The following is a 65,508-nucleotide window of genomic DNA, read 5'->3' as shown; positions in this document are numbered from 1 at the left end:
ACCCAGCCTGCTTCCAGGCCTGTCTCTCGCGTGCACTGGCAGATGCTGTGGCCTAGATTGGAAGACCCTGAATAACCCCCACCAGGCTTGCCTCCAGCTTCAGCTTTTACTTGTGCCAATGGGTGTTAAAGCCTAGCCCATCCCCAGTCCTGGCTCTCATGTGACCTGGTGAATGTTTCAGCCTAACCAAGCCCTGCCTAGCCTAGCCCATCCCATGCCCTGGTTCTGGGGAGCACCAGTGGGAGCTGTGGCCTGGCAGGAGAGTTCCTAAAGTTCCTCTACCAGGCCTACCCCCCAGCACCAGATCTTGCTACTGCTGGTGGGCACTGTGGCCTAGACAGGCCTGGACCACTCCCAGACCCAGTTCTTGCCAGCCAGTGTTGCAACCTAGCCCAGCCTTGGCTTTTGCATGCACTGGTGAGTACTATGGTCTATCCCAACCCTGCCTGTTCCTGTTTCTGATTCAAGTGTACATTAGTGGATGCTACAGCCTAGCCCAGTCTGGCACCTCTTTAGTCCCAGCTGTAGCTGGCAGATATTATGGCCTAGCCCAGCCCAACCCACCTCAGGCCTCAGCTTTTGTGCACATCAGTGGGTGTTGTGGTCTAATAAGGGTGATCCCAAATAACCACTGCCAGGGCTACCCCTAACCCTGGTTCTTGCATGTGCTGGCAGCATGGCTTACCCCCACCTCCCATGCTGTTCTTGTGTATGCTAGCAGGTGTTCTGGCCTGGCCTGGCCTGACCCTGTGAGCAATTTGCATCACTTTTGGTGTCCTAAAAGGGGCTGGCCATGAAGATTCATAAAACTAGGATTCAGCTGTATGGCCACCTCTCACTTCTGATTCTCTGCCTATGGAATTCCGCTTTGACTAATTCCACTAACTCACTTCTCTCTCTCGGCTAACTCCACTAACTTGCTTTCTCTCTCAATCTGTGTGTGTGTGTGTGTGTGCGCTGTGTCACACCATGCTCTCACCTGGGACAGCATGGTCACTTTTGGCTAACCTTCTGGAGACGGCAGGAGTCAGCATGGCCCAAGGAGCACATGATGGAATGTGGAAGCCAGGGGCTTCTCCCAGGATGTGCAGGCAGGGCCTGGGGTGTGGAACCTGGGAGCCTCTCTATGGGATCACTCCCAGTGCTGCCATCCTATGCCAGTCACATTCCTCTCTAACGTGAGCTGTTGCTCTCCATTGCAGCGGGATGGTTGTACTTGCGATGACTTGAGGTGGCAGCAGCATGGATAGGCCACCTGCAGGAGTCACCTGGCATAGTTAGGCCCCCGGCGGGGTGGGGAGGGGGAGGAGCAGACTTCTGGGTTGCTGGTCCAGGTGCTGTGGTTGTGGGCAGGTCGTCCACCTATTTCTGAGCTGTTGGTTCATATTTAAGGCACATGGAAAGTTCTCCTGTGGTTCTGCCCAGGACTGCTGCCTTTCTCATCTGCTTCCCTGAGGACCAGAACAGGTGGCACAGTTCTGGAATCCTGCTCTGTCCACATTTCCTCCTGGGAGAGGAGGGTGTCATAGGCGCTGGGCACTTGGGCCTCCCAGGCACAGAGTTCACAGGAACAAGGGTGTCCTCCCTCTGTGAGGGACCCAGTGAGGTGAGATCATGATTTTGTTTTTCTTCTGCTTTTTATATTTTAATGTATTTTTTATGTTATTTTTAGTGTTGTTTACATAGTTGAGAGGGATGCCTGCCCACGTGTGCCTCTGATTAGGGTGTGGAGGGTTAAGGAATGGGGGGAGGGGAAGGAGGGTGATTTTGATAGTTCTGAGACATCATTGGTTTCGTTGTGCCAGGGTTGAGAAAATCCAAGATCTGTTGGTTAACAGAGCCCACCCTGGTGGATCTACAGACCCAGCTGCTTGCTGCAAAGCTTGGTCAGGAGAGTTGTTTGATCTGATCTGCTTACCAAAGAGGTACTCTGCATCTTCTGTTGGCCTAGATAAGCTGGCTAGTGCATTTGGGCATCCTGTTCACTGCACAGGTATCAACAACTGAAGAGGCCCAGTCCTGATACATGCACTCCCAAATCAGACTATGGATATGTTTTTAGTTTACTGATACAACTGGGGAGTCCCCCAAGAAACCTCACTTAGAGTAACCTCAGACTTGAATCTTGTGTGTGCCAGTTAGTTTAGGGTCAAATTTGGCCTGTCTCCTGCACCATCAGTGCAAATGGTACATGTAGTTGCCTGGCTATATGCTGACAGGTGCTAAGGTCTTATCCTGGCCCATCCCATACCCATCTGCCTCTTGTGCATATTCATGGGTGCTGTGGCTTAGCTCAGCCTGACCTACCCCTAACTCCGGCTCTTGTGTTCACCAGTGGGAGCTGCAGCCTGGCAGGGGAGTGCTCACAGTTCCCCTGCCAGGCCTGCTCCCAGCCCTGGCTTTTGTGCTTGGCAGGAGTTATTGCGGTCCAACCTGACTGGTTCAGTCTTGGTGCTTGCCAGTGAATGTTGTGGGCTAGCCCAGCTGATTTGTACCATTGTGGTTCTTGTGTTTGCCAGTGGTTATGGAAGCATAAACCAGCCTGGCCCACCCCCAGTCCCAGCTCTCATGCTCACCAGTGGAAGCAGTGGCCTAACATGAGAGTTCCTTAAGTTCCCCTACTACCTGCTCACACCCATGGCTCTCACACTCAACAGTGGGAGATGCATCCTAACAGGGAAATTCTCTGAGTCCCCCTACCAGGGCTGCTTCCATCCCTGGAGCTGTGTGTACCCGGCCTCACATGGTTGTTCCCAGTCCTGGTGCTTACCAGTGGGTATCATGGCCTAGTCCAATTGGCCTGCATTCATTCTGACTCTCACTAGTGGGTGCTACAGCCTAACCCAGCCTAGCCCACTAGCAGACCTGGCTCATGGGTGACCCAGTGGTGATGTGGCCTAGCCTGGCATATTCCACATTGATTCTGGCTCTCACAAACACCAGCAGGTACTTGGGCCTTGCCCAATTTGGCCTGCCCCCAGTCTTGGCATTCACTGGTAGGTGTTGTAGCCTAGCCCAGTCTGGTGTGGCCCACAATCCAATCTTCACCCTCACATGTGCCAATGGGTGTTGTGGCCTGGCTCAGTCAAGCTTGCTCCTAGCTCAAGCTCTCAGGAGCTGTGGCCTGGCAGGGGAATTCCCGAAGTTCTCCGACCAGGCCAGTTCCCATCTCTGGATCTCATGTATGCTGGTGGGTGCTTCAGCCAGGCTTGCATGGTTTCCTCTCAGACTCAGACTTGACTTTTGCAACTTGACCCAGCCCAGCCATCCCCAAGCCTGGTTACCTCAAGTGTTGGTGAGTTCCATGGTCCAGCCTGGCTTGGCCTATCACCACCCCAGTTCTCACATAAACCAGCAGTCCCACAGAGATGGATAAGTCCTCTACAGAACCTTGTACTCTCACATTCTGCTGGGTGCTGCAGCCCAGCCTGACATGGCTCATCCCCTGCTCCAACAGTCAAGGGTGGGTACTGTGATTTGGCCCAGCCAGTCATGCCCCCTCCAGCCCTCGCTCTCATGTGTCAGCAATCAGCAGGAGATGTTGCCCAGCCCAGGTCTTCTACATGAGTGGGTGCCTTGACCTAACCCAGACATGCCCTCCGTTTTCCCCTCTCTAAAACACCCAGCCTCAGTTCCCTTGCCTATTTGTGAGCACAGTGGCCTGGTCCCTGCCACCCCACCCTCCATGCATGCCTGGCCAATGGGACCTTACAGCAACCTCCACATATACACACTGCTCCGTGGTACACTGCATGCCTGGGTGACAGGGCATTGAATCCCAGCCTGGTGTCCCTTGCCTTCTCTGCACATCTTTAAAAGGAAGAAGAAAAGGAATAGGCAACAGTGCTGGCACATTGGTATAATTAACACAGACTTGGCATTAACCAGGCCCAGAATGCCTGCCATCTATTGGCTGCTTTTCTCCCAGCAATGTAACACTTGCCTAAGTACAAGACAACCAGGGCAGCTTTGTACACTGGGCTTTTTTTTTTTTCCTTCCATATAGAACTCTAGTGGGTTGAGCTCCTGCCTGCAACACTGGCATGCCCTCGGAGCGCTGGTTCAAGCCATGGCAGCTCCACTTCTGGTCCAGCTACTGCTAAAGCTCTGGCCCAAGTGCTTGGGCTCCTGTCATCCACATGGGAGATCCAATTGGAATTCCAGGATTCTGGTTTCAGCTTGGTTTAGCCCTGTTGAAGTCATGTAAGAGTAAACCATAGGATGGAATATCTCTCTCTGTTCCCCTCTCCCTCTCTCTTTCACTCTGATTTTTCAAAAAAATAAACAACTTTTTAAAAAAAAAAAAAAAGAGATAACACTGTGCTTAAAATATATTTAAAAGAGTGACAGAAAGAGGTGGAGAGGAAGAGGGAGAGTGAGAGGTAGGGAGGGAAGGAGAGAGGAGGATAGAGGGAGAATAGTGAAAAGGGGGAGGAAGACAGGGAGAGAAAGGAGAGAGAGGAAGAGAGGAGAAGGGAGGGCGGGAAAGAGAAGGAAGTGGGTGTGGGAGAGAGAGAATTTTGCATCTGGTTCACTACCCTGAAACACTTAGCTGGGTCAGGCTGAGTCAAAGTATCAAGTCAGGTCTCCAAGATTGGCAACAAGACCCATGGCCCATCACACATGCTGCCTTCCCGGTGCATAGCAGGGAGATGGACTGAACACAGAATAACTGGAACTGGAATTTTGCAGTGATATTTTGTTTCTTGTCCCCACCCCAGCCCAAGCAATGACTCAGCACCCCCCCCACCCCCTCATACCCTAAAATAACCCTTCTGTTTTTGATGATTTATTAGGGCTGGCATTGGGGCAGAGTAGGTTAAGCCACCACTTGCAGTGTCAGCATTACCTGTTGGCTTACTGGTTTGAGTCCAGAGTACTGGCTGTTCCACTTCCAACCCAGCTCCCTGCAAATGTTTCTGGGAAGGCCATGAGCAGGTTGGGGCGGGGATAGCTTTGACCACCCTGGGAGCTGATAAGAGGCAGAGGTCCTGGCTCATATTGTCAGGAGGTTGTGGGGACAGGGGGAATCCAGGCATGGATTGGGTTGAATGTGGGGAGGAGTGCAGGGAGGACAGATCAAGGCTCTCACTAGACCCTACTTCTCCCAGGTGCTGGGATTTCTGGGTGAGAAGTGGCTCCAAGACAGAGAATACAGATCCATGGTGAGGAGAGATGAGTCTTAAAGCTCTTGTGCTCATGTGTGTTGAACCTCAGGCCCCCACAAGGGTGTACAGAACAAAGGTAGAGAGAAAGGAGCCACTGTGACAGGCTAAGAACTGCCTGGCAAACAGCACCCAGCCAACCAGGGGTGCCAAACGCGAGGCCCGTTTGCTGCTGGATGCCGCTCCTGGATCCCTTTCCCTTGCCTGTAAGGAGCCAGCATGCATTGAGAGGATGCTGGATCCATTCTACCTACCATTCTTGTGGCAAGGGGAGGGATGAACTGTGGTCAAGACCACAGAATCCTGTGGGACATGGTCAGGCGAGAGTGGGCCCAGGCTGTCTCACGGGGTCCCTGGCTTCTCCTGGGCTGGGGCGATAGCCACAGGTTGAGGTGATTGAAGGCACTGTTGAGGACAGGGTGCTGGCTGGAGATGGGGGAGCCCATCCATGGAAGATAGAACAGAAGCACATGAATCCCTTGGCTGGGAGGGGCTAGAGGCTAGCTCTGCTTGCTCGACATAGTCTCTACCCCCAGCCTTCCTGGCAGCCTAGTAGGGCTGGAGGCCCTTGGTGGGTGGTATGAGGGCATTCCCTGAGCCCTGGCTGCAGGTAATGCTAGCTCTCACCTGGCCTCCCAACTGTCACCCAGCAAAGGCACTTTGCCCTGTGCAGCCCTCTTTGTTTCTTATCCCTGCCCCAGCCCAATCCTGCATCCACGGGGTGTCCCACAGGGCATCTCTCCCACTGAGTTTCACCCTCTCTACGCACTGTCCAGGTGTTCCCTGCACCCTGGGCCCAGACCCTGCACCCTGGGGCACCTCTGAGGTCCCAGTCGTAGCTGGGTCACGGTTGGGATGTATCCAAGTGAGCCGGGAATTCCTACCATGAAGGCCCTGGACTGTGATTAGCTGGTGGCTAAGGCACTCATCCAGGGGTCTGCACTAATATAGTGATTTATTGCTTCTGTAGCTGGGTGGGTTACACCCAATTCAAAGGGAGGGAGAAGAATCTAACGAAAATAGTGGCTCCTGCGGGACTGTCTTCCTTCTCCGGCTCCTCCCTTCTTGAGCTTGGCCTCGCTGGCCCCCGGGGCTGCAAGAGACTCTCCCCTACGTGTGTGTTCCCTCAGGAGGCTGAGGAGGGGGCGCTTCCTCTGGGTCCCCTGGTGGCAGCTCGCTGGGGGAGGCCAGCGTCTCAGGCTGCCTGGACCCCTGCACTGCATCATCCTCAGGTTTTGTCTCGGGCGGGGACTCGGGCTGCGACTCCTCCTTAGGCTCCAGCTGGGTAGCCGACTTCCTGTCAGAGACAGTTTCTGGGATCGGGGTCAGGGCAGGGACCGACACAGACCTCTGCTCCCTGTTGATGACTGTGGAGGACGGTACCCGTGTCTGGGGGTGCATCCAGGAGTGGCTGAGGACCTCATCGATTTTCAGCCGCCTGCTGACGTCCGGCTGGAGCATTCGGTAGATGAGGTCCCTGCACTCACCCGTCAGGTTCTTGGAGCGTGGGAAGTTGAGGCGATGCTCCTTCTGGATGCGCAGCATCTTCTTGATGTTGGAGTCATCGTAGGGCATGGAGCCACACACCATGATGTAGAGGATCACGCCCAGGCTCCAGATGTCATAGACCTTGGGCTGGTAGGGGATGCCCTGCAGCACCTCGGGGGCCGCATATGCTGCTGAACCACAGAAGGTCCTGCTCAGCGCTAACTCGGCATTGTCATCTCGCAGGCAGCGCTTGGAGAAGCCGAAGTCTGACAGCTTGATGTTGAAGTCCTTGTCAAGGAGGAGGTTCTCACACTTGAGGTCACGGTGGACGATGTCCAGGTCATGGCAGTACTTGATGGCTGAGGAAAGCTGGCGGAACTTGGGGCGTGCCTCATCCTCGGTCAGAGCCCCTCGGGTTTTGATGAACTCAAGGAGGTCGCCCTGGACCGCGAGCTCCATGACGATGTAGACCTTGCCATCTGATGTCTCGAAGATCTCGTAAGTCTTGATGATGTGGCGATGGTTCAGCATGGCCAGGATCTCAATTTCCCGAGGAAGAAACCTCTCCAAGAAGTCTGTTGGGGCTCTCCTGCGGTCGATGATCTTGACCGCCACGTTGAACTTGAGGCGCTCAGAGTAAGCGGATTTGACTTTCGCATAGGAGCCCTCTCCCAAATTTATCCCCATGATGTAGCCTCGTCGCTTGAGGACGGCAGCGTCATCCATGGTGCTGGGAGCGCCCAGTGCCCCTGAGGCTCTCCTCACCCTCTACATCCTTCCGGGACATGGGCCAGCTTCGTCCTCATCTATGCTGTGGACAGAGTCCTCTGGGCTGGCCGGGCCTGCTGTCCCTGCCTCCCCAGAGGCCAAGACTCTGGGATGGAACATTCAGCATTGTTTCCTGGGCGACTTCAGTGGGTGAAGTCACAAAGGAGGAGTGCCATGGGGGAATGAGGCTCCAGCCCCTTGCATCTGGTACCCTTGCAAGGTCAGGCTCAAGGGGGAAGGAGCAGATGAGACGCTAGTGGAGAATGTGGCCTTGAGTTTGGCTGGGACTTTAGGGAGGAGGAGGGTGAGGGGGAAGCACATTGGCTTGTCCATGCCTCCAGACCTAGAACCGGAACAGCTTAAGAGGTGGTGAGGCCTGGTGATTGCAAACCAGGGCAACCTAGGAATTTTAGGGGGCCATCCCCCCACTGGAAATGGAAGACACCCTCAATGGAAAGATAATCAGACTGGGCTTTAATCAAGGAATGCTCTCCAAAGGCAGGTAGCTCCCTTGGAGTAGCCCAGGCATGCCTAAAGTGGCAACAGTTTCCTGCCTTGTGTGAAGAAGGGGAGGAAAGGCCCCTGGAACTCGAGATGAAGGATACTTTGACAGCATGGACCTTTAGCAGGGGGAAAAGAGCCAGGTGGCCATGACCCCACTCCTGGAGATGGAGGGGATGTCCCCTGGCCCTGATGCCATTTGCGCTGGCAGCCTGTAGGGGCACAGCGTACAGTGGAGGCAGATGGAGGAGGGTCTGTAGGGGGCTGATGCTCCCGGCTGCAGTTTTGAAACCCAGGACTCTGCCTGTCCGTGCTATGTGATCTGCCTGGCCTTCCCACCTCCTCGCTCTTCTCTCTACTGTCCTGGCCTTGCTTTTCTTCCAGTGGCTGTGTGGAGATACAACCGACTGATAGAAATCCGGCTGCTCTCCGGCTGTGAGTTCCTTCCAGGGATCCTGGGCAGCCTGTGGCCTGGCTGGCTGGATTCCCTGGGGTGGAGTGGGGGTACAGGGTGGGTGGGGCTCCCAGTCTGGGTGCTGGCAGCAGCTCCTGTGCAATGCGTCCTGGGGACCATGATTTCACCTTGTTTTTGTCTAATATCTGCTCTGGGACATACACTCTGGGGGAAGGAGCAGGAGCTGAAAGGCTGGCCTGGCAGGGGCTGGAAGGTGTGCCCCTGCCTCACATGACTACAAAGTGGCACAAGATGGAATCCCAGTATCCTTCGAAGGACACTCAGGAGTGAGTTGGTGGGGCTGGGGGCTGTTGGGGACCCTTCTTTCTTGGCAGCTCCTCTTCATCTTCTTGGCCAGCCCATGACTGCCCCCTGCCAGGCTGGGACAGCTTCTCCTTCCTGCCAGCAATACACCATCTGCTGTCTTCAACTCCCTGTTCAGAAGGCAGGTGCACTGGCAGGCAACTCCCGGAGCCCTGCCCCAGAGCCTGGCCTGGGCCCCAGCACTTTGTTCCATACACTCCCCCTCAGCCACTATTGGGTTGTGGGGCAGGACTTTGCTTGCAAGCTGAGCTGGCCTCCTGTCTGGGAGGTATCTTGGACCTCCCTGGTCCCCTCCCTGGGCGGCACTGCCACAGGTCACTTCTTTATCTGCTGAAGCATCTGTAGTTGCCTGTCGGTGAAGCCACACCTGCCAGTTCCTCAGGACTTCCAAGCCCTGCTTTTTTCCTCTCTCTTCTTTTTCCACAGCGGTTCGACCTCACTTTAGAGCGTAACTTTGGTCCGCTGATCTGACCTGGCGCTGCAAGTATGAAGACCTTTGAAGTCCAGGGGTCTCCCTCAGCCCCCTCCGCGGTCCCAGAGCATCCCACCCCCCAGGCTCAGCCCCAGTCAGAGTCAGTCACTGCGGTTCTCCCATCCAGATGCCCCCGCCGCCCCGACCGCCCCGACCGCCCCAGCCCGCCCCGACCGCCCCGACCGCCCCGACCGCCCCGACCGCCCCAGCCCGGCGTCCTGGAACTCTAGGTCTTTTGGAGGCCCCGCCAATCAGCCTCCGCCCCGGGGCCCCACCTCTCGGTTTGACCAATGACAAGGATCTATTCTTGTAATCCCGCCCACCCTCCTTGGGCCCGCCCCTTAGTACCCACCTCCGGCCGCCCGCGACTCAGGCCTCGCCCCCTTTCGAGCACTGCCGCTGAGGCTCCGCCCCCCAGCCCGGCTGGCGGCCTACACGTTAGAGGGGAACGCGCTGGCCACGCCTCCCAGCTCGGCGCTCATTGGTCCGCGCCGGCGTCGCGGGCAGAGGAGGCGGGGCGGCGCGGGGCCGAGCAGGACGGCCGCCATCTTGCGCGGAGCCGGAGTCGGAGCCCGAGGCTGCGGCCGAGAGTGCACGCGACGCCCTCGGTCCAGCCTCGCCGTGGCTCTCCCCCTTCGGAGTGCTCTCCCATCGCCTCTCTACGGCCGTCCGCGGCCAGGCCCATCCCCCTGACCCTCACCCCTCAAGCCCTAAGCCCCTCAGTCCGGCCCGGTCCGGCCTCCCCGCGGGGTCACGCGGCCGTCCGGGGGACGATGAACGGAGGATAAATGGTGCCCAAGGCAGACAGCGGTGCCTTCCTGCTGCTCTTCCTGCTCGTGCTCACCGTCACCGAGCCGCTGCGGCCAGGTGCGCGGCGAGGTGGGGGCGCGGGGGGCGCGGCAGGGGGCGGCGCCCGGTCGCGGTCCGTGCGCGGCGACTCCCGGGGTGGTCGGCTCCCGGAGAGGGGCGCGCGCGTCCTGGCGCGTCGGGGCTCCCGGTGCTGCGCCCCGAAGCCGGGCCCGAGCGGCTGGCCGAGGAGCCGGCTTGGGCAGGCGGGCGGGCGGGCGGCGGGCCGTGGCCTCGGGCCAGTCCCCTCAGCGCGGGACGAGCGCGGCTTGTGGTTGTGTGAGGCGTCTTGGCGCTGGAGGACTCTCGCGCGCGCTCGGGGTTTGGGGCCTGGCGCCTGGAGTGCTCCCGGCTCGCGCCGAGTCATTAAATGCTTTGGGGACTCTGAGCCTGCAGTGTTTCCGAAGCCTGTGGCGGGAGCAGCCAGAAGGCCCCGTTCCTACCTGGTTCGGGCACCATTGCAAAATCACGGTTGTCTGGCTGCAGGTCTGATCCGTCCGTCATTTGGCAGTATCCATCATACTGTCCATTTAGGGATGTACGGCATCTCAGAAGGAACTTGGGCGTCAGAGAAGCTGTTTTAACATAAATGGGCATACCCGTTGTGGGGAAGAAAATGATCCTTCGTGGGTCCCATGAAGGCACAAGTCCCATTTTGGAGCACGGTTGAAGCTGGGTTTTGGGTGCACATGGGCGTGCAGATCCCCGCTAGGCCCTTGCTAGACTCCCACCAGACACTACTACACCTCTTGGCTCTGTGCCTTTGTATCTGCAGTGGAACGTCCAGGTCCTCCCCCGTGTGCCTACCTGGTTGCTCTGGCCTTGGGCCAGTGGCCGACCTGGCAAAACTTGGTGAGTCGTTGCTGGTTCCCTTGCCGAGCTGGTTGTGCTCTGGGCAGCTCGTACCCTCTGTAGGAAGAGCAGTGCAATAGAGAGGGAGGTGGGGACCACAAAGGCTCTTGGTGGTCAGAGTTGATGCTGTTTGTGGGTCCTTGGGGTTCAGTTCTTCAGAAAACCCGTATATGCTTGCAGAGTGAGTGCAGTGGCATCCTGTTCCCATCCTGGCTCCCACTCTCTTGCTGGGCTCTTGCTTGCTTGTCTGCTTGGGGTGCCCCTGGTTCCAGGTCCAGTGTCTCCCACTGGGATGACAGAAGTGACTGGTGTCCCTCACCCCCTTTCCCTTGCTGCTGTGTTCACCCGTGCTGCCAACTGGCCTGCAGCAGTTCTCAAAGCATCTGGAGTGGTGGTTGCTAGTGAGATTGAATGCAGGGAGCAGCCCTCTCTAGGAGGGCCTGGCATGGAGGCCGGCGTGAGTCGGGCATCAGACCCTGTGTGTTGAGCACCACAGGCTGCTATCGTGTGTACTTGTGAGACAGCGCCGGGGACCATGGGAGACCTGTGAGATCAGAGAGGGATGTGGGGGCAGGGGGAGTGGCTCTGGTGGAGGGAGCCGAGCTGCTTTTTGTGGTTGTTATTGTTCTAAAGGTTTTACTTACTTATCTGAAACACAGAGAGACAAAGAAAGATAGGGAACCCGATCTTTCATCTGCTGTGGATTCACTCCCCAAATGGTTACAATGCTGGGCTGAGGCCAGGAGGCAAGAGCTACATCTGGGTCTCCCGCATGAGTGGCAGGGACCCAAGGGCTTGGGCTGTCCTCTGTTGCTTTTCCAGGTGCAACAACAGGGAGCTGAATGGGAAGTGGAGTAGGTGGGACTTGAACCAGTGCCCATTTGGGATGTTGGCATTGCAGGCTGTACCATAAAGCCGGCCCCAGAAAAGTCAGCTTCATCCATGGCCTTCTGTCTCCAGGGCAGTTGGTGTCTTTGGTTGCCCTGCAGAGACGGGGAGGGAGGCTCCCCCAGCTTGCAGATTGAGTTGGCAATGAAGCTGGGTCTTGCCCTGGGCCAGGAGGGTAGAGGTTTCTCTGGTCTTGTTCTTCTCACTTTTTGGGGCATGGCTTAGAAGAAGCCCACTGGGATATGATGAGAGTCCCTGCCCAAACCCTGCTTCTCAGGAGTTAGGAAGCGGCGGGGGGGTCGTCCTGTGACACCTGCCTGCTGAGGCCACTGAGGATATGGCCCAGTTACGGGCAGCTCCTCTCAGGGTGGGAAGCGTTTCTGAAAGCAGGCAGCACCTGTGTGCTAGAATTGGCGTTTCATGCACATGTGCTCTTGGTGGGTGCAGACCGTGTCATGTACCAGGTGCTGTTCTGAGTACTAACATGTTGAAGAACCTTTTTTTTTTATCTTTAATAAAATTTGTTTTTATTGGAAAGATATCATATTTTCTAAGAAAAAGAGGAACAGAGGGTAAGATCTTCTATCTGCTGGTTTACTCTCCAAATAGTTGGAACTGAGCTGATCTGAAGCCAGAAGCCAGAATTTCCTCTGGGTCTCCCATGCGGGCACAGGGTCCCACGACTTTGGGTAGTCCTCAACTGCTTTCCCAGGCCACAGACAGGGAGCTGGATGGGAAGTGGAGCAGCCAGGATTAGAACTGGCGCCCATATAGGATCCTTTGGGATGCAAGGTAAGAATTTAGCCATTGCACCAGGCCCTGAAGAACCTATAGGTGGTCTCTTGTAGGAACTGTTTGTACTATTTTCTGGATAGGGAAGATAAACTTCAGAGGGCTTTTGTTCTAGGTGGTGGAGGGCTGGCCTGGCCCGGCCTCAGGTTGGGCTTTGAACAGTTTCTTAACCCCGGTGGATGGATCCCAGGGGTCCACTAGAAGGAGAGAAACCTTCTTCCAACTGAGAGACACAACTGCCCATCTATCCCAGAAGCTCCTGTCATTGATCATAATGGCCACGGAGGACGCGTATCGTGGTGAGAAGTGAGCGTGGAGTTGTGCTGAGGCAGTTGTGACCGTGAGACGGGTCCTTTGGGTGGCCGCTGATTGTATCATTGACCCTTTTGCTACCGGTGCAGGCAGCACAGCATCAGTCGCTGATTCCAAAGAGGGGGCTTTGTACTTTGAATTGTTTCAGCCTCACTATATGGGGGAGAAAAGACGTTTGTTTTGGGAGTTGAGCACTGTCCCCATGGCCCGAGGTCCCTGGTCACCACTTACCATTGCTGGCCCTCTAAGAGCTGTGCTCAGCTCGGTCCCCTGGGCAGTAGCTGATCTTCCTTAGACTTCCCCCAGAGCCAGCTGGAAGGGGCAGGTGACTTGATGAAGATGACACAGCTTGGGGGAGCTGCAGGGCAGGGCTCAAGGTTAGGTGTCTGGCTCCAGTTGAGGGTCCTTGTCCCTTTATGTGAGGGGCTAGGAGGTGGCCACCTGATGGCCATCCTGTGAGCTGGGGAGGGCCCAGCCCCTTGCTTAGGAGTGTAGTGTTTTCTGTTTTGTGCGGTAGCACAGAGGAAGAGTGGGTAGCTTTACCCCATCAGAAAGTAACTGCAGCTCAGAAGAGCAAGAGTTTGGGGGTGCCTTCCTCTTCAGTCGCCACACTGTGGCACTTGGAGTGTGTCCTGCTGGCTGATTGGGCTCCAGGGTCAACCCTTTCCTTTCTTCTTTTAAGGTTGGAACCACCCCGACTGCACTGTTGACTGTCTTTTCCAGAAAAGGAACCTTTTTTTTTTTAAAGATTGATTTTTTTTTTTTATTTTTATCACAAAGTCAGATATACAGAGAGGAGGAGAGACAGAGAGGAAGATCGCCGGTCTGAAGCCAGGAGCCAGGAACTTCTTCCAGGTCTCTCACGTGGGTGTAGGGTCCCAAGGCTTTGGCCCATCCTTGACTGCTTTCTCAGGCCACAAGCAGGAAGCTGGATGGGGGATGCGGGGCAGCCAGGATTAGAACCTGCACCCATATGGGATCCTGGCGCATTCAAGGCAAAGTCTTTAGCTGCTAGGCCACGCTGCCGGGCCCCAAAAGGAACCTTTAATTGGAAAGTTTTTGCAAGCACAAAAGTTGCAAAAATAAAACCAGTACAAATACTGTGTATCCTTTGCTTAGACTTAGCTGCTAACATTTTACTTTATCTGCCTGACTCCACCTTCTCCTGGTTGTGTGTGTGTGTGCATTCAAAGTGAGGACTTTAGCAGCTAGGCCATGGCACCGGGCCCCATTTGTCTATTTTGTACTGAGTCCCCAGAGCTTAGTGAGGCTCAGAGTGGTGCTCAGAAGTCGGTTCCTGGACAAGTGCACGTTAATGTTTTGGCATGAAGAACGGCAGATTCCTTAGTGGCTTCATAAGTGCCCCAGTGGGTGCAGAGAGGAGGTGGGGTCTCTTGGCTGTCCTGCAGAAAGGCCTCTGGAAGAGAAGGGATTGGTGGCAGCGGGCTTGGCTGTGCAGTCATCTGCCCTGGGCACCCTGCTGGGCAGGGCATGGGTAGTTTGTGCAGGTGTGAGGGGCTTCTCGCTAACGTGGGTATTCACTTAGAGTGGCTTCCTAGCCTGGAGTTGGGGGGTGGGCAGGGGACTGCCCCTCTGACGGGCTTGCCTGGTACCTGGCTAGGAAAATGCGCTTGTTCTGCTTGAGGCTGTAGCTGGCTCCTCCCTGTGCCTGGTGTGGCTGTTGCTTAAGTCCCTGTGGTTTGGCTGTCATCTGTAGTTCCTGGCCAGGCCTCTCCCTCAAGGCGGCCTCCCCTCTGATCTCTAGCAGCTGCCAAGAATTTGGTTGGCCTGTCTTCTGTCTCCTTTCGGCTCTTGCCTGCTACCTGTTAAGACAGGGTTGATGGGGCCCGGTGCAGTGGCCTAGTGGCTAAAGTCCTCGCCTTCTAAGCACTAGGATCCCATATGGGTGCCTGTTCTAATCCCAGCGGCCCTGCTTCCCGTCCAGCTCCCTGCTTGTGTCCTGGGAAAGCATTTGAGGACGCCCCAAAGCCTTGGGACTCTGTACCGTGTGGGAGATCTGGAAGATATCCTGGCTCCTGGCTTCGGATCGGCACAGCTCCCGTCATTGCATTCACTTGGGGAGTGAACTCAGATATCTTCCTCCTCCTCTATATATAAATATCTCACTTTCCAATTAAAAAAAAACTCTTAAAAGAAAAACAGAAGAAAAAACAGGGTTGATGGTAAAACCACCTTGGGTGGGCCCAGTGCCATAGCCTTTTGGCCAAAGTCCTTGTCTTGCATGCGCTGGGATCCCATATGGGTGCTGTTTCTAATTCCAGCTCCCTGCTTGTGGAATGGGGAAACAGTCAAGCTGAGCTGATCCGGAGCCGGGAGCCAGGAGCTTCTGGGTCTCCCACACGGGTACAGGGTCCCAAGGCTTTGGGCCGTCCTCGACTGCTTTCCCAGGCCACAGGCAGGGAGCTGGATGGGAAGCGGGGCTGCTAGAATTAGAACTGGCGCCCATATGGGATCCCAGCACATTCAAGGCGAGGACTTCAGCTACCAGGCAACCACACTGGGTCCAAATTCCCTGTTTTTCATTTTTGAGCACTCTGTCTCCCTCTCCCCAACACTCCCCTGCCGCATTGCCTTTTTCAAGTCATTTGGTGGGTGTCAGTTTCTTCCTGGAGAAAAAAGGTGGAGGGCTCAGCTGGCCCAGGGTCCTTTGAATTTGGGTTCTGTGATGCTCTGTGCTTGGTTGGTTGTTTGATGAGCTCTCAGTTCCACTCTCTGTCATGTGTGTATTTCCTGTGCTGGGGGGGGGGGTGCAGGCTAAATGCCCCAGGGCCTTTGAGGTGCTCAGTGTGGTCTGGGAGTTTAGGTGCAGTTGTGCACAGCCTTCGCCGACAGCCCTGCTGTGGGTAAGTCATGAGACTGGCGGGTTGTAGGGATTAGGATGCTGAGGCCGAAGGGGGTAACTCCTCTCCAGGCAGAATTATCCAGGTGTTCAGTTAGAATGCCTATCCCTAGCCTGGTTCTTTGCCTCCTGCACCATGACTGACAGGATGTAAGGTGGGTGTATGGGGAGCCAGTGGAGAGCCACCAGCTGGTACCCCACCCCTCCCGCTGGGTGGAGACCTCATTTCTCCCCTAAGAGTGTCTTGAGTCTGCCTCACTCCATGTCTCCCTCCATTTCTTCTGATTTTATTCTTTCTTTTTAAAAGAAAAAAAAAAACAGTTTAAAAAAGAAAAAAACCTTACTTGATGGGTAGAAAAAGAGATCTCCCATCCACTTGTTTTTAGACCTCAGGTGCCCCACCCCTCAGGGCTGGGCCAGTCCAAGCAGGCAGGCACGCAGTCCAGGTCTCTCACATGGGTAGCAGCAATCCGACTCCCTGTTGCCTTCCAGGGTCTGCATTAGCAGGGAGCTGGGGTCAGGAGCCAGAGCATGGGTTAGATACAGGCATTGCGATTTGGGAACACTGGGCCACACACCTGTCCCCCTCCCCCCCCCCCTTTATAAAGATGCCCAGGAGGGTAATTAATTCAAGTCTCTCTGACTCCTAAGACTCCAGCTCGCCAAAAGCCTTTACGTGGCATGTGACCGTAGTTACAGTGTGACACATCTGGTAAAGGCTGTCTTTCTGGTTCTGTTGAGTGGATTGGCTGCCTGGAAGTGGCAGGTGATGGGAGGGAACAGAACAGCCCCTTGCCCTCTGACCCTTCTTCCTTCTCCCATCTTGGAAGTCATTATGCGGGTTGAGGTTCGTGCTGTGCTGGCCCAGCACTGTCTTCCCCCAGGGACTCTGGTGTCGGCAGCACCCTACTGGGTGGGTGGGCTGGGATCAGGTGTAGCCTGCGTTTCCTCCCTGATCGGGTTTCAGAGTTGCCTGGGCAGCTTAGCATAGCAGTGAAATCACTTCCCTTTTTCTCCTCCTTTAAGTGAAATGATCCTGGCCACAGGAAGGCCAGGCAGGGCTTGTTTGGTCTTCTGTGTCTCTTGGCCTGTGTCAGTACCCCCTGCTGTGCTCCGCGTTGATTCCTCTGGGTCTGCGCCCCAGCTCTGGGTCTGCACAGTTTTACTGACGTTCCAGAAAGTTACTGTTTCCCACTCTGTGGGCCACACTGGTGTAGCTCCTCTGCTGTGATTCCCCGAAGCTGCTGAGGACCGGTCATTCTGGTAGTGGGGACCTGACATGGCAACTGAAACACTGCCTGGGATTTGGTATCCCTTACTGGAGTGTCTGGGTTTGAGTGCTGACTCTGTTTCTGTCTCAGCTTCCTGCTGATGCACACCCTGGAGGCTGAAGGTGATGGCACAAGGACTTGTGTCCCTGCCACCACATGGAGACCTGGACCAAGTTCCTGGCTCCAGGTTTCGATTTGACTCATTTCTAACTGATGCAGATACTGGGGAGTGACCCAGCTGATGGGAGATGTCTGTCTCTGTTTTTCAGACATTGAAATAGATAAGTGAACATCTAAACAAACAAAAGCAAAGTAGAAATCTCTCACAGAAGGAAGGGCTAGGACTTGGTCCAGGTTCATGGTCGGGCACCCCTTCCTTAGTGCTAGCCTGTGCTTTGCCAAATCATCTAACATTTCTCTGATAATTGCTCCCGGAGACCACTGCTGGTTTTAACTGGCTCCTGGAGATGTACCAGGTAAAGGTCTGCCATTTACTTCCCCTCAGCCTCCGTGATCTGCCTTGGGGTCCCATCTTACTCAGTGTGTCCCTGTTTGGCAGCTGCTGCAGCCCGCTTGTGCCACTCCCTGGTGTCTCTGGAAGCCCTGCTTTTCCTTCTGCAACAGCTACCTGTCTTGGAGACCCTGGTTAGACCCTATGTTCTTCGAAAAAAATATTAATTTATTTGCAAAACAGAGTGAGTCCCTTTGCACTAGTTATTTTCCCAGGTGCCTGCATTGGCTAGGGCTGGGCTGAATTGAAGCTGGGAGCCAGGAACACAGTCTAGGAGTGGGTGTGTGTTGGCAGAAAACTGGAGTCTGGTGTTAGAGCTGGGTCTTGAACCTGGGCACATGATGTGGGTCTGGGATATCTATCATAAGCACCAGCTTAACTGCTAGACTGAGCACCTGCGCTAGGTCCCATTTTTAAGCAGAAGTTCAGAGCCCAGATGTGGAAAGGTTCCTCTGGCTTGTTGTGCTGCTGGAGTCCTGCTGTGGGCAAGATCCCCATTTGCCATGTGAGACACGTATGTGTGTGTACACTCACTCGTGCATGTATTTGTCCAGCTGACTCAGAGCCAACCTGCGAGGAGCTGTGCGGTGCCCCTCGTCACCCCTGGCTCCCTTGGGTCAGTGCAAGGCTTGACTTAGAGTCTGTGTCAAGTAGCTTGTGAAAATCACCATTATAGGGCCAGTGTTGTGGTGTAGTGAGTGGGGCTGCCATCTCACCTCCTGTGTGGTGTTGATTCGAGTCCCAGCTGCTCTGCGTTTGATCCAGCTCCCTGCTGATGGCCTGGGAGAGGCAGTGTAGGAAGGCCAAAGTGTTTGGGCCTCTGCACTCATGTGGGAGACCAGGAGGAAGCTCCTGGTTCCTGGCTTCCTCTTGGTCAAGCACTGCCTGTGTGGCCATCTGGGATGGAGGGTCTTTTTCTGTTTCTCCCTCTCTCTGGCTCTTTCAGATGAGAGAGAGTGTGTGTGTGTGTGTGTGTGTGTGTGTGTGTGTTGAGTGGGGGGAAGTGGACCTGAAGCAGTAGTCTAGTGACTAAAGTCCTTGCCTTGCATGCGCTGGGGTCCCATAAAGGCGCTGGTTTGTATCCCGGCTGATCCACTTCCCATCCAGCTCCCTGCTTGTGACCTGGGAAAGCAGTCAAGAACGGCCCAAAGCCTTGGGACCCTGAATCTGCATGGGAGACCCAGAAGAAGCTCCTGGCTCCTGGCTTTGGATTAGCTCAGCTCCATCTATTGCAGCCACTTGGGGAGTGACCCAGTGGGTGGAAGGTCTTTCTATTTCCTCTCTGTATCTCCTCTCTGTAGGTAAAAATAAATATATCTTAAAAAAAAAAAAAAAAGCACCGTTGTGGGGCCATACACTTGCGATCCAGCTCTTTGCTAATGTATCTGGCAAAGCAGCAGATTATGGCCCAAGTGCTTAGAACTCTGCCACCCATTCGGGAGACTCCGATGGAGTTCCAGGCTCTAGTCTTTGGTGTAGCCCAGCCCTGGCTGTTGCAGGCCATTTGTGCAGTGAATCAGCAGGTGGAAGATATTTCTGTTTTTATCTCTTTCTGTGTGTCACTCTGTTAAATTAATAAAGATGTATTTATTTGAAATGCAAAGTTAGCAAGCGAGTGAGCTAGCTATCATCTGCTGGTTGACTCCACAAATGATGATAACAGTTCGGGCTCAGCCAGGTGGAGGCTAGAAAACAGGAGCTTCTCTTGGTTTCCTACATGGGTACGGGAACGCAGCACTTGGGCCACCATTTGCTATTTTTCCAGACCCATCATCAGGGAGTTGGATTGGAAGTGGAGCAAGCAGGACTTGAACCATCGCCCGAATGGAAACTGGCATCATCACAGGCAGTGCCTTCACCTGTTCTGCTCCAGTGCCAAGCGTCAATAAATAAATCTTAAAAAAAAAAAAAAGGAAGAAAGAAACTTGAGACTGGCACTGTGCTGCTCCACTTTCGATCCAGCTCTCTGCTAATGTGCCTGAGAAAGCAGTGGAGGAAAACCCCAGTGCTTGGACTTGTGCACCCATGTGGAACCCAGAGAAAGCTCCTGGCTCCTGCCAAGGTCAGCTTAGCTTCGGCCACTGTGGCCACTTGGAGAATGAATCAGTGGATGGAAGATCTCTCTGTCTTTCCTTCTCTCTCTCTCTGTAACTCTGCCTTTCCAAAATAAATACATGAATTAAAAAAAGAAAATTGTCATCCCCGTGGTGCTCTGTTGGGTCAGTGCTGCTGTGATCTGCTCCACCTGGGAAGTGTGTGGGGCCTCTAGGTTAGAGGCACCGCCTGGCCTCTGGTGCACACTGCCCAGGCCTCGCAGCAGCAGGCTTTGCTGTTCCCAGTCTCTACCACTTCCTCCCTGACCTCTCATCCTTTGGTTCCACAGAACTGAGGTGCAACCCTGGGCAGTTTGCCTGTCGCAGCGGTGCCATCCAGTGCATCCCCCTGCGGTGGCAGTGTGACGGCAGGGCTACTTGTGAGGATAAGAGTGACGAAGCCGACTGTCCAGGTGAGTATGGCAGGCTGCTGGCTGCACGTGACTCCCCCTTTGAGGAACAGCCGATACCATCTGCATTCCACATGTTGCTCGTGTAGCTGGAGCTGAGCTCCTCCTCTTTGATACAGTCTGTCTTTTTGAAAAGCAGGTGCTCTAGGTAGACAGTTCCCAGAACCTCCAAGGTGGCAGAGCTGGGCAATGGGAGGCGAGTGGGGTGCTGCCAGCCCAGGCCCTGCTGGAGGCTAAGAGTGAGCCCATCTTATGGGACTGTGTCCCCTGCCACTGACCGCCAGGCCCTGGTGCTGGGTTTCCTGTCCCTTGAGATGTGGCTAGCATGCTGTGCTGTTTCCGAGTGGTCTGGTACTCCCTGCCTCACCTGTCTGCCAGCTGACAGGTAACCAGCACTCGACATCTTTCCTGCTGATCCGTAGGCTCCTGAGGATCTTTGCAGAGACCGCAGAAACTTCAACTCACTGGCTTCCCACCTGGTTTCTGCTCCTGCTGCCTTGAGGACTAACATACCACAGTGTTCACTGCATACTTGGTTCTCAGTGTGTGTCAGGGTGGAGGGTGCAGCTTCTTTTACATGTGTGTGCACGTGTAAGTGTCCATGCTGATTGGTTAGAGATCCCAGGCAGCTCTGGGGAAGCCTCTGGGAGGAAGGTATGTCTCCACCACATGCACACTGGGCCTGACGTTCACACTCCATCCCGTCTGGCATGCCCTCTGCCAGCCAGCCTGTAGCTCCTTGTCTGCAGCGGCTCTGCTGAGCTGTTTGCACTGCTCACCCTGTTGCTGATCATCCCGCTGCATGCTTCCTGAATGCTTTCCTGTCTTGGAACTCCCTTGTTCCATTTTTACAGGGACAGAGCCAGCTGCCCTTTGAGGTGTGGTTCAGATTCTGCCATGTGAGAGCATGGCTGTGGTTCAGCATCTGTCAGCTTCTAGCTATCTGTATGTGAGAGAATCTGGAGCTGCTGACTCTTCCCAGTGTTCCCAGTGCTGGGCTTGAGCTCCTCCTCCAGAGGCTCACTGTGGGCAGACCAGCTCAGGAGTGTGAGTGGTTGCTGCGCAGGGGTCAGGTGGGGCATGCAGGGAGGAGCCCGAGCAGCCTGCTGTGATTGGCTGCTACGTGGGGATCAGGTGGGGCACGCAGTGGAGTCTCAGGTAGTTCTTGCAAAATAAACAGCAGACATGGTCTGGTTGGGCCATATTTCCTCTGATTGTGCAACCTGTCCTGGTCACTCCTCATCACATGGAGCTTTAAAATTGATATCTGAATTGTGGTGCCTGGTCAGGAGCCTCTGGAATTGCCCTGTGTCTGAAAGCCCATCTGATTGTCCCCCAGGTCAGTAGTAGGACACAGATGCACTGTGGCTGGTAGCCAGGTGAGGACCAAGTGGTGTTGAGTCGGAGTCCCCAGGGTGTGTCTTGAAAGCTAACTGCCTGGAGAATTTTCTCAAGAAAGCAGCAGTGGTTCCTGGTTGGTTCTCTGGAAGCTCAGCTGAACTGCTGTCTGGCGTGGTCTCTGGGCTGTGTGTGGTCATGGTCCTGTTGCATCCTTAGCTCTCACACTGCAGGCAGTGGCAGCTGTCTCAGTTGTCATCTTGTTCAGCTGTCCTCACACTGTGGATCTGCCAGACTATATAGTCTGGCTCAGAGGAACGTTACACGGGTTGTCCCATTCCCCAGTCTGTCCGGTGGAGGCCTGGGCACAGCAGAGTCACCGAGAGCAGTGGCCCGGGAGTGCTTACACATGGTCAGGAGGCTGCTAGCCTTGGGTCCCCTTTGAGGGCACACACCGATTGCTGATCATTCTTTATATATGTATGTATGTGTGCATAGAGAAGAAATTTTACTTTTGATGGTGTTTACATATCTGACAAGGATGCACGCCCTTGAGATCACTGATTAGGGTGGGTGGGTTGAGGTATGGTGGAAGGTAGGGGGGATAAATGCTTCCCGTTTCTCCTGGTCTGAGGTGCAGGGGGCAGAGTGAGGGATGAGGAGGGGACTGCTCCTAGCTGTCAAACTGCATCAGTCCTCGGAGATGAGGGATGTCCACTTGTTGTCATCTTAGAAACACCAGTTTGGAGAAGAATGTTCTGAGAATATTGCATGAGTGATTCTGATAGTTCCAAGATGTGGTTGGTTTTGTTGCTACATGTTGGAGAAAATCTTCCAAGGTCCGTTGGCTGAGAGTCCACCCTGGTGTATCTGCTCATCCAGACACTTGCTGCCAAAGCTTGGCCAGGAGAGTTGTGTTCACCTTTGTTTTGCTCTCCATCTTCTTACATGACGCTTGATGTCCTCTTCAGGCCTAAATGAGCTGTCTGTCACATCCCCTTTATGCCCATAGGCATCAGCAATCAATGAGGCCCAGTCCTGACACATGCATTCCAAGGTTGGACCACAAATTCTGCGATCTTCCTGTGGATGGAGTTTTGAGTCTGGTGGTCCAGTTGGGGATTGCAAGACATCTCATTTAAGGTGACCCCAGACCTGACTTTTTTAAAATATAAAATTTATTTATTTTTATTGGAAAGTCAGATATGCAGAGAGAAGGGAAGACAGAGAGGAAGGTCTTCCCTCCGAGATTCACTCCCTGAGTGGTGACAATGGCTGGAGCTGTGCTGATCCAAAGGCTAGAGCTGTGATGATCTGAAGCCTAGAGCCCGGAGCCAGGGTGTCTCACACGGGTGCAGGGTCCCAAGGCTTTGGGCTGTCCTTGACTGCCTTCCTATGCCACAAGCAGGGGGCTGGATGGGAAGTGGGGCCGCTGGGATTAAAACCAGTGCCCATATGGGATCCTGGTGCATACAAGGCAAGGACTTGAGCTGCTAGGCTACTGTGCCAGGTCCTGGAAAGTCAGATTTATAGGGAGTAGAGACTGACTTTTGCACCTGCCAGTGGCTGTTGCAGACTGGCCTGTTCTGGCTCACCCTGTCCCCAGGCCTGACCAACATGTATGCCAACGGGTATTGTGGTCTGGCCTGGACTGTACTGTGGCCTGTCCTGTCCTCAGGCTAACTCTGACTGGTGGGTGCTACAGCCTAACCCTGCCCAAGGCTGTCCCATCCTTGGCTTTCACACAAGCCTGGTGGATGTGATAGCCTAGCCCATCATTCCCTGTATCTCATCCTGACTCTTGCACATGTCAGGGTGCTATGGTTTAGCCCGACACTGCCTGGTTTGCCCCGCTAAACCAACCCACACACCTGCTGACAAGTGGAGCAGCATTGCCTGGCCTGCTCCCTACCTAGCCCTGATTTTGGTGCTCACCAGCAGGAACTTCCACCCACCAGGATAGTTCCCCTGTTGGACCATTGGCCCACTCCTAGACCCAGATCTCATGTGTGCCAGCGGGTACTAGGCCGCTACATAGTATAGTCTGCCCCCTGTCTTGACCTTTGTGTGTGTGTTTTGGCCCTGTCCCCCACGTCACTTTTGGGTCATCCTGTGGGTGCTGTAGCCTAGACCAGCCCTGACTTTCCAACCCCAGCTGACATAACCCCATAAGTGTCAGTGAGTTCTGTGGTCATGGCTAGCTCAGCTTATCACCAACCTTAGCCCTTGAGCAAACCAGAGCGGTGTTACAGTCCCATAGGGATAAGCCTACGATCCCTGACAGAATTTGTCCCCAGAGCTAGTCCTCTTATGTAATGGTTAGTGTCATGGCCCAGGCTAACATGACCAGCTCTTTTCTCTGAGTCTCACTGGTAGGTAATGTGGTCCAGCTCTGCCAGGCAGGCCCCACTTAGCCCTAGCTTTAATATGCACAGGCTGGCAGTGGTTGATGCTAACTAGCCAAGCCCAGGTCTCCCAGGTGGGCAATACATTGGTCTGACCCGGAAAGGTCCTCTGATTTACCTGCAAGTGCAGTTGTCTGGTTGGTAGAGGTGCCCAAGAAATCATTCCTCACCTGTAACGTACACCCTCAGTGGTCGGTCCTCCCACATATCGCAATAGCCCCTTCCCTAAGCAATCCACAACCCCCAAGGCCACAAACATGCAGGTCGCTGAGCCTGGTCTTCTGGTAAGGCAGCATGCTAGCCTGGGGCCCTGCCTGCCTGCAATCCTGCCTGCCTGCCTGGGGCTGCAAACGTTCATGTGCACACGTGGGCCCCTACACCTGGTCTGTTGGCAGCTGTCAGCAGCTCTCTCTCTTTTTAAAGATTTCTTTATTTTTATTGCAAAGTCAGATATATAGAGAGGAGGAGAGACAAACAGGAAAATCTGCCGTCCGATGATTCACTCCCCGAGTGAGTGCAATGGCTGGAGCTGCACTGATCCAAAGCCAGGAGCTCTTCCAGGTCTCCCATGCAGGCACATGGTCCCAAGGCTTTGGACCATCCTCAACTGCTTTCCCAGGTCACAGGCAGGGAGCTGGATGGGAAGTGGGGCCACCAGGACACAAACTGGTCCCTGTATGGGATCCTGATGTGTGCAAGGCGAGAACTTCAGTCACTAGTCTATTGTGCTGGGCCCCACAAAAATATAAGAATGCTTTCTAAAACCAATTTATCATTAAAATATTTATTAAAAAATAAAAAGCTAAGGCTGGCCTTGGAACGCAGCAGGTTAAGCTTTTGTCTGGCGCAGGCATTCCCATGGTTGGCGTTCCAGCTACTCTGCTGCTTTTCTAGTTTCTTGCTCATGCATCTGGGAAGGCAGTGGGCGGTGGCCCGGCTCCTGGCTTCAGCCTGGCCCAGACCTGGCTGTTAGTATCTTTAAGGAAGAGAGCCAGTGGGTGAAAGATCTGTCATTATCTTTCTTAGGTCTCTCTCTCTTTCAAATAAAGTACATCTTTCTCTTTTTTAAATAAAAATATATAAATCATAACATTCATGTCCATTAATTGATAACTGCTGAAATGGTTTCATTCATTTTTTTTAAGATGCCTTTTTTTTTTTTTTAAATTGAAAAGTCATATACAGGGAGAAGGAGGTACAGGGAGAAATGTCTTATGTCCGCTGGTTCACTCCCCAAGTGGTGGCAACGGGTGGAGTTAAGCTGATCCGAAGCCAGGAGCTTCTTCTGGGTCTCCCACGTGGGTGCAGGGTCCTAAGGCTTTGGGCCGTCCTTGACTGTTTTTCCAGGCTACAAGTAGGGAGCTGGAAGGGAAGTGGAGCTGCAGGGACACCTACCGGTGCCCACATGGGATTCCAGCAGATGCAAGGCAAGGATTTAAACACTAGGCTATTGTACCAGGTCCTCTAATTTATTTTAAAAGATGAAAGATTTATGTGATCTGAAGAGAAATCAGAGCATCTCTCATTTATTTTAAAAGAAATTTTAAAAAAATCATAGAATACGGAATCTAGACCTTATTCCCCCCTCACCAAAATCAACAGCACACACACACGCGCGCACTAAAATAAATTTTTTTTAAAAAAGGAAAAAACAAATATGAATGGTGGGGATGTGGCTGTGACTTTCCTACGTGTGAGAAGTTTGATCCTGTGGGAAGCCGTAGCCGTTCTCCTTGAGGGCACTTTTGACCATAGGTTCTAGATCTTCTACATTCATCATGGGAGCTTACTTCACTGAAAAAGAACATGAGAGAGAAAACCGCAGGGCCAAAGCAAGCAGGAGGTGGTCACCTGCAGTCCCTGGGTGCTTCCCTGTGTGCCATGGCTCTAGAGCTGTAGCTGTGAGATGAACTGAGCCAGACCCCACACTGGCTGGCACACACAGGTGTCAGGTTGGGGTCACCTCTGGGGAGGTTTTTGGGAGGACCCCTCAACTAGATCACTGGACTCAGAACTCCAACCATGGTGAAAATCATAGGCTATGTAGTGTGACCGTGGAATGCATGTGGCAGAACAGTGTGTCCATGGTTGCTGAGGCCTACGAGGTGGACAGTATGTCCAGAGGCTCATGGAGGATATGACACCAATTCACTGAGGCCTGTGGAGGACAGAACAAATTGAACAGTTCTCCCAGACCAGTATCTAGGTGAATCGAGACTCTCAGGTGGACTAGGTCAGCTGATGGACCTTGGAAGAATTTCCTCAGCCTTGGAGCAACGTGACCAACAGCCCCTCAGAACTGCCAAAATCACATAAGCAGTACTCTCAGAACGTGCTCCACACCAGGGACCCTGGGGTGACATCGGGTGACTGTCCCCCATTCCTGGGCTCTGATGTGGTTGGGTTGCTGAGAGCAGCCCTCTCCCCTTCTCTCTCCACTTTCCTGATACCAGAAGAGAAAAGGAGATTGGAGGCAGTTGCGTCATCTGCTTTTCTCACATTCCTCGACCCTCCCCATCCTAATTGGTGTTCCACATGGGCTTACATCCCTCTCAACTATGTAAATATAAAAAATAAAACAAATTTACAATGAAAAATATACACACCAAATGATAAACATTTGAAACAAAGAATCTAAAATATCTTGTGACTATTTGTTTTTCACTTAAGAAAATGAGCTATGCATTATATTTATTTTTAAGATTCATTCATTTGACAGCAGAGTGATGGAGGGAGAGAGGAGAGGAAATTTGAAGTTTTCCATCTGTTATTTTAGTCCCCAAATGGCTGCCATGGGCAGGGCTGGTCTGGCGTTCCATGTTGGTGGCAGGGAGCTAATTAATTGGGCCACCCTCTGCTTCCTTCCCAGCCCTCTAAGCAGGGAGCTGGATCCCAAGCAGAGCAGCGGGGGTGTGACCCATTCTCAGACACAGGATGGTGGCATGGACATTGCAACTTAACAGGCTTGTGCCTCGGTGCCAGCCTCATGTGCCCTGTTTCTGTTAGTACTCGAACTTATATGGAGACGACAAGTGTCCCCAGGGTCATGGAGTTTGGAAAGTGAGGAATTGACAGCTTCTCAGTGCAGACAGCTGGAACCCCGGCCCTATCTGCTGTCCTATTCCCAGATGCCAGTAGCCAGGCCTGCTTCCTCTTTTTAATTATTGTCGTTTTATTTGAAAGACGAAAGAGTAAACATTGTGGGCAGTAGATGAAGTTACATCTTTCAGGACAGTGGCCTCCTGTGTCAGAATTCCTGTTCAGTTTGAGTTCTGACTACTTTGAATTTCTGATCCAACTTTCCGTTAATGAGCTGATTGATGAGTGGGTACCCTTGACTTAGCAAACTTGAGGTTTTGACCACAACTGCAGTCCAGTTTTGCTCTGTGAGAGGAGAGGGATGTGACACCGTGGGTGTTAAAGAGGCTCAAGTCCCCTTGCTCCTCCCCTTTGGCAGTTACAAGCCCACTTAGACCCCACCCTCTTTCAGCTTCCTCAGTGGCCCCGGCCCTCCAGCTCTCCCAGCGTGAAGTCCTCTGCCAGGGAAGCAGGCAGCCCCACACACCTGTGCACCTGCAATTCTGAGGCCGCTGCATGCCTTAAGTTGCGCTTGGGAGGAAGGAAACCTCCTTTTTTTTTTTTTTAAGATTTGTTTATTTTTATTGGAAAGGTGTATATACAGAGAGGAGGACACAAAGAGAGAAAGATCTTCCATCCGATGGTTCACTCCCCAAATGGCCACAACGGCTAGAGCTGAGCCAATCCGACGTCAGGAGCCAGGAGCTCTTTCGGATCTCCCACACGGTTGCGGGATACCAAGGATTTGGGCCGTCCTCCACTGCTTTCCCAGGCCACAAGCAGGGAGCTGGATGGGAAGCAGGACAGCTGGGATTAGAACTGGTGCCCATATGGGACCCCAGCGCATTCAAGGCGAGGACCTGAACCATTATGCTATTGCGTTGGTTCCCCCCCCCCCCCTTTTTTTTAATGAGTTTATTTGAAAGCCAGAATTACAGAAAGGAAAAGAGAGAGGGATACTGAGATTGAGATTTTCCATGTGTTGATTCATTCTCTAAATGGTTACAGTGGCCCTTTCTGGGCCAGGCCAGAGTCAGGCTTCTGGGTCTTTCACAAGAGTGTAGGAGCTTACTGCTTGAATCATCTTCCAGTGCTTTCCAAGGCGTGTTAGCAGGGAGCTGGTTGGAAGTGGAGCACCTGGTTCTGGAACTGGCATCCATATGGGATGCTAGAAATCTTTCATGTAGAGATGGTTACAAGAGGACTTGTTCCCTAGGACTTGGGGAACCCTCTTCTCTATCCATCACCATCCAATTGGCCAAGCCATTCCCCTTCAAGGCCTGGTTTTTGCTGGTGGGCATATGACGGGAGTGGAATAAACAAGTGGATAAGGGGTAAACGCACACATTTGGTTGAGAAGGGACAACATGGCTATGAGAAGGCCTGTGATGGCCAGTGGAGCTGCAGTGTGGCAAAAGCAGCTCAGCACACAGATGCAGCCCTGTCACTGTTGGGCTTTCTGGTTATTTTCTTATCATATTTTACTTCCGCCCCCGCCGCTAGAGACTGCAGATGGCTTGCCGCAAACCGCCTGTGGTTGAACAGCAGTTTCTGCTGCTTTTTTCTCTCCCCTCCCTTTGCCTTAGCTTCACTTTGTCTTGCTGTGGGCGGCCTTGCTGTATACTGGGCCAGGTCTTGGGGAGAGAGAGTGAAATCACAGGTCTTCCTCATTTGAGCCATAACCTACATTTCGATGCAGTGAAATTCACCTTGGCCACACCCAGGCTTATCTTCCAACTTGGCTTGTGTTTCTTAAGCTTTGCCCAAGCTTGCCCCTCTGACGGGAAGCCCTTGCGTCGCTCCTGCCTCCTTGGTTTCTGGTCTCAGATCAGGCCACTGTCTGCAGCCCAGTGTTGGGCGCTTGCCTCCAGCAAGCATGCCGACCCTGTGTCCCAGTGACCCGCACTCCCTACCTGCTTCCCTGCAAGCAGTCTTTGTGTGGACTGTCATGCTACCCTTATGTCAGTGTGTTCTGAGTGGCGCCTTGGGTGCTGCAGGTGGCGGTAGTCAGGACGTAGCAGAAGACGCTCCAGTCCCAGGGAGCTGGTGCTGGGTGTTGGCAGAGAGCGGCAGCAGGTGCCAGCCATCTCACCATGCAAAGTGTTCATAACCAAGGTTGCCATGGTGCCATCTGGGTAGTGACCTCCTGCTCCGACCAGCAGAGCCAGTAACATGGACAGGGAGAGGGTCTGGGGATGAAGCACCCACAGGAGACCAGTGATGGTAGAAGTCTCTGAAGTCTCTCTATTGCTCCTTCACCTCTCCTTATATACTCTCCCCACCCTAATTTAATCAGGAAATTGGATACAAAGAGTCCAATTAGTCTAGGTGTTTTTAGCCAAAAGCCCAGTTCCTGATCCTGCCCATTCCAACAAGTGCTAATCAACTCCTTGGCCCACAACATACCTCAAAGTACATTCTCTGAATGCCTGAAGAAGTGTCTCCCTTGGAGGTCTGCTCCAAGCTGGCTTGTGCTACAACGCATTGGCACATCTTGCCTTCTAGTGGGACTCGTGTGTGACAGCAGCCATGAAAGTGGCGCCTTGCCTGTGAGCCAGGATGACTTGCCCTGGGCCTGAGAGTGGTAGTAAGGGACACCCAGACTCGTGTACAAGTTGTTCAGTGCAGTCTTTGGGAGAATAAGGAAGGAAATATGGGCAGTTGTGAAACCTCAGGGTTGTGGTAATTAAAGGACCCCACTGACCACGTTGTGTGGCCCCTCAGTGTGAAGCTCCAAGGACTGTCTAGGAACATGGAGAGGGATTTGGAGTCTTTAGCCTACCCAGCAAATCAGAAAATACTGATGTGAGCTCTATAGCTTTAAGGTTTTATATGAGAAAAAAAGACACTCCCCAAATGACTGCAACAACAGGTCTGGGCCAGCCCGAAGCCAGGAGCCAAAATTCCATCCTTGTCTCCCACATGGAGTATAGGGACCCAGGTACTTGGACCTTCCTCTGCCGTGTATGTGTGTGTGTGTGTGTGTGTGTGTGTGTGTATGTAGGATGTATTTATTTTTACTTGAAAGACTGGGTTACAGAGAGGAGAAGTGAGATCCTTAGTCTGCTGGTTCACTCCCCAAATGGCTGCAGCACCTGGAGCTGAGCTGATCTGAAGATGTGAGCCAGGAGTTTCTTTTGGGTCTTCTCAGAAGTGCAGGGGCTCAAACACTTGGGCCATTTTCCACTGCTTTCCTAGGGGCATTCAGCTGGATCATCTGTGGAGAAGCCAGGACTTGAACTGGCATCTAAAATGGGTACTGGTGCTGTAGATGGCAGCTTTCCTTGCTATGCCACAGTGCCATCCCAAGGCACAGTTTGAGAAGTACAAGTGCTAAGCACCATGGTGTGGTAGGTACAGCCTCTGCCTGTGGTGCCGGCATCCCATAATGACAGTGTTTTCTAGGGAATCTGAAGAAAACCCCCATTAGCAGACCCCCATTGTGCCACCTCTAGTCCTTCCTGCCCCCAAGAAGCCTGAACCATGCAGAGTCAGGACCTGGTACGTGCTGGAATGCGCCTGTGTTTGTATGTGGCTCTCAGTGTACTTTTTTTTTTTTTTTTTGTCCTTGTGGTTTCAGAAGTGATTGGGGAGGCGCGTCCTTACCATGGGAAGGAGGCTGTGGATCCACGGCAGGGGCGGGCCAGAGGAGGCGACGCCACACACTTCCACACAGTGAACGTGGCCCAGCCCGTGCGCTTCAGCAGTAAGTTGCAGGCCTGCCTTGCTGTGATGCTTGAGCCTATGCATGGCCTCTGGTGCAAGGGGTTCGTTTGCCAAAACAGCTCGTGAGCACTGGGGGCAAGAGTGGTTACCCATCTCAGAGTGGTGAAGTGAGACTGGAACCCGGGCTGTGGGGCCAGGCTGTTTATCCTCATTAAGCCGGCTGCCTCGTGGGACTGGTGCGCCCCCAGCCCCTGCAGAGCCTGGGGTATATCCGTTGCTCCCCTAGTGGGTCGCTGCAGGTGATGGGCTGGAAGAGGGTCTGCTTGGGCTGTCTTTGGAAGAATTCCCTGTAGCATTTGAATGTTGGAAGAGCAGTCAGGTAAGGGGATGTTGATGGGAGGGATGGCTGTGGCTGAACTTGGCTGTCCTAAGCAGATGTCAGCAGGTGTGGAACCGTGTGTGGCCCCACACGGTCAGCCCAGATGCCCTGCCGACTCTTTCCCCACCCCCGTGGAGCTCATGGCTCAGATCCCATCCCCAAATCTGTTGTATCCATTGGGAGTGTGGGCAGCCGAGCACATTGCCGTGGGCGCTTCGGGGCGAGCAGGCAATAAATGGCTCTCTCTCCTTTCCCTTCGTGGGCCTGGGCTGCACATGCTGCCTGGCCCCTCTGCCTTTCCCGCTGTCCCTGTTCCATAAGGTGTGCTTACCCCAGCTGTAGGGGGACAGGAGATGTGTCCAGCTCACTGCCCCGGTGTGCCGCAGGGCTGTCTGCATGTCTTAGTACCTGGACAGGCTGCTACTCCTTCCCATAGCCTGGGCGCCTGCTGAGGAGGCTGGCACCTCCCGGCTCTAACTCAGGCTCTAACTTCAGAGCCTCGAAGGAGTGCCGTTGCTGCAAAATGTTTTCCATTTGGGTGTGCTCACGGGGATTACCCCAACATTTGGAGAGTACAGATTCTGTGGAACCGGCCTCCAGTACTGACTGGGTGAACTACAACACAGCAGGCCTTCCTGGGTGTAACAGCAGCAGATGTAGGGAGACAGGCTGCTGCTGGCTTGGCAGTGCCCAGCCCTTGTTCCTGTCTGTGGGGGGCAGAGACTGGTCACTTCATCTCCCCTGGCCTCTTGGCTCTCACCTCCTGGGCTACCTCTGGCGGTGCTCTGGCCAGCCTCTGCTGAAAAAGGCCCACATGAGCTGGAAGTGGGCTCTGCTCAGGAAGTAGCTGGCCCGCAGGCAGAGGAGGAATTGGGGAAGTAACGGGTACGTGGGCAGGTGGGGCATCTTCCTGCTCACTTGCACCTGGGCCTGCTGGTGTGGGTCTCATTGGTAGTTGTGTTAGCTAATGAGGTCTGACAGAAGTGAGTGCAATCTTGTCTGCAGAACACGTGAAAGGACCTTAGAGCCTTGGAAGGGGTTGTGGATGTCCACGCCCCATGGGCTGGGGTTGTTGTGCTACAAGGTGGGTGTGTGGTCCTAGAGGCAGAGGCTCACCCACTTGGTTCCCCTTCTCCCGGGTGATTTTTGCCGTGTGCCTGATGCTCTGGGATGCAGTGCAGAATCTTGTTTTTCGAGTCTGGGGTCCTAATATGGGGGCCCACTCCCCTTGTGTTCTTCATGTTTCCTAGGGAAGTGCCCCACCGGGTGGCACCACTATGAAGGCACGGCCAGCTGCTACCGTGTCTACCTGAGCGGGGAGAACTACTGGGATGCCTTGCAGACCTGCCAGCGTGTCAACGGCTCCCTCGCCACCTTCTCCACTGACCAGGAGCTGCGCTTTGTCCTGGCCCAGGAGTGGGACCAGCCTGAACGAAGCTTTGGTTGGAAGGACCAGCGCAAGTGAGCCCTGGGCTGGGGTCCTCATGGGCACATGGCTCCTGTCTCCCTGTGCAGGTGCTGCTGAGGCGAAGCCCTTGCCTGTGCCTTGAGAGGAGGGAGGGGCAGGCTGGGTGCTGCTGTCACTTTGTGGGACTGGGATTCCTTCTGTAGTGCCTGCTTGTGACATCCTCCCGGAAGCCTCAAGGTGGCACGTACCAGGTACCCAAGCAGACTGCCCTCCACCTGTGGCTCCTGACCTCAGGGCACTGTCCAAGGGGCAGCCAGCTACCACATCTAGCATTGGTCTGGGAGCTGAGCTGTGCTTGGGCCACTCCCAAAGCCAAGCAGCAGGGGCAGGGAGGGAGCAGTGTCAGCTCTCGCTGTGGCCTGTGAGCTCTCAGAGCCAGCCAGCACTCTTCACTGGGAGCACAGTGACCCAGCTGCAACTGGACTTGGGGACTCTGACCACAGGGCTGAGGGCTGCGCAGTAGGAAAGTCACTCCTAGCTCATAAGTTGTTGTCCCCCCGCCCACCGGAGCAAACGCCTGTGGTCCAGTGGAGAAGCCAGACCCTCCCCCACCCTGCCCTGTCTCCTGGGGCTGGAGAGCTGCTGCTTGTGGCCACCTGCCTGGTCCAGCTGGAATTGAGGGGAAACCATGAGCAGGGTCTTGACCCACACACCAGAGTTCATTCTCCATGCTCCTTTTTTTTTTTTTTAAGTGATGCTATTGTTTTTATTTTATTAAAATATTTATTTATTTTTGTAAGTCAGATATACAGAGAGGAGGAGAGTCAGAGAGGAAGATCTTCCATCTGATGATTCACTCACCATGTGGCCCACAATGGCTGGAGCTGAGCCGATCCGAAGCCAAGAACTAAGAGCCTCTTCCGGGTCGGCTACGCAGATGCAGGGTCCCAGGCTTTGGACCATCCTTGACTGCTTTCCCAGACCACAGACCGGGAGCTGGATGGAAAGCGGGGCCCATATGAGATCTCAGCACATGTAAGGCGAGAACTTTGACCACTAGGCTACCGCGCTGGGGCCCATGCTCTTTTTTTAACTGAGGTGTGATTCCTGTCCCACAGGATTCAGCTCTGCAGAGTATACATTTCTGTGATTTCAGAACAGTTTTGGCAGGAGTTACTCCAGATAAAGCCTTTGACCTGGGGGTTCATTGAAAACTAGTTTTCGTTTTGTTTTAAGATTTATTTAGTTTTCCTGGGAAGTCAGATATACAGAGTGAAGGAGAGACAAAGATCTTCCATGCACTGGTTCACTCCCCATGTAGTCACAACGGTGGGAGCTGAGCCGATCTGAAGCCAGGAGCTTCTTCCAGGTCTCCGATGCAGGAACAGGGCCCCAAGGCCTTGGGCCGTCCTCGACTGCTTTCCCACGCCACAAGCAGGGAGGTGGATAGGAAGCAGAGCAGCTGGGATTCGAACTGGCTCCCATATGGGATGCCAGGCATGCAACGTGAGGACTTTAGCCACTAGGCTACTGTGCCAGACCCCCAGTGAAAAATATTTTAAAAATTTCATTTTCTATAGACTTTTATAAAAATCGGTAATTTATTTGGAAGACAGAGTGGGAGAGAGAGAGAAGAGATAGGAAAGAGAGAGATATCTTTCATTTACTGGTTCACCACCCAAATGCAGTCTTGTAGTAGCCAGGGCTAGGTCATGCTGAAGCCAGGACCAAGAACTCAATCCGGTTTCCTAGGCGGCTGGCAGGGAGACCAGTGGCAGAGGCACTGTACCGATGCTAGTGCCAGTCAGCAGTAGGAAGCTGGCCTGGAGTTGCAGCAAGGGCTCAAACCCAGGCCTTCTCCTGTAGGATGTGGGTACCTTCAATGGCTGGCTGGTTCAACCGGTGGTGCCATATTGTGCCCCCTAGTGTTTGGACTTTGAGTGCATCTTTGAAGTGTCAGTCAAGGGCAGGGATTTAGCCGAGTGGTTAAAGTGCCTATTAGTATGGCTGCATCCTGTATCAGGTGCCTGGGTTTGAATTCCAGCTCACTGTGTACCTGATGATGGCAGCTTCCTTCTGATGCCCCTCCTAGTTGAAGCGCTTGCGTTCCTGCTGCCCACATGGGAGACCTGGCCCAAGTCCCGAGGGACTGGCTGTGTCTGGCTGTTGCAGGCATCTGGGCCATGAAGCAGCAGTCAGGGGATCTCTGTGTGTCTGTTTGCCTGTGGGTAAATAAGATGGCCATCATTCGCATTCTAGAGGGGTGCGGTCTAGAGCTCAGCATGACTGTTGAAGTCTGTCTCTGTCCCCTGCAGGCTATGGGTGGGTTACCAGTACGTCATCACTGGCCGGAACCGCTCCTTAGGTCGCTGGGAGGTGGCGTTCAAAGGTAAGCCTCTGTGGTCGTTGACTTTGGAAGTGGGGGACATTGCGGGGGCTTCTCCCTTTTCGCCCTTGTTCTGCTACCTTGCAAGGAGAGTTCCCAGAGGCCGCCGTGTGGGGCTGAGCCCTTCCTGGAGCCTTCGGTTGCTTCTGGATCTGGTTAGATTCCTAGACTGCTCGCCTGTTGCATGAATTGGGACTCTGGGAACTTACTTTCTAGGACAGACAAGGTCGAAATTGGAGTTTGAAATTTAGAGGAGGCAGGGAGAACTTGGGAATGTGAACAGGGCTGTGCGAGTGTGCTTTTGTGCTTGTCTGGGTGTGTATGTGAGTGTGTGCATGAATGCGCGTGTGTCCGTGTGAGTGCATGACTGTGCAGTGCACATGTGTGTAAGAGTGTGCGCCTGTGGTTTCGATAATCTTCTGAAGTGCTTGGAAACACCCAGGAGGCCGAGCTCCTATTTCCTGCCCCATGGCCATGACAATGGCGAGTCTCATGCAGGCACCCAGGCCCATGTTCTTTCCACTTGCCATCCACACTGTGTGCGTACCCTGTCACTTCTCAAGCCCTGCCTCTTGTGCCTCTGGCTAGAGCTCAGGAAGTCCTGAGTGTGCTGTGGTGGGGCTGGTGGGGAGAGCAGCGGGGCCTCCTGGCAGCGATTTGAGGTGAGTCCATGAGATGCTGTAGTCCAGGCCCAGTGCCCCACCCTAGGAGACGGTGCTGTACTGGCCTCTCTTGCTGTTGTTAAAGAGTGGATACGGGAGGTGGAGCCTGGGGGCCGGGGGACCCTCCTTCCTGGCACAGGCAGGGCCCCATAGGTACCTCATTGGGATGTGAGGGGTGAGTAAAGTCTAGAAGATTGAATAGACATCGGTGCTGGCAACCGTGGCTGGCATGGAACCCATTTGTACACTTGGGGCTTGTCCCACAGCCAAAGAGAGCTCCTGGCCACAGCAGGGCAGTGTAGGGCCGGCGCTCTGTGGGCAGCTTGTGCCTGCTTAGACTGGGGAGTCCTGTTGCAGGATCTGAGGAGTGGTCACACACCTGGCTGGATGAGGGTCTGTGCTACAAAATACATGGCCTAGGCTCTCGACCAGGTCTGTGCTCCGAGTGTCTGTGGAGTCAAGTGAAAGGAGCACAGAACCGACTAGAGCCTATAGCCCTGACGGCTTTGGAACCCACTGCCCAGGTGGTCGGGGGTGACAAGCGAGGTTTTGAACATGGATTTGCAATAGGGTTGGGCTTGTGGGTCATCTTCCCAGGTGTTTTTGGAGAGGTGTGTAACTGTGTGCAGGAGGAGTTTGTATGTGTGAGGGTGTTGGACTCCACACAGCAAGGTGTAGGCAGGAGTTGAAGCTGCTTGGGGAATGCATTTTTACTGTTTTCTCTGCCGTTGTGTGTGTTTCCATGCCAGAAAAATATAAGCAGTTTCCTGCTAAGAAAACATGCACAAAAGGGAAGGTCAGCAGTGCACAGGGCGTGGTGGGGCTGGTCCTTCCACCTGCAGCTGTGTGGCTGAGTGCTGAGCCGACACAGGGATGTGTTGAGTCTGTGCAGGTGACCTGGGTAAAAGGATTCAGAAAGCACTGGCAGGTGGGTGAACCTTCCTCCAAAATGATGCCAGACCCCAGACCAGTAGTCAGAGGGCAGTGACAGGGCCCCTCGGAGGCAGGCGCTTAAATACTGCTTTTGTCTACCTCCTGCCCCATTTTGTTTTCTGTTTTCTATTTTTTTCTATTTTTCTTTTTGGTATGTCTTGTGGCTTTTCACAATGCTGCATGCATATTATACTTAGCATAACCTGCAGTTTGTGGTGGATGGGGTTAAAAGATGTGTACTTCACTGTAGTGTTTTTTTTTTTTTTTTTTTAATCTGCATGTCTAGTCTCCCATCATCTACCCAAGCCTGGACACCTACTCAGGAATCAAGACTCTTGCTGGTTTGATAGCACTTGGGTGCTGTTGTGCCCTTGAACCTGGGAGCTATTGCACCAGAGGACATGGGGCCAGCAGTAAGGTTGGGAAAGTACTGGTTCTTATCCAGAGCTGTGGCTGGCTGTTCTGCTGCTGACCCTCGGGCTGCCCGTCATGGCTAACGACACATCTATGTCAGCTTATTTGGAAGGGTGAAAAAGGGCACATATACTGTTTAATGTGCCTGTGTGTTGGGTAACTTATTCAACAAGTAGTTTGTTCACTGTGCTTTCTCCTGTACCCTTCCTGGCCTCGAGTGTGCACACATTGGTTGAGTGAGACTGAGCAGGGTGTAATTGGGAAGGACCTGTCCTCCTGCCCTGGTACTATTTCTGAGGAAGCATGTGACCCCACTGTAGGACCCCTGACAGTTCAGTGAGCAGATGAACTGTGGTCTGGGACCCTAGCACCTAAAGGCCTCTGTCAGCAGCCAGGGAGGGGCTGCCGAGGCCTGTCAGCCACTGCAGGATGTGGTGCAGAGAGCCTGCCCGGCCGGCTGTATTCCTAGAGCTGAGACGGCCCCCGGATGGGAGTGCCTCAGTGGCTCTATTGGGGTGTCCAAAGGGCCCAGTACAGGGTTGTTCTGTGGGTAGCAACATAGGAAAGGGGGAGGGGCCTGTGTGGGCTCAGAAAAGTGAGTGGGGTCCCCTTGATGTAGGAGCAGTGGTGTCTGGGGTGGGGATTATGAGGGGAGAGTCTGTCAAGATGTGGGAGCTGGGGACAATGTGCAAGTGTCCACCCTCTCCCTGCTGCCAGAGGGTGCTGCTGTCCCGTGCCCTGCCCTTCACGCCTCTTTTCTCACAATCAGATCTCATCCAGCTCATGATTCCTTCCTTCCCTCCTTACCCTTGCCCCCTCGCCCCTAGAGCTCACTTCCAGGGCAGGCTGCCCTTGGCTGACCTTGGGGAAACTGGCAGTGGTCTGGAATGAGCAAGGCGTGCCCACCGTAGCAGCCACCAGCTGGCACCCTGGAATCACGTCTCCAGCAGCCTCCTGGGCAGATCTGTTGCATCCCTGTTTGCTGCCAGGAGGGGGTGTTGTTACTCTTTCCTGGAGCCAGCCTCCAAGTCCCCCCAGACCAGCTTTGTGGTTACCTGAGTCACCCCTGCCTTGGCACTGCCTGTGGCAGGCACCATGCACAGCAGCCTGCCCTGAGAAGTCGCCTGTGCTCTGGTCCCTGACTGCATGCGTGCCAAGGAGCTCAGGGCTGGCACCCACCTTAGTGTTAAAGATTTCATTTTTTTTTTTTTAAGTTGGGAGGATCTTGTTCCTCATTGAGCCCATGAGAACAGAAGACAAATGGTGAAAAAAGCAGGTTTCAAGAGGGGGAAGGGGCTACTCTGGTGAAGGGGGCTCTGGAATCACTGGGAATCCAAAGGGTCTGGTGGAATCGCTGGGAAGCAGGGGGCTCGGAGCCAGGGCAGTGCACTGTGCAGGGCGCTGGGGGCGCCACCTGCATGGGAGCTGTGAAGACGAGTCCCACAGAGGGTTCTAGAGAGCTGGCCTGCCTGCTGTGGACACGCAGACCAGACAGGCTGGCTGCTGGAACCCTGGTATCCCTGGTGGCCATGCCAGCCTGAGGGGGACAGACCCTGCAGGCCTTGATACGTCCTGCACTGGCTGGGGAGCTATAGAATGAGGCTCCTGCTCACTGGCCTTTGCAAACTGAACAGTGTACTTGGTGTGGGTGTCTTGTTAAAGCAGTGAGCTGTGTTGTGTGTGAATGGAGTGGGAGTGTGATGTGTTCGCAAGTTGTTCTGCTTTCTGTGGGGGTTGCACCATGTTTCCAGTGACCCAGGTCAGGTTAGCCTCAGAGTACTGCAGACTCAGCTGCTGACGCTGTGTTTTCATGGCCACCCCACTTCTGTCCCCCCGCAAGGGTCCTCGGAGGTGGTCATGCCGCCAGACTCCATCTTGTCCTCGGCCCAGTCTGAGAGCGACGGTGTGTTCTGCGCCCAGCTCCAGTGCTTCCACTTCCCCATCCTGCGGCACCATGACCTCCACAGCTGGCACGCCGAGAGCTGCTACGAGAAGTCCTCATTTCTGTGCAAGAGAAGTAAGTCCCTTTGACTAGGCCTTCTCTGCCCTGAGGCAGCCCGCCCAGCTGGCCCATGGGCTGCTCTGTGGCCCAGGCAGCATCTCTGATCCGGCTGCTCTTCCCCTCCTTGTAGAGATGGTAATTCCTGCCCTGCCTGCTTCAATGTTGCTAGGAGATTTGGTGGCAGTGTTAACCAAGGACCTGCCAGGTCTCTGGAGAACCAAGTCCCTTGGGCCCGTCTTGGCTCTCACTGGGCCCTTCTGCCAGGGTTATGTATTTTTTCCTCGAACTCCGTGCTGAGGCTTTCTTGAGCTTGGAGTGGGTGATGCTCCTGGTGTGGCTGTGAGGGAGGCTAGGACCTCCCACTGCTGCACTGTCTGCCTGGGTGGGCACTGGGATGGGGCTCGGTAGCCACTGCAGGAGTCTGGGTCCAGCTGACACCCTGGGTGCCATCAGTCCCTGCCCTGTAGATGTGTGTGCCAGGACTGTGCTAGACTCCAGGCCGAGCTGGGCACTCTGTCCAGCCTTGCCGTGCCACACTGGCCCTGCCGAGGCTCTGGGCAGCCAGCGTTGTGACTTCCTCTCTCTCTTTCTTGATACCTTTGTTTTGGTCCCAATACTTAACTCTTGGGCCCTTTTCTGTTAAATTTTGGGATGAGTTTGATCAGCAACTTTGTTATGATTTTTAGTTTGTGAACTTTCCTAACTTCTTGATTTTCACTTGGTTGTTCTTCAAGTCTCTAACTCTTTCTTAACATTTCCAGCTAATGTATACCTTTCTGACTAATTTATCCAGAGCAGTGTTGATTAGAAGGGTGGTGATGGGCATTGTGATGTCGGTGTCAGCCTTAAATAGATTGCCTCTTGAGGACTTTGGAACATGTTTTTGTGTGGCTAGGGAAGTCGCTTCCCATGCCTAGTTGGCTGGAACTACTCGTATAAGCAAAATACTGATTTCTATTAAGTGTTTTTTCTGCATCTTTTGAAGTTTTGCAGTTTTTCTTATCTTTATGTCGGTATATTTCTTACTTTGTGTTAATAGGTTTTCTAGTGTTAAACAGTGTATTATGAATTAAACTGGATTTGGCTAATGGAATGACGCTAAAGTTGGCGAATGGGGCAGGCTTGATCCAGTCGGTTAGGGCTTCTGAAGGTGGGGTTTTGAGGAGTGCTTAGATTAGATTGGGCTGCTCACGTGGCAGACTTACAGGGTGGAGTGGGGAGAAAGGGCATGCCTGCTGTGTTGCCTGCCTGGCCCTGTATACCTAGTGTCTTTCAAACCTCTTTCAAACGCCAGGCCAGTGGGACGTGCTGGCTCTTGGACTGTGTGCCTCCAAACCGCACGCCTTAACAGCCCTCAGCCTCCCTCTGGGCTCTCAGGTGCCCTAAAAGCTGCCTAGCTCACTGCCTTCAGGGGCTCGTGTGTACTCTGCTGCAGGATTTCTCTTGCTGAGTGTCTGTCGTTCTGCTAAGGAGCGATCTTGGCTTGTTAGCATTTCCTGTCTGTCCCTGCCTGATCTCATTTTCCTGTCACATTGATGTTTGTTTTGTGAAGGGAGTTAGGAAACTTTTTCTTGCACTGTTCTGTGTCTTTGTGTACCTTGTGGAGCCATGTGGGCTAGGGACAAAGAGCCTTCTGTAACCTGCTGTGGGCCTAATTTTAGACCTGGGGAGAAGCTGCAGTGGTGGTTCAGGGAGCTCTCTCCTGCGGGCCTTAGCGCAGACACAGCTGCTCCTGTCCACCACGGTGGCTTTTCTTATTCACTCTTCCTGTGTGTGCTTTTTGGAATTGTTTGGAAAGTGTGGACCTTTAACCCTGTAGATTTCAGAATGTGTTTCCTAAGAATGAGACAGTCTCTTAAACCACAGTACCTTGCGTGGGTACAGAACCGTGTCCTATACTTTATCTTAGCCAAAAGGCTGAAAAGGCAGCAGAACCATATTCTTTAAAACACTTTTTTCCCTTGTTGGGAATCCTGTCCAGAATCATCCACTGCACCTGATGTTCCTCTCTGTGGAATCTCCTTCCTGTCTTCTGTCTTCAGATCACCTGCTTCTCTCCTTGTGGAGTCCAGTGTACAGAAGAGCCCATGGGAGGCATCCTCCGTCATTTTGCTGTGTCTCTCGCTTTCTAGGGTTTCTCTCCGACACCTTCTCACAGGTTCCGTTTCCCTACTGAATTTCCCACCTGGTCTTTTATGTTATCTCCTTTTTCCAAGAGTTGGTTTAAAGCATTCAGCATAGTGGTTTGAACTTCTTTGTGCTGTATGTCCTCAGTTTTGTGTCTGGTCCTAGTTTTGTGGAGCTCCTGGTGCTTGGAGTCTTGTGCTTCTTCCTACTTTTTTTTTTTTTTTTTAAGACATCTGACTGAATTCAGTGGTTTCGGCTCTTGAACGAGGCAATGCCTTCCTTCCACCGAGCTCTGGCTTCAGGGAGGGTTTGAAGCGCAGTGAGAGGTGTTGACGTGCAAGGGTTTGCAGACAGTTAGCCCTGCGGGTGACCTGTGCACCCCTGGCTTCTGTTCATTAACAACACTTTGGGGTGATGTTGGTTTGGTAGATGGTTTTTCTTTTCTTTCTTTTTTTTTTTTAATTTCAAAAATGATTTGAGGGGCACATTAGGACACAGACAGTCAGAACTCCATCCACTTGTTCGCTCCTCAAATGCTTACAATGGCAGACATTAGATCGGGCCAAGGCTGGAAGCCAGGAACTCTAGCAAGGTCTTCCACATGGGTGGCAGGGACCTAGCTCCTGGCACCACCACCTGCTGCTTCCCAGAATCAGTGTTGCCAGGAAGCTGGGTTAGCAGTCAGAGCAGGCCGTGGAGCCTGGCACTCCAGCATGGGATGCAGATGTCTGAACCCACTTCTGAACAACTGGGCTCATGCCAACTCTTAATGTTTTGCTTAATGTTTGCTCTCCTTTCTCTATGTCTCCCCTTTGGGCCCTGTCTAAGATGACAGACTTAGAGAGACAGACAGAGCAAGTGAGCTTCCATCTGCTAGTTCACTCCCCAGATGACCACAGGAACCAGGGCTTGTTCAGGCTGAAGCCAGGAGCCTGAAATTCCATCTGGTTCTCCCACATGGCTGCATAGGCTCAAGCACTCGGACCATCTTAATGTGCTTCCCCAGGTGCGTTAGGGAGCTGGATCAGAAATGAAGCGGCCTGGACATGGTGTGACACCTGAATGGAATGCCTGTGTTGAAGGCAACAGCCTAGCTCACAATGCCATGATGCTGGCCTTTCCACTGTGACTTTGACCTGGCACTTGTATGCATGCTGCTGATTAGGCTTCTGCCTGCAGTGGCACCGTGCCCTGCATTTCAGTTTCCGTGCTCCTCAGCTGGAGGTGGGTCTAGCACAAGGTCTTCTCACCATTGCCCCAGTGGCTCTGACTGGAGGCAGGCAAGCTTGATTGGAGGCCTTGGTGGGCCTTGAGTTGTAAATATAGGCATCAAATAGGGAAGCTGGCAGTGACTGCGCAGATCCCGAGCGCTGCAGAAAGTCCAGAGAAAATTGAATTAACAACTATATTTGTTTTGTGTGCAGATTGTTTTTATTTAGTTTTTAAAGATTAACTTTTTATTTGCAAGGCATAGCTATAGGAATGGGAGGAGGGGAGAGAGAAACAGAAATAAAATCTTCCATCTGTTGGCTCACCTCAGTGGCTATAATAGCCAGAGTTGGGCCTGTCTGAAGCTAGGAGTCAGGAACTTCCTCTAGGTTTCCATGGGGTACAGGGGCCCAAGCACTTGGGCTATCCTTCCCTGCTTTCCCCACTCATAAGCAGGGAGCTGGATTGGAGGTGGAGCAGTTGGGACTCGAACCAGTGATCAAATGGGATTCTGGTGCTGCAGGTAGAGGCTTAGTGTACTATGCCACTCCTTTGGCCCTCGCCATGTTTTTTTTGTTGTTGTTGTTTTGTTTTGTTTTGTTTTTAAGTCTGTGTACACAAAGGATCTTCAAAAGTTTACGGAAAATGCATATTATGAGAAAGTATGTGTTGGAGATGGGAGGAGCTCAGTTACTTGAGCTGCCGATGGTGCCTTCCAGAGTCTGCCTTGGTGGAAAGCTGGGGTCGGGCTGGAGCAGATGGCACTTGGGGTGTCATGTGAGTTTGAGTTTGGGTTACCCTGTTTCCAGCTCGGCTTGCCGCTCATGTGTCTCTGAGAGGCAGCAGGTGGTGGCTCGGCTGCTCGGGTCCCTGCCTGAGTGTGGGGGACCCGGGCGGAGTTCCTGGTCCCCCTGACTTGGGCTTGGCCCAGCCCCACCGTTTGCAGGCATCTGGGGAGTGATCCAGCAGATGGATGGAAGATCCCCCTCCTCATTTTCCTCTCCCTCTGTCTTCTTTCAGATAAGCATAAATAATACAAAAATTTTTTTATTTATCTTTATTAGGAAGTTGGACTTACAGAGAAAAGGTGAGGCAGAGAGGAAGATCTTCCATCCGATGATTCACTCCCTAAGTGGCCACAACGGCTAGAGCTTAGCTGATCTGAAGCCAGGAGCCTCCTCCAGGTCTTCCATGTGGGTGCAGAGTCCCAGGGCTTTAGGCCTTCCTCAACTGGTTTTCCAGGCCACAAGCAGGGCAGCAGAAGGGAAGCAGAGCAGCCGGGATACAAACTGGCACCTACATGGGATCCCAGTGTTGCAAGGCAAGAACTTCAGTCAGTAGGCTACCATGCTGGGCCCATGATTTTTTTTTGAAGATTTATTTTTTATTGCAAAGTCAGATATACGGAGAGGAGGAGAGACAGAGAGGAAGATCTTCCATCTGATGATTCACTCCCCAAGTGACCACAACGGCCGGTGCTGCACAGATTCAAAGCCAGGAGCCAGGAACTTCTTCGAGGTCTTCCATGCGGGTGTAGAGTCCCAAAGCATTGAGCCGTCCTTGACTGCTTTCCCAGGCCACAAGCAGGGAGCTGGATGGGAAGTGGAGCTGCTGGGATTAGAACTGGCACCCATACATGATCCTGCCGCGTTCAAGATGAGGCCTTGAGCCACTAGGCCACCACTCCAGGCCTATAAATATTTTTAAAAATAATAAAGGAAAGCATGCACTTATCGTGTAATTTAGAATTACTCTTTTTCACATGGGCTTAGTGGAAGAAACTTGCCGTGGCCGGTGTGGGAAAGGCTGTCTTCGTTTTGCCGAGGCGTATTTGCTGAATCAGTGATCGTGGCTGGTAGGAGCCCGCTGAGCGCCTGGACCCTCATGTACTGCCCCTGGCCTCTGTTCTGCTGCCGGGGTGGTGGCTGCCGCTCTCACTGGCCTGCCCTGTGGTCGCCAGGCCCACCCATTTGCAGGTCTTTGCCGAGCCTTTGGCCTTGCCATCTTAACTGAGATGTGCCAGCCTGGGGCATCTTCGGCCTTCGTTGACTTGAGATTGGCTGAGTTTCTGGCAGCTGTTGGTCCTTGTTCCTCAGTGAACCTGGGGGAGCAGGGGGTTTTCAGCTGCCATTTTGTGAATGTTGTTTCTGCTGCTCCCTCCCCTCTGTTGCTCCCATTTCCATGTGTTGGTTTTGGTGTTCCTCTTTCCTGTTGGAAGGCTGTGTTCATTTTTCTTCATTCTTTCCTGGATTGTAGCAGGAAACACTTTTTTGTGAGTGTCTTGCCTCTGGAGCTCCTGACCACACAGGTGACACCGAGTTGACCCCAGTGGAACACAAGCTCGTGATTGTGACGTTGCTGCTGTCTTTGACTGCATGTCACCTCCCATTTGGAAACAAACACCTCCTTTATTCCTATACTGAGCCCATGCGGCTTGGTCGACTGCCTCTCTCTGGCCCCTTTTCCATGTGTCTGTACTCTCCCTCTGCCCCTAGCTGCATCCTCTGTCCGTGGCTCTTCCTCTAACTGCTTGGTGCCAACCCAGTTGTGCCCTGACCTTACCCTGTGTGTCTCGAGGCACCCCTTCCCCAGGCAGAGCCAGTGGCTCATTTGGAAACTCCTTTTGCCCTTTGTCAGCTGAAAATGGTGTTGAGGGGACCTCAGAAGTAAACTAACTGCTTAGCTTTCTTGCAAGCAGACACTGCGGGGAGCTTGGGCCCGGTGTCTGGCAGTCTTTGCTCTCGCAGACTGCGTTGCTCTGTCCTGGCAGGGTGCTGTAGGGCCCACTGTTGGACACCCACCCCGTGCATGGGGCCAGGCCTCAGAGTTCCGCTGTGGGAGCATGTGGGTACCATCTCCCTGCCTTCTCTGCGGCCCTGTTTGTCCCCCACGCTCAGATGGTGGGACCTTGGCTCCTCCTGCTGGGAACACATCCCTCTCTGTGCATGTGCCCCTGCAGGTCAGACGTGTGTGGACATCAAGGACAATGTGGTGGACGAAGGCTTCTATTTCACCCCCAAGGGGGATGACCCATGCCTGAGCTGCACCTGCCACAGAGGCGAGCCTGAGATGTGCGTGGCTGCCCTCTGCGAGCGGCCCCAGGGCTGCCAGCAGTACCGCAAGGACCCCAAGGAGTGCTGCAAGTTCATGTGTCTGGACCCAGGTGAGACTTCGCTTGGTGCTGTGTGAGCCAGCCTCCGTGCTCAGGGCCAAAGCCCTGTGTCCCTTTGCCTCCTTGGTGTGACTTACAGTCATCTATGTAAAGAGAGAGAGACAGAGAGGCACGAGTGACAGAGGTCTTCCATCTGCTGCGTCACTTCCCATATGTCCACAGCAACTAAAGCCAGCAGCCAGGAGCCAGGAGCTCTATCCGAGTCTTCCATAGGGATGACAGGGACCAAAGCATTTGGAGCATCATCTGCTGCCTTCGAGGGTACACAGTAGTAGGAAGCTGGATGGGAGTAGAGGTAGGGCTGCTCAAGGCACTCTGATATGGGGCTTGGGCGGCCCAGGCAGCAGCTTCACACCCTGCACCACAACACCCACTTCTCTCTCCAGAGCCGATTTCAGAGTGCTGTCCCTGACTTTGATGTGATGATGATGGGAAAGCTAATGACAGTTTTCCTTACAGTTGCCAGATTTTGCTGCTAGGCTTTCTAAGAAAAAAGACTTAAGATAGGGCCTGGCACAGTGGGCTAGTGAGTAAATCCTCACCTTGCATGTGCCAGGATCCCCTATGGTGCCAGTTTGTGTCCTGGCTGCCCCACTTTCCATCTGTTGCTTATGGCCTGAGAAGGCAGTAGGCCAGAGTCTTGGGTCCCTGCACCCACGTGCGAGACCTGGAAGAAGCTCCTGGCTCCTGGCTTTGGATCTGCTCGGCTTCGGCTATTATGGCCACTTGAGCGGTGAGCAGGCGGATGGAAGATCTTTCTTTCTGTGAGTTTGACTTTCCAATAAAAAAGAAATGTCTTCAACTAAAGAAAAGAAAAAGACTAAGACTACTCCCAGTTTCCAGGTCAGAGTCCTGCCAGCTCAGTAGTGCTTTAATCTGGGTGCTGGCCTGGATTCTGGCCCCCTTCTGTCTATTTGCAGAGCAGAGAGCAGCTGGGCCCCTGCTTGCTCTGACTGCTCTGCGTGACTTTGTCACACTGCATAGCAATGCTTCTGGCAGCTCTGTCAGTTCAAGAGAATGAGTCTGTTTCTTGTGTGCCAGGCAGACCTATGCAGCAAGGGGCCTGTGGGAGCCCTGGGCTTGGGGATCCTGTAGAACAGCAGTTTGTGGGGGGGCTGGGAGTCCCATGGAAGAATGGCTGGAGCTGGGGTGTGTGGCAGCAGCATTTAGGATGTCCTCTGGGGGATTGTTGGAGGCCTGCTCTGGTGGGACGACGGAGCCATCCTCCAGAGGCTGTCTGAGGCTGGGCAGCAGGGGGTGTGCTAATGGGGCACTAGAATTGACGTGGAGTGGCAAGAGTGGAGGAGTTAGGGACATAGAGCCAGAGAGGAGTGAAGGTGGAACTCCGGCCTCCCCATGTCCAGGCTGAGTTCACACAGTGCTTGTTGATTTCCGAAATCGCTACCATATCACTCCAAACTCATTTCCCTCTGAGTAGGTCAGAGCCTGTCTTACCACCCCTGTGGCTTGGATTCCCAGTCCTGCCTGGCCACTCTGTACACAAGGGTGCCCTCTCTGTGGACTCAGCTGCTTAGCCGGATGCTGCTCCCATCCCTGCCCTGGTCCTGCTGGGAACTGCTTCTCTGAGTTCCTGACTCTCCCAGGGCCCCACTCAAGGACCAGTGTGCTGCCACTGAAACTAGAAGGTGCTGGGAGCAGGATCTCAGGAGGGGGCCATCCCTGGGTTCTCTTCTACAAGGCCAGGGTTTCTGCTTGTGCCACCTCAACTGGCATGGCAGTCAAGGTCAGAGCCAGCATGGTCCATTTTGAGCACTGCCAGCAGGCTTCTGATCGGCCCTGGCCTCTGCCCACTCCATGCCATGCACCTCCAACTGCTGACCTCCAAAAGAGTGCAAGCTCAGAGGTGAGGGAAGGGCTAAGGAAGGTGTCTTAGTCAAGTTGCATTGCCTGGAAAACAGATTTACCCAGGGCTGCCCAGCCCCATCTGCCTCAGTGGGGCTGTGGAGTGTCTTTTTTTTTTTTTTTTTTTTTTAAGATTTATTTATTTTTATTACAAAGTCAGTGGCAGTCAGGCTGTCTTCGCAGTCACTGTTTGGATTCTAGAGTGACAGTGACTAGGGCAAGGGGCAACCTGGGGAGGAGGCTGTGACCTTCACTGTGCCAGGCACACTGGCAGGGTTGGGCAAAGGGAACCTGGGCATGGGCTCTCTTCATCTGTTCTCACAGATGGCAACAGCTTGTTCGACTCCATGGCCAGTGGGATGCGCCTGGTTGTCAGCTGCATCTCCTCCTTCCTCATCCTCTCGCTGCTGCTTTTCATGGTTCATCGGCTGCGCCAGAGGCGTCGGGAGCGCATCGAGTCCCTGATTGGAGCAAATTGTGAGTGCCCCTGGCCACAGGTCAGACAAGAAGGAGCAATGGGCCCCTGCATTATCAGTGTGGGAGTGCCGAGGCATCCTACCAGCCACGTACATCACTGGCAGGAATTGTGCAGAGCTTTAGGGAGAGAGGGCTCCCATCTCACAGTAGGAGGAGCGGCCCCATGCGTGCATGGAGGTGGTGGTGTCACCTTCCCTGATGGCTGCCCTCCAGAGACCCCTGGGGCCATTAGGTGACTCAGGGCAAGCAGTGCCCCTCCCTGATCTGTGCTTTTCAGCTGTGCCCCATGCTCCCTGCTGGGACCACCCCTCATGTCCGTGGGCACCCTGTCCCAGCACAGGCCTGTGTGCCGGTGGAGATGAGCTGGGGCGACTTTGCTCCCTGGGCCTGAAGACTCAGTGTCGCTGTTGTCCTGGTCCCTGTGGGCTGGGGCATTCTGACCCTGCTTATTCTCCCCGAGCTATAAGGTAGAGAACCCATTGCTTCTGTGGGTGGAGATTCAGGCCACCAGGCTAACAGGTTAAATATGGCCTCAGGGCAGGGAGAGGGCTTGTAGGGCCCCGGCTGCCCCCTCTGTGACATGATGTCCTGTCTCTCTCTTTGGCTCAGTGCACCACTTCAACCTCGGCCGGAGGATCCCTGGTTTTGATTACGGCCCCGATGGGCTGGGCACGGGCCTTACCCCGCTGCACCTTTCTGATGACGGAGAAGGCGGGACGTTCCACTTCCACGACCCTCCGCCTCCCTACACGGCTTACAAGTACCCAGACATCGACCAGCCAGATGACCCGCCACCACCCTACGAGGCCTCCATTAATCCGGACAGTGTTTTCTACGACCCTGCAGGTGCCCATCAGCCCTGGAGAGGGAACCCTCTGCTCCCTCTGGCTCATGTGGTCCTCTCCAGGTTCCTTTCAGGCCCCTTTCCAGAAGGTACCCTGGGCACCTGCCCTGGCTGCCCTTGGCTGGATCTGTGCAGAAGGCTCTGGGGAGACCTGGGAACCTTTGCTCCTAGTCCCTCCTTTGAGCACCCTCAGGAGCCCCTCAGCTGCACTCTGGAGGCTAAGGGAGACACAGGCCGTTGTGCCTACAGGGACAGGACCCAGATCCTGGAGCCCGACAGGTGGCTGCAGAGACACACGCATGAGCTTAGTTGGGGCCTTATAACAGTGAAAGGAGCTCAGCTCCTCTGGCCACTCCTGCCATCTGGCTGGCCTTGGTCCTGTTCATTGTGCCAGATTCCACCCTATTCCCTCGTATCCCTCTAACTCAGACCCCTGCACAACTACCCAAGCAGTGGTGTGCACGACAGCCAGGTGGCTGGCACAGGGGCCCACCAAAGGCCTCCTCACCTTGTGCTGAAGGAGGCAGCATTGGGTCAGGCACTGTGCCCAGCCGTCTCACACCCACCTTCTCCTGCAGATGACGACGCCTTCGAGCCCATGGAGGCCAGCCTGCCTGCCCTGGGGGATGCCAGTTCTGACGGTATCATGCCTCAGCACCTGGAGCAGCCCCTACCCCCGCCAGGATCCTCCTTGGCAGATCTGGAAGACTCTGTTGACAGCAGCAGCGCCCTGCTCATGTCCCCTGCACCTGCTCCAGGTGGGAGCACCCCAGTCTCAGAGGCACTGCCAGTAGGTGGCCAGCACAGCCGTAGCCCCCTCAACACTATGGTGTAGGTGGCCTGGCCCACAACCCCTGTGGGCTGGGAGCGCCTGTTGGCTATGAGAAGACACTGACCCCTGTAGGGGCTCAGAGGGACCGCCGTACTGCTGCGCACCCGGCAGGCATGCGTGTGTACATAGACCAGGAGCAGCCTTTCTCCGAGGGCAGTGAGCAGCTGCACCAAGTTTCCTTGAGAGCTTCAAACACAGGCACTGCCCTGGCTCACTGTCTCTGAGTGGCAGGAGAAAGATCAGGTGGGTTCAGATCACAGGGGCCGAGGTGCAGAACTAAAAAGGTACTGTTTGAGGCCGTGGCCAAGACACACACATCCTTGGTGGAATTGGGACTTATGGGCTGTGGTGCCACCCCAGGAAATTGTCCCCCCCAGCTGCTCCTGTACCTGGAGTGGACAGGGCGTGGGGCTGGCACTAACACCTGTCAGCATTATGGAGGGGTGGATTGTCCATCTTTTGAGATTGCTACAGTGCCCCCTCGGGGCCAGCTGTGAGAGAAGGGGAGCTTGGGAGGAGGTTCAATTCTGCCCTCTCTCCAGCCCTGCCAAGCCAGCTCCAGGGCAGGAGGCAGAGCCCACCCCGAGATCTCTTCGTGACATTGCAGTGCATGGCTCCCCAGGCTGTGGAGGTGACTGGGGCCTGGGGGGACTAAGCCAGCCATGCTCCTGAGCCTTGGGTCTCCACCCTATATTATACTTCCCTGGGTCTATCTGCTGTCTCCACCCTACCACCTTTTTGTGCCATAAAAGGGTGTTTCCGGGGGTTGGGGGAGTGGCTGAAACCAACACCCCAGGCTGTGTCCATCTCCCAAGAGCCCATTTCCTGCACCACCACCTCTGGAGCCTGTGCTGCATGCCCACCTCCTTGGCAGCTCTTGCAGTTGGGGAGGCCTTTTGCCCTGGGACTGGGGGGCCAGGGACCCTCCACACTGTCCTGTCCCGGGCCGTGGCCTTGTGTCCTGACATAGACCTTTAGCATTTCTGAGGTTTGGAGATGAAGCGGGTTCTGTGCGATTTTCAGCACATCCATATCTTTTCTATGTTGACTGTCTGGGTTGTTATTTTTGTCTGTGTGTGTGAGAGAGAGTGAGTGAGTGAGTGAGTGTGTGTGTGTGTGTGTGTGTGTCCAAACCTTTGCAGGTGGGGCTGGTACGCAGGGACTTGGGAGGTGAGCTGTGAGGAGTGACCAGAGTATGGGCTGGGCGTGCCTTGCGACAACAGACCTCTGTGCACTGCGCCTTCTAGCACATTCTCACGCTCTGGTTGGAGACCCATTTTGTCCTCCTGGTGTTGGAAGGGCGGGTGAGTGGCTCTGCAGACCTGCCCTTTGTCCCTGAGCTGGCCGCAGATCTGGATTTCTCACTGGCTCAACCCACAGGCCCTTCTGGAGAGCTGCTGCTTCCCTGAGAGTCGTTCTCGCTTCTTGGCCCTTTGGCTAAGATCAGGTGAGAATCGTCATGGCTGTGAGGATGGAGGAAATGGCCGTGTTCCCAGTGAGACCAGCCTGGCACAGCATCTCCCAGGCCACAGAACCTACGGACAGGGCAGGGCAATGGGCACGTGGTGTGTGGGATTGAGAAACTTCCTCTGGGGCCAGAGGGCAGGCATGTGGCAGGGGTTGAAGAAGGACGAGGATTCAGAAAACACTAGGACTGCAGTGGGGGGTGCTTGCTCAGGACCCCAACTGTGGGTGCCCCTCATCAGGCCGCCCGGCTGTATCCCAGTCTGGCACCCTGATCTGCCTGTAGTGTCTTGTGACTGCCCGCTGTGAGGGGAGCCAGGAGAGCTGAGATCTGCCCATCCACTTTCATTCTGCATCAGCCCACTTGGGCTTGGTCTGCGAGCCAGTGTTCCAGCTCACTTCAGGGAGGTGCTTCCCCAGGCCCCCCATACTGGGCCCAGTGGGACCTCCTCCCCCAGGTCCTCTGCCACTGCTTGTGGGGAGACCAGATGCCTGCTGGCCTGCCCGGCAGAGGTGGAATTTGATACTGTACATTGTCTCAATGCCTGTTTTTATGTTTTCCTTTCACTAAGGGTTTTTAGTTTGGGTTTATTTTTGATTGGGTTGGCACTAATCCATTTCTTAAAATGCTGTGAGAACCATTACATCCAAATGCCAAATAAACTTGTGTTCTGGAAGAGGCATGGCTGGTCCTTGATGTGATTTGATCGTGGTGGGGGTGGCCAGATGTGCCTACCTCACAGCAGGACTCTGAGGCATCCAGCAGAGCCCCCTGAGACCCCCGTGGCCTGAGGCGCCCAAGCCCTGGCTGGGGTATTGGTGTGGCCTTGGTGGGTGTCTCTACTTTGCACAGGGTGCCTGCTGACCTCTGCCGGTTTATCCAGACTAGGCGCCATTGGCACCTTGGAGCCCATGTGGGATGACACAGGTGCTGGGGTCTGGGAACTTGTCCCCTGTATGACCTCACACCATCCTCCATGCTCCCCTCATTAGCCAAATGGCTCTGGACAGCACTACCTGGCAGACCAAGCCACTCTGTTTACCCAAGCAGTCCCCGGCCCTTGTGGGACCACCTGTAACCTGTCCTGCAGCTCAGCAGGGCATCTCTGCACCCTGGTTGCCTGTGCTCCCAGCCTGGGCTGCACTGAGACCTACCCCTCCAGTATGTACAGTGAGTGACCCTCAGAGCTTCGTGTTCTCATCCGAAAAATGGATTGGGAATCCGCTTTGCCTTCCCCGAAGGTCTCAGAGCCAGGCCAGGAAGGGCCTGACAGGGCCTACGCCAGACGTCTGGCAGGGCTGCAGGACAGAGCCAGGCCAGGAAGGGCCTGCCGGGGCCTATGCCAAACGTCTGGCAGGGCTGCAGGACAAAGCTACGTGGAGAAGGCTCAAGGACTGGGACCTTTTCTCCAGCAATAGCCAGAAGGATGAGCTCTCGGCTCACGATGTGGGAGCCTGAGGGCACCCATGGGGCTCAACCCAGAGAGGAGGCCTTCCAGCTCACCTTGTTGACCAGGACTCAGCCTGTCTGGCCAGTGGCAAGATGTAATTGCAAGGGGCCCAGCGGCGTGGCCTAGCAGGCAAGGTCCTCAACTTGAACGTGCCAGGATCCCATGTGGGCGCCGGTTCTAATCCTGGCGACTCCAATTCCTATCCAGCTCCCTGCTTGTGGCCTGGGAAAGCAGTCTAGGACAGCCCAAAGCTTTGGGACCCTGCACCCACCCATATGGGAGACTGGAGGAAGTTCTTGGCTTCTGGCTCCAGATCGGCACAGCATCAGCTGTTGTGGTCACTTGGGGAGTGAATCATCGAATGGAAGATCTTTCTCTTTGTCTCTCCTCCTCTGTATATCTGACTTTGTAATGAAAATAAATCTTCAAGCAAAAATGTAATTGCAGGAACTGACACCAGGGCATTCCTGGTTGGCCGGAGTGGGGAGCTCTGCCTCTGGGCAGGCAAGGAGTCCACGTCAGGAAAGAAGTGGGGAGCCCCTAGGGTGGGAAGGAGCTTCAGGGAGGTGGCACCTGATTCCTGAAAGTGTCTACCAGAACAGAGGGCAGTTTTGGGTACTCAAGTTGTCGTTTCTCAGGCCGGAGTCTTATGTCTGAGGGGCGCCCAGGAGCGCTGGCGTTGTAGGGCGAAGAGGCAGGACTACAGCTTCCCGGAGACCCTGTGCTGGGGAGCAGTCCTGGGAAAGGGAGAAGCACAGCAGGGCTCCACCTGGGCCCAATCCGGGAGGATGGGCTCCAGCAGAGGGAGGGGCAGGGAGGGGTGACCATCACCAGCGCAGGCATCCAAGGTGAACTAACCTGGCTGGTGGCTTTGGTTCATCGCTGCAGTCCCCGGCCTCTGGTGCCTCCATTTTACTGGGTTGAGGTGTTGGGGGAGGATGGTAGGACAAGTGCTACCCACACAGGATCAGTGCCAGCTGTTCTCACTTCCCAGTGCGCCTGACCTCTCCAAGGTGGCCTGGCCAGGTGTGGCTTTGGAGGTGCTGCCACACCCCACCCTCAGCCTATCCCACTCATGAAGAGGCAGCAGCCTTGCCTCCCTCCCCACCCCTGCCACGCCTCCTCCTGGGACTGTGGTCTTGTGCAGCTAGTAGTGTACAGGAACCCCAGAGGGGAAGTGGGAAGTGCAGGGGCTCTGCCTGCCTGCCTGCTCTCCCAGGGGATGGAAGGACAGAAGCTGTGTCCTGACTTCCTCCTGTCCAAATCTCACTGCTCATTCGTGGACCCTGGCTGGGCTGGGGCTTGCACAGAATCCAGAGTGCCTCGTATACCGCTTCCAGCTCAATTCCTTGCCCACTCTGCAGGCACCCGGTGCTACACTCCCCAGACCCAAATGCACACAGGACACAGTACTCAGCTTGGCCAGTGATGAAGGCCTAGACAAGGCGTGGTCTCCAGCTGTGGTCCCCCACAGGAGGGGCTGTCTTCCATTGGGGTCTGGGTCTGCTATGACCCCAGTCCTGAAGCCTACCTGGTCTGGGGCTGTGTGAGAGCCAGTGCCTGCTCTCCCTTGCCTCCCTGCGGTGGCTAAGACAGGTGCCAGGGATTTGTGTCTGGCTGTGTGGTGGGGCAGCAGGGCAGTTTTCTGGGTGTGTGGGTGCTCCTTTTCTCTGGAGCTGCATCCTTGATCTTACTGTCTCAGGTTCCAAACACTGGGAGGCACTAGCTTTTGTCCATCAGGGCCCAGTCCCGTCCACCAACAGCGCTGACCTTGGCTGGATCTGGGGGACTCTTCCCCTGCGTCTTCCCACGCACCTCCGAGGACTCTGAGAGAAATGCTGGTCATACAAGGGGACATGTATAGACACAGGGATCAGGACCCCATCTCACGGAGGCTGAGATGCCACCAAGCAGAGGGAGGAATTCCCCTGTGAGGGCCTTGTTACCCTCAGGAATTGCATGAGCTTAGGGCAGCAGAACCTGCATGCACAGCGGTCCCGACATGGCTCACGTGGATGGAAGGGGGTCAGAGCTCTTCCTGGGGACCAGGGTACATGCAGCAGCCAGAGTCCCCAGTGGGGACTGGGACCCCTGGAGCAGCCACAGCTTCCACAGCTGCCCTCCTCTCTCAACTCCACGTGGGCTTGGGGGCCCATGGGCCTCCCCCTGCCAACTCCAGGGTCCCAGTGTACCTCCACTGCTGTGGAGCCAGGCCAGGAGCAGACTGGCCTGGGGTGGGGGTATCCTTGCTTATGGCCTGGAGAGCCACCTGGAGATGCTGGGGATCCGGGATGCCATTGCTCACCTGTTGCCCACTGCAGCTACAATTTGCTCTCGGTTTGTCTGATAAGCAGGCCTCCTAGCACAGCCTCATGAAGATGGGCTTCAGCTCGGGCAGGGGATGGGGACATAAAAGGGTCTGAAGCCCTGCCTCCCCCAGATGCACACGGGTGAGGCTGTGTCTCATAGCCGTGGGTGTGCTGTGCTGCTGTGCAGTTGGTGGTGGTGAGGCAGGGGCTGGGGCACTCTGTGGGATAGAGCCTCACTTTGTATGGGAGGTCAAGGACAACCAGAGGTCACAGATCTGCCCCCACCATTGGGGGCTGCCCACTTAGCCACTCCTTCCATACAGCTCCCTTTAGAGTCCCATCCCTCAGCTCCTCTATTTGGAGGCCTCGACCAGGATGGTGACAGTGCCAACTTCTCTGCCATGGTGTCCAGCTTGAGGACCACGTCCTCTTCCAGCAAGGAGCCTGATCCCTTCCTGTCTTCTGTGGCAACCCAGCAGGGTTGGGGAGACCCACTAGGGTGCAAGAAGGCAGAGTCCAGTGGCTCTTTCCCCTCCCCTAGCTGTGTTGGTGAACCGGATGTCCACCTTCCCATTGCTCTGGCAGCTGCGGGGTGCCTGGTCCCTCCCTGCTACATGGTGCCTCATAGGCCTCCAGGAGGCAGTGCCCATCAGGTGCGTGTAGGTGGGTCTAGTACCTCTGCCCCGCCTGCCCTTCTCCATCCCTGACCTGACCCATCTTGACCCAGTGTTCCAGGTGGCTGAATTCCAGACTGTGTCCCAGAGTTTGTCCCCAGGCTGGCTAACATAATTCCCACCTGCCCCTGGGTGGGAAGGGGGGCATGGAGTCCCTGCCTTCCCCAGATCCTCTGTCAGTACAGCTCCACTCTCACAGCCTGGTTGGTGTGCAAGGGCCTCGGGCTCAGCCTCGGGTGGCAGGAGGGCTCTGGTAGGGCCCATAGGAACCAGGAACAACCCCCTCCCCCACTAAGCTAGGCACAGAGTGACCTTGGCCTAATGTGGCTCCTCTCCCACCAAGGGGGAAAATTCTTGTCCTCACCCCTCTAAGACCCCTGAGTGAACAGCAGTCCCAGGCTCCCACCCAGAGCCCTCAGAGCCTTTCTCCTCCTCCAGGGTCCCACGTGCAGCCTACACGTTACACCCGAGTCCTGGATCAGGCAGAAAGAGGGGAGCCAGCAGGTCTCAGAACTACCAGCATTACACCAAGTGTCCAGGTTTTATTTAGAAAACCAGGTTGGGTAACTTGAGTGGTGCCTCTGCCTGAGGTTGTAGGCAAGTGTGGAATGGTCCTGGTGGTGGCATGAAGGTCAAGGAAGGGCCGAGTGTGGCCTGGTGAGGCCTGCAGATCTGACGAGTTCGTGGCATCCAGGGGACAGTGCTGAAGTCACACGAAGCAGTGAGTGTCCTTGGGGTCACTGATCCCAAGCAAAGCCAAGTCCAAGGGACAGTGACTGGGGCTGCCTGTGCTGGGCCGGCAGTGGAGAGGCTGCTGTCCAGCTGACACCGTGTGGGACATTTGGGTGACACGGTGGAGGACACTGGCTCAGCTGCTCCTGTGTCCTGGGGGTTTGTTGCTTGGTAAGTGGATGGCAGGAGTATGAGGGAGTCTTCTGCCTCCTCGGGAAGGCCTTCAAAGGTGGGGTCCTGCGGCCACCAGCCTTGAGCCAGAGGAACCTCCAGCTCACCTTCCAGGAGGCGGACTCACCTGCCTCTGACCCAGATTCTGCCCCCAGTTCGAGGGCCAAAGGGCCTCCCCCATGTTTGCTCCCTCACCTCCCTCGCCCAGCCCTGGACTCCATCTCCCGCACTCTGGGCAGTCCTTGACCTCTGCCCGATCCATCACAGAGCAGTTGTGTCCCCTTGCCCCACCTCCCGGCGATACCTGAGCCCTTCACACTTCTGCCCTCAGTCCGCGCCACCTAGCACTGGAGTCTTCTTGAGGCTCTTGCGGGTCGAGGCTCGGTTCGCGGCGCCGTCCGCGGGGCCATCGGGGCCGTTTTCCGTGGACCTCGAGGCCACCGCCAGAGCGTTCACGGTGCCGAGCGCCCGCAGCAGGACCGCGCCGCGGGGCGCCCCGCGCGGGGCGGCGGTGCTGGCTGCTGTGGCTGCGGGGGCGCGGGGCTCGCGGCGCGCGGCGGCGGGCGCAGGCTGCGGCGGCGCGGGTGGCAGCAGCGCGCGTAGCGCGTCCAGCTCGGTGCGAAGCTCCGCCCGCAGCGCCTCGAGCCCCGCGCCAAGCTCGGCACGCACGGCCGCCAGCCCCTCCTGCAGCCGCTGCTCGCTCACCTCCAGGACGCCCGCCGGGTAGGTGGCCCCGCCGCGCGGCTCGCCGCACACGGAGCACACTGAGCCGCCGCTACGCGTCTCGGCCCTCTCGCCGGGGCCCTCCTCGGCCCGCGCGGCCTCTGCGCGCTCCACCAGGCGCAGCAGCCGCGGTGCCTCGAGCCGCGCCGCCGCCTCCGCCCGCAGCTGGCCTCGCAGTCGGGCCAGGCGGCCCGGAGCCCGGACGTCCTCGGGGCCCGGCCCATTGGACTGCGCCGTGGGGTCCCGCTGGCGGCCGGCGCCGCGCCGCAACGCCTCGCTCGCGGCATACGCGCCGCGGGCCTGGGTCCACTGGCGTCCGCGCTCTGTCGCCATCCGCACCGCTACAGCCTTCACCTCTGCTTACCGCTGGAGCCTGGCCTTGATCAGGGAGCCCCAGGCCGCAGCCTAGCGACCGATGTGCCGTGCAATAAGCCCTTGGGACAACGATGGGGACGACCAAGGTCTCCGGGGGTCCAGCGCAGGGGCCCGGGGAACCCTAGCAGGGCCATCCCCCGGGGCGGTTGGTGTCTCAGGAGGTCTCAGGGGTTTGCCCCTGGTAGGCCCTGGTGTCTATGGGTCCCCCAGGAAGGGCTTGGATTGCAGAGGTGACAGACATGAAGTGATGGCTGTAGAAGCCGGCATGCCAGCAGCCCGAGCCAGGAACCCAGTTCACATTGTCCACCGGCAGCTGCAGTCTGCACTGGGGCCAGGCAAAGGCTGGTGCTGTACCGGGACACTGTTACTCTGTCAGCCCCCACACAGCTGGGGGAACCTGCTCAAGCCTTACCATGAGCACAGCCCTTACTAGTAAAACTTTTATTTATTTGAAAGTCAGAGTTAGAGAGAGAGCACGCCAGCTCTCCCGTTGGCCCATTCACACCCTAGATGGCTGCTGGGGCTGGGCCAGGCCAGGCTGAAGTCAGGAGTCAGGAGCTTCTTCTAGGTCTCCCACAGCATATGTGGGGGCCCAAGCACTTGGACCATCCTCCACTGCTTTTCCAGATGCACTAGCAGGGAGCTGGACTGAAAAAGGAGCAGCCAGGACTTCATCAGCTACCCAAGTGGGATGCCTGCGCCACAGGCCTTAGCCACAACATGGCCAGCCTGTACACGTTTACAGCAGGGGAGCAGGATTGAAGGCGAGTACCCTGCCTGCTACTGGCCCTGTTCTTGGGCAGCTGCTGTGGAGAAGCGTGGGTGCCCTGGAGTTCTTCCATTGTTGGAAAGGGCAGGGGAACTGGAGTTTTACTGGCTGCCCGGTTGCTACTGAGTCACTTCATGCCTCCTGGGACCGTCAGCGCCCGGTCCTGCCCTTCCCTAGAGCCTTGTTAACCACATATACCCCACCCCAGTAATTAAAATACTGCTGGCAAGAGGGCCCTGGATTCCTTCCCCAGGCTGGCTGGAGGCAGCTGTTGACCTAGAGCCCCTTTCTTTCTCTCTCTCTCTCTTTCTTTCTTTCTCTCTTTCTTCCCAAAAAGATTGATTTGAAAGAGCCAGAGAGAGAGAATATCTTTCATCTGTTGGCTCAATTCCCAAATAGTTGCAACAGTTGGAGCTGGGCTGTACTGAAGCCAGGAGCCAGGAGTTTCATCTGGATCTCCCAGATGGGTGCAGGGATCCAAGGATTTGGGCCATCCTCCGCTGCTTTCCCAAGCACATTAGCAGGGAGCTGGATGGGAAGTGGAGCAACTGGGACTCGAACCAATGTCCATTTGGGATGTTGGCACAGCAGGTGGAAGCTTAACGTACGGTGCCACAGCATCGGCCCCTCTGCCCTCTGATCCAAGACTGCACAGAAGGTATGAAGGAAGTTCTGAGATCTCCAGGAGGGGATGACAGGGAGGTTTAGAAGGAGAGCGTGTCCACCAGTGTGGATGTGAGGCAGGAGAAGCTTGGGTAGAAGCAGGCTGCTGGTTCTGCTGGGTTAGAAGCTGGTTCTCTCCTGCTCGGGCTGCGAGAATGAAGGGTTTGTGGGCCTTAAAGCCATGGCTTGTGCAGGAGCAAGGCTGAGGGCAGCCATGGGCACCTGAGCCGAAATCGAGCAGTGAGCAGGTGGCAGGTGCGATCCGCACGAACAGTGGGTATGAAAGCTGGGTCATGGGATCCTGGCCCAAACGTGGCTGGGGCCTGCAGCAGTCCTGGGCCTTGCTGGCTGGGCAGAGCACAAGTGGAGGCCCGCTGAAAGATCGAGCCGAGCAAGGGGTGGAGGTGAAGACACAGGCACACAGGCCTGCTTTCTGCTTCTCTGGGGAAGGTCCTTCTCGGCCCTGCTGCCCCCACTGCCTCCTGCCCAGAGAGCTACCTCCCTCCTATCTTCCTCCATGTGCCCAGCTACCACCCCTGCCCAGAAAGCTGACCCTCTCCCACTCCCCTCTGTGTGCCTAGTTGTTAAGGAGAGCAAGATCTAGGACTGAGCCAAGCAGGGAGCTTCTTCCAGGTCTCCCACGCGGGTGCAGGGTCCCAAAGCTTTGGGCCGTCCTCGACTGCTTTGCCAGGCCACAAGCAGGGAGCTGGATGGGAAGTGGGACAGCTTGAACACAAACCAGCGCCCATATGGATTCCTGGTGCTTGGTGCCAAGACCAAGGCAGGCCCCTTTTTAAAAGTTATGTTTTTAGGGGCTGACACCATGATATAGTATATATAGTATATAGTCATTTGCAACACCAGCATCCCATATAGGTAGGGATTTACCTTTCCAATAAATAAATAAATACATCTTTTAAAAAATATTTGTCATGCCCAGCATGGTGGCCTAGCAGCTAAAGTCCTCACCTTAAATGCACCAGGATCCTATATAGGCGCCGGTTCTAATCCCAGCAGCCCCACTTCCCATCCAGCTCCCTGCTTGTGGCCTGGGAAAATAGTTGAGGACAGCCCAAAGCTTTGGGACCCTGCACCCGCGTGGGAGATCTAAAAGAAGTTCCTGGCTCCTGGCTTCGAATCACCGCAACTCTGGCTGTCCTGGCCTCTTGGGGAGTGAATCATCGGATGGCAGATCTTCTCTGTCTCTCCTCCTCTCTGTCTGTTTATATATATAAAATAAATCTTTTTAAAATTGTTGTCATTTTATTTATTAGCAAGGCAGGGTTAGAGGGAGAGAGAACGAGGGACAGGAGCTGAAACTGCATATGGGTCTCCCACATCAGGCAGCTGTGATGAAAGTGGAGCACTGGGATTCTAACTGGAGCCCATTTGGGATGCCGTCATTACAAGCAGTAGATTAGCCCACTGCGCCACGATGCAGGCCCCTGGTGGGAAGACTCCTCTTGGGACCTACCACTTATCACTTTTTATTTCCCTTTCCAGATGGTTTCAGGAGAGCTGTGGGAGAGACGCCTCCCTCAACCCCTGACGTCACCATGGCCTGGAGCTGTGACTCACGTGGGATGACAGAGAGACGGCCCCTGGAGGGGAAAGGCTGTATTCCTGTGCCTGAAAAGCTTTCCGTCTTCTTGCTTTGGTACTCACACCGGCAGACCCAGAGAGAGGAGTGACGCCAGTGCACTCAGCCGCCACCTGCTCAGTGTGAGTAACCGGCATCAGGAGGCAGGAATGAGCAGAGCCCACTTTCTCTCGGTGGCTGTGTGGGACACGTTGCTTCCCATCCCCCCCAGGAAGAGGGCCCTGGACCATCTCAGGGCTTGTGCTGAGAGCTATGGGGAAGCCAGAAGGAAAGAAGTATCAGTGGGGACAATCTCTCCCCAGGGCTCCCTGGAGAAGCTGCCCCAGACCCCTGTGTCATTCTGTCACCTCCAGGGAGTCCCCAGCTACCTCCTGTCTGTCCCATCCTGTGGATGAGGCAGCTGCGGCTCAGAAAGAAGGAAGGATTTGTGTCAAACACTTGTGCCTGCATTTCAGCCGCTTGCGTACGTGTGAGTGGAAAATGGTGCCAGGAAGTGTAAGACTGAGTGGAAGAAAGACCCACCATGCAGTTTGGAAAGACCTGGACACTCCTAGTTTAGGGCCCAGATGGGTATTCTTGGGGTGGGAGAGAAGAGCTGGACAGTGTTTGGGGGACCCCAGGTCTTCACAGGGAAGTTCATTAGCTCAGGGTCACCCATCACACACTGGCTGCGGATGCAATCAGTTATGTCAGGGTCCTACGAGGCCTGGGTTCTGGGCTTCGTTTCATCCTGCGCCCTGCTTCTTATCCCCACACCTGTCTCCCAAGGGCTGGTTCTGTCTTACCCCAGCCGTATCAACACCACACTTCCATTCCCTTCCATTCCCTGCTCCCTCCATCACAAACCTTTGCCCAGGATTGGATGATGTTGTCCTTCATATTGGCTGAATGTATCTGTAGAAGGTACACTCTTCCCCTCTGATTAAATTCAACAAATATGGGCGCGGCGCCGTGGCCTAGTGGCTTAAGTCCTTGCCTTGAAAGCGCTGGGATCCCATATGGGCGCCGGTTCTAATCCCGGCAGCCCCGCTTCCCATCCAGCTCCCTGCTTGAGGCCTGGGAAAGCAGTTGAGGATGGTCCAAAGCCTTGGGACCCTAAACCCACGTGAGAGACCAAAACAAACTCCTGGCACCTGGTTGCAGATCAGCTCAGCTCTGACTATTGCAGCCATTTGGGGAGTGAATCATCAGACAGAAGATCTTCCTCTCTGTCTCTCCTCTTGTTATCTGCCTTTACAATAAAAATAGATAAATCTTTTAAAAAGTTCAACAAATATTTACTTAAAAAAGAGTGCTTGATTATTTGAGGAGACACACACACACACACACACACACACACACACACACACACACACAGATTTGCAGTGTTTGCCATCTGCCATCTGCTGGTTCACTTCCCAAATGGCTGCAACAGGCAGAGTTGAACCAGGCTGAAGCAAAAACTTCATATGGGCTCCCGATGTGAGAGCTCAAGTACTTGGGCCATCTTCCGCTGCTTTCCCCGTTGCACTATCAGGGAGCTGGGTTTGCTGTAGAGCAGCCAGGATTGAACAAGTGCCCACAGGAGATGCCAGCATCATAGGTGGAAGCTTAACCCACTGCACTGCAACACTGAACCCTGCTCCACTTCTGATCCAGCTCCCTGCTAATGCTCTTGGGAAAGCAGCAGAAAATGGCTCAAGTGCTTGGGCCTCTGCTCTCCACAGGGAAGACCCAGATGGAGTTCCTGGCTCCTGCTTTCAGTCTAGTCTGCATGAGATGCTGGCGCTGCAGGTTCACGAGGCCTGGAGCTGGCCTGCCTTTCTTTTCTTTCTTCCTTTCTTCCTCCCTTCCCTTCTTTCTTTGTTTCCTTTGTTTCCCCACGTGGGTGCAGGGTCCCACGGCTTTGGGCCGTCTCATCTGCTTTCCAAGGCCACAAGCAGGGAGCTGCATGGGAAGTGTGGCTGCCTGGATTAGAACCGGCAGCCGTAGGAGATCCCGGTGCTTTCAAAGTGAGGACTTTAGCTGCTAGGCCACCGCATCAGGCCCCTCATTCTTTCTTTCAACACACTTTTGTGGAGCAGTTACTGTCTTTGAGGAAGTTTTCACCGCACTGCACCCTGGGGACAGAGCCAGGAATGTCAGCAAGGTGCAGCTTAGCACCCAGCAGGAGAACCCATGATAAAGTAGTAAGGATTTACTGTTTGCTGTCATGACAGAGTGACCAGAAAAGGACAGAAAACCAAGGCACATGATCGTGCTGGGAGGACAGGCAAGGTTGCCCACGCGAACTGGCTATTAAGTCCACAGAACATAGAAATGACAACATACGGCAATCGGGTCTTTAGTGGGTAAGGACCCCCACAGACTTGGCTCGGAGTCCTTGAATCAATTCCAGCCCATTTCAAGAATGTTTTCTTTGGAAAAAGCTCAAATTTCTGAAAAATCCCCAAAATCTGACTCAGCTGGGTGCCCGTGGTTCACATGTCCCCAAATTCACTGCATCGCTACACGTGCCAGTCCACGATGAGCCCTCAGGTCATGTGTGTGTACCCGGACACAAGGTGAGCTCACACAGGGGCCTTTCCTGAACCCCGTGAGGGTCCACGGCATACGTCACAGCCCCTTCCTGCCACATACTGAGAAGCATGGAACGCTTGTCAGCATGCCAGGGGTACACCCTGCCCTCTTTCTGGGTTCGCTGACACGAAACACCAGATCCTGCATGAGCAGTCTTGGCACCTGAAGCGCAGCTGTAAGCTTTTTGTAGGATGCTTCTCTTGAGATTCAGAAAGGAGGTAGTTTTCCACCTGTTCTAGCCACGAACGCCGTGAACCAGCTCCCTGCTAATGTGCTGGGGAAACCAGTGGAGGATGGTCCAAGTCCCTGGGCCCCTTCTGCCCACGTGAAGCCCCTGGCTTCAGTCTGGTTCAACCCTGGCTGTTGCGGCCATCTTGGGGAATGAACCAGCAGGTGCAAATGTTGTGGCCTAGATTATGTCAGGTTTCTTGCCTTTCACTTAGAAAGGACTTTAAACACAGGCAACCAACATGGCATAAACAAGTTTAATGACCAGGTGGGAAACAGAAGCCAACACCATGTAAGGCAAAGTAAAATGGGGAAAGGGCGGGGAGAGATCGATCCATTGTGTCAGAAGGGAAAGGAAATGGCTGCCTTTTTTTGAGTCTGCCCGCAGGATAGACAGAGCAGGGAGAGAGGGAGAAGAGGAGAGAGAGAAGAGAGAGGAAAGAGAGCCCAACCGGGAAAGCCCCACAGGGCCAAAAGGATGACCCCTTCTGGCCTGGGCTTCTACAAGTGGAGCTTCAGAAGCGAGTGGCCCATCGCAGTGCAGCCTTGGCCTTGCAGGCAGCCGGGCCTTGGGGCCGCAGCCCAGTGCGCAGGCGCGAGCGGCTCCTGGCTGCAGCTCCGCGCGCGGCCTCAAGGAGGCAGCAGAGCAGCCCGGGCGGCCGCCATCTTGTCTTCGAGGCGTCCTGTGCTTTGCCGTGGTCTGTTGCCTTCTGCGGGAGCTCATGGGGCGCCCATCGCACCGGGTTCGAATCCCAGCAGCTTCGGGGAGGGACGGTTGAAGACGGCGTGAAGCCAAGGAGCGGCCTGGGCCTGGAGGACTTCCCTGGGCCGCTGCCTCAGGCCTGGTGAGCCCCGACGCTAGAAGGGACGCAGGGCCTGGTGCCGGGAGGGCTTCACGCGTGTTCCTGGGCAGGCCGTGGGCCACGCGGTCACTCGAGGTTTCCTCCTGAGCGGCTGCAGGGAGCCGTTTAGATCCTGAGCTGGAGCAGAATGAGGGTTTCCATGGCCCTAGTTGTGGGGGCCTTGCTAGCTTTTCAGTAAGTTTTTTTTTTTTTAATGTTTTAATTTGTATTTCTTTTGTTAAGGTGTGTGTTTTCTGGTTCAGTACTATTTTGTGGTCTCTTAGGTGAGGTTTTATTCAAAAGTGTCAGTTTCTGATGGTCTGGGGTATTGTTAGTGGGGTCTTGGTTGTATCCTGTTAAGCTTAGGGGATCTTTTTTAAAGGAAAGGTGGTGCTTTCAATTTATTTAGGAAGGGTCTTGGTCCTGTTGGAGTCTGTAATGGTTACTGAAGAGTATCCTGGAACTTGGGGTTCGTTGATATCCGACTTGTATTTAGAATCAATTATATGAATGGTGTTTGTGTTTTTTATTTTAAAATTTAATTTTACTTAAAAATTTAGAAAGTTTTTAAATAAAGGTTAAGTTTTTAAATGATTTTAGCAATTTAGGAGTTTGACTTGTGGCAAGTCTATCCGCGCATTGCACCATGTGGAGCTGACTAACAGTTGTGCTTGACTGATCCTTGTTACTCTGTTTCTTGCGAGTGGGATTATCATCAGGTGGCTGGTCATGTGGTTCATAAGTGTGGAATTAGGAGAGAAGAAACTCAGGGTTGCTAAGACTTTCTATTTGAAGTGTAGTGGCTGCCGTGCTTGGGAAAGCAAAATGTTTTAGGGTTCACTTTTCTGTGTGGCTCTCTACAGTAAAAGTAGTGATTTCCTCGAGGTGGGAGAGTTGTGTGGACGTGCGTTGTAATGGCGTGCTGTGCTAGGCGAATGGCTCACAGACGCCTGTGTTCACACCTGACACTAGATCCTAGCAAAAGGCCGAGAAGCGATCGCACCTGATACTAACTGCAGTCCTGTTGGATCAAACAGGGCGTGTTTCCGGGAGTGTTGAAATAAAGCCAGAGGTCCTGATGGAAAGGTTAAGCATCTAAACCCTTTGGAAAATATTTATTTGTATTTGATAGGCAGCTTTGCAGAGAGGAGAGACAGAACTTCCATCTGCTGGGTCACTCCTTAAATGGTCACGGCAGCGGGGGCTAAGCGGATCCAAAGCCGGGAGCCTGGAGCTTCTTCCAGGTTTCCCGGAGGGGGACAAGGGTGCCAAAGAGTTGGACCATCCTCTGCTGTTTTCCTAGGCCACAGGCAGGGAGCTGGGTGGATTGGAAGTGGAGCAGCCGGGACATGAACTGGATGCCCAGATGGCATTGTGGTGCTTGCAAGTGGAGCGTTATCCTGTTGAACCTTTGTGCCAACTGCTAAATCCTTTTTAAATTATGGATTTTTTTAAAGACTTATTTATTTATTGGAAAGTCAGATATACAGAGAGGAGGAGAGACAGAGAGGAAGATCTTCTGTCCGATGATTCACTCCCCAAGTGAGTGCAAAGGCCGATGCTATGCGGATCCAAAGCCAGGATCCAGGAACTTCTTCCGGGTCTCCCACGTGGGTGCAGGGTCCCAAGGCTTTGGGCTGTCCTCGACTGCTTTCCCAGGTCACAAGCAGGGAGCTGGACGGGAAGTGGAGCTGCCAGGATTGGAACCGGTGCCCATATGGGATCCCAGGCGCATTCAAGGCGAGG

The 65,508-nt window shown here is 54.6% G+C and overlaps 3 protein-coding genes across 6 annotated transcripts; 1 reads left to right on the top strand and 2 right to left on the bottom strand.

Annotated features, from left to right (window-relative positions):
* Window positions 1-6,275: 6,275 nt before the first annotated feature.
* On the bottom strand, window positions 6,276-7,379 carry LOC121171853 (testis-specific serine/threonine-protein kinase 1-like). Its single transcript, XM_041003568.1, has one exon. It carries the CDS (start codon window positions 7,377-7,379, stop codon window positions 6,276-6,278), a length of 1,104 nt encoding a protein of 367 aa, XP_040859502.1.
* A 2,351-nt stretch (window positions 7,380-9,730) lies between these two features.
* DGCR2 (DiGeorge syndrome critical region gene 2) lies at window positions 9,731-51,343 on the top strand. Of its 4 annotated transcripts, none has more exons than XM_041003512.1 (10): window positions 9,731-10,039; window positions 19,888-20,010; window positions 30,409-30,534; window positions 32,124-32,334; window positions 34,597-34,670; window positions 38,517-38,693; window positions 44,974-45,177; window positions 47,374-47,526; window positions 48,136-48,372; window positions 48,949-51,343. In XM_041003512.1, exons 1-10 carry the CDS (start codon window positions 9,961-9,963, stop codon window positions 49,203-49,205), a joined length of 1,641 nt encoding a protein of 546 aa, XP_040859446.1. In that variant the 5' UTR covers window positions 9,731-9,960; the 3' UTR covers window positions 49,206-51,343. The 4 variants fall into 4 exon arrangements, with proteins under 4 accessions (XP_040859446.1, XP_040859445.1, XP_040859448.1 ...); XM_041003511.1 differs by having other exon boundaries at window positions 32,115-32,334; XM_041003514.1 differs by lacking the exon at window positions 19,888-20,010.
* A 4,987-nt stretch (window positions 51,344-56,330) lies between these two features.
* On the bottom strand, window positions 56,331-57,059 carry LOC121171851 (protein FAM246A-like). The gene has a single exon (XM_041003567.1). The coding sequence runs from the start codon at window positions 57,057-57,059 to the stop codon at window positions 56,331-56,333; it is 729 nt and encodes a 242-aa protein (XP_040859501.1).
* Between the last annotated feature and the right edge of the window lie 8,449 nt (window positions 57,060-65,508).

The sequence above is a fragment of the Ochotona curzoniae genome, unplaced genomic scaffold (genome assembly GCF_017591425.1).
Source record: "Ochotona curzoniae isolate NIBS_2020 unplaced genomic scaffold, NIBS_Ocur_1.0 scaffold_274, whole genome shotgun sequence".
Lineage (NCBI taxonomy): Eukaryota > Metazoa > Chordata > Mammalia > Lagomorpha > Ochotonidae > Ochotona > Ochotona curzoniae.
This window is presented reverse-complemented; position numbering and strand designations above follow the sequence as displayed.

Coding starts and splice junctions, on each gene's coding strand:
- LOC121171853 (XM_041003568.1), bottom strand. CDS start 7,379: ATGGATGACGCTGCCGTCCTCAAGCGACGAGGCTACATCATGGGGATA.
- DGCR2 (XM_041003511.1), top strand. CDS start 9,961: ATGGTGCCCAAGGCAGACAGCGGTGCCTTCCTGCTGCTCTTCCTGCTC. Junction 10,040..19,887: donor CACCGAGCCGCTGCGGCCAG/GTGCGCGGCGAG, acceptor TTGGTTCCACAG/AACTGAGGTGCAACCCTGGG. Junction 38,694..44,973: donor CTCATTTCTGTGCAAGAGAA/GTAAGTCCCTTT, acceptor GTGCCCCTGCAG/GTCAGACGTGTGTGGACATC.
- LOC121171851 (XM_041003567.1), bottom strand. CDS start 57,059: ATGGCGACAGAGCGCGGACGCCAGTGGACCCAGGCCCGCGGCGCGTAT.